The 60948-nt window shown below is 46.4% G+C and overlaps 8 protein-coding genes across 9 annotated transcripts in view; 3 read left to right on the plus strand and 5 right to left on the minus strand.

The window, feature by feature from the left end:
• The window catches only part of LOC131288117 (GATA zinc finger domain-containing protein 10), a 4234-nt gene extending 437 nt beyond the window's left edge, over positions 1–3797 (plus strand). The window contains exons 2-7 of the mRNA XM_058317228.1: positions 998–1224; positions 1310–1481; positions 1562–1759; positions 1835–2257; positions 2425–3465; positions 3543–3797. Of these exons, the coding sequence (XP_058173211.1) occupies positions 998–1224; positions 1310–1481; positions 1562–1759; positions 1835–2257; positions 2425–3465; positions 3543–3797 (2316 nt within the window). The remainder of the gene's footprint in view (positions 1–997; positions 1225–1309; positions 1482–1561; positions 1760–1834; positions 2258–2424; positions 3466–3542) is intronic.
• Positions 3798–4502: 705 nt separating this feature from the next.
• On the minus strand, positions 4503–11909 carry LOC131289182 (protein abnormal spindle). The gene is made up of 9 exons (XM_058318390.1): positions 11895–11909; positions 11640–11816; positions 10860–11559; positions 10500–10706; positions 9649–10430; positions 5907–9284; positions 5046–5735; positions 4858–4977; positions 4503–4769 (listed from the first exon to the last, which is right to left on the minus strand). The coding sequence occupies exons 1-9, from the start codon at positions 11907–11909 to the stop codon at positions 4509–4511; spliced, it is 6330 nt and encodes a 2109-aa protein (XP_058174373.1). The 3' UTR covers positions 4503–4508.
• A 1006-nt stretch (positions 11910–12915) lies between these two features.
• On the minus strand, positions 12916–29696 carry LOC131284056 (protein tolkin). Its single transcript, XM_058312910.1, has 11 exons — positions 29429–29696; positions 21253–22654; positions 19079–19321; positions 18572–18981; positions 18031–18176; positions 17552–17753; positions 15851–16112; positions 15553–15758; positions 14710–15356; positions 14188–14622; positions 12916–13910 (listed from the first exon to the last, which is right to left on the minus strand). The coding sequence occupies exons 1-11, from the start codon at positions 29694–29696 to the stop codon at positions 13581–13583; spliced, it is 4551 nt and encodes a 1516-aa protein (XP_058168893.1). The 3' UTR covers positions 12916–13580.
• Positions 29697–36979: 7283 nt separating this feature from the next.
• LOC131286188 (zinc finger protein 593 homolog) lies at positions 36980–37495 on the plus strand. Its single transcript, XM_058315109.1, has one exon. The coding sequence runs from the start codon at positions 37005–37007 to the stop codon at positions 37491–37493; it is 489 nt and encodes a 162-aa protein (XP_058171092.1). The 5' UTR covers positions 36980–37004; the 3' UTR covers positions 37494–37495.
• A 17-nt stretch (positions 37496–37512) lies between these two features.
• On the minus strand, positions 37513–39200 carry LOC131286189 (methionine aminopeptidase 1). 2 transcript variants are annotated; one of them, XM_058315110.1, is made up of 5 exons: positions 39097–39200; positions 38814–38999; positions 38148–38733; positions 37939–38078; positions 37513–37854 (listed from the first exon to the last, which is right to left on the minus strand). In XM_058315110.1, the coding sequence occupies exons 2-5, from the start codon at positions 38977–38979 to the stop codon at positions 37622–37624; spliced, it is 1125 nt and encodes a 374-aa protein (XP_058171093.1). In that variant the 5' UTR covers positions 38980–38999; positions 39097–39200; the 3' UTR covers positions 37513–37621. The 2 variants fall into 2 exon arrangements, with proteins under 2 accessions (XP_058171093.1, XP_058171094.1); XM_058315111.1 differs by having other exon boundaries at positions 38814–39004; positions 39097–39175.
• Positions 39201–39461: 261 nt separating this feature from the next.
• LOC131288048 (UDP-N-acetylglucosamine transferase subunit ALG13 homolog) lies at positions 39462–40021 on the minus strand. Its single transcript, XM_058317145.1, has one exon. The coding sequence runs from the start codon at positions 39986–39988 to the stop codon at positions 39473–39475; it is 516 nt and encodes a 171-aa protein (XP_058173128.1). The 5' UTR covers positions 39989–40021; the 3' UTR covers positions 39462–39472.
• Positions 40022–47491: 7470 nt separating this feature from the next.
• LOC131289248 (aminopeptidase N) lies at positions 47492–51704 on the plus strand. Its single transcript, XM_058318464.1, has 10 exons — positions 47492–48363; positions 48856–49014; positions 49078–49451; positions 49513–49852; positions 49922–50322; positions 50392–50672; positions 50740–50939; positions 51013–51324; positions 51400–51481; positions 51570–51704. The coding sequence occupies exons 1-10, from the start codon at positions 47492–47494 to the stop codon at positions 51702–51704; spliced, it is 3156 nt and encodes a 1051-aa protein (XP_058174447.1).
• A 400-nt stretch (positions 51705–52104) lies between these two features.
• LOC131284057 (uncharacterized) lies at positions 52105–60447 on the minus strand. Its single transcript, XM_058312912.1, has 12 exons — positions 59762–60447; positions 58357–59689; positions 58099–58289; positions 57865–58030; positions 57653–57792; positions 57274–57573; positions 54604–55290; positions 53191–54523; positions 52933–53123; positions 52700–52865; positions 52484–52623; positions 52105–52408 (listed from the first exon to the last, which is right to left on the minus strand). Exons 1-12 carry the CDS (start codon positions 60445–60447, stop codon positions 52105–52107), a joined length of 5637 nt encoding a protein of 1878 aa, XP_058168895.1.
• Positions 60448–60948: the final 501 nt, after the last annotated feature.

Consider the following 60948-nt stretch of genomic DNA (forward strand, 5'->3'; position numbering starts at 1 on the left):
TCGTTCTGGAAGGAGAGCAACAGAAAACCAAGCGTTTATGCATTGCTCTAATGAGCGGATTGCGGATTTAAAAATGATTTAATTTTTCCCCCAAAACTTTTACTCAACAATGCTGTTTCTATGTACTTTTGAACAAAGTGTGCCTTGAAAGGTCTCCCTATCCTTTCCTCATGGCCTCACTCGACATTTAACTGATTCCAAATCATGCTACGGCAGTGTTTTCCTTAACGACTTTCTTATATTTTTGGGTTCTTCTACGAAGACAACCATTTCGGACGCACTTGTGCTTAACGGTCGTAATAATTTTTAAAATTTTATTTATTTCATTTGAACAGATACCATATACAGGACTGTGTATATTTTTTTCAAGTTTAAGTTTTGGTAGAGTAAATACGTAATATGTTCCAATAAAATCTTCTAATATTTGTGCGTATACATTTTACAAAAAGTACATACTGGAAAATTCGCCAGTGTGGAACTGATATATTCTTGCCTGCCGTAGCAGTCAGCTTTCATACATCATTCAAAATAATTTTCAATTAAGTAACATTTTCATTTGAAGTAAATGCTGTCGGATCTGTGCCTATTTAAGAGTCGCTAATTAGAAATGTGAATTTGGAAATCACATCATGCACTGGGCATCGCCAAGAAACGATTGATACTAGAGGAGGAGAAAACAGTGATTTCTGAAGGTCGTGAACTGGACTTATAAACTTATAAAACTCTATTATCGGACTCCCCGTGTGAAGCTAGACATAAAATTTAATTTCTTGTCCAATAAAGACATTTGGTTGAGTTTGCTTTGTGAAATAACGCAGATTTTTCTTTTGCGTAAGTTTGCGTAAGTTTTGTAAACATGGCAACGACCGTATTTTTAATGTAGTTCAAATAAAAAAACCATGTTGTGCAATGTGTTCGAAAGTCATAGAAGCATTCGTGCCATCGAAGTAGGCATTAATGAATTCCGTTTCGTTTATGTCCATCGTCTGTTTTGCAGGTTCTTTTCCTGCTGGTGTCGCTGTGCGCGGTCCTCTCTGCTGGCGATCACACACCTCCCTTCAAACCACTGCTCCCCTCCGGCTATGGCAAGTCTTCCCCGCTGATGGGATTCCCGAGCTTCGTGCCCAAGCACGGTAGCGGACCGAAACCGTACATGACGCAGTTCCGCGCCGGAACGCGGCTCTCTCCAGTAGCAATCCGGCCAGCTCCATCAATGATTATGAGGTAGGGTGTGTTTGCTCTTGGTTGTAAATACTTCGGCTCCCTTAACCCCCGGTGTTCTTTTTTCCGCCTTCCTTCTCCGTGGCAGTTTGAAAAGACCCATCAAATCCATTCTAAGCCACCCTTCGCTTATGAAGCAACCGCTGCTGAAGCGTCACCCGCCGCTGTCCTTCGCGGCCGCCAGCATCAAGCACCACAAGTTCCAGAGTTCTCTGGCCGGACCGAGTACGGGCGACATTGTGTTCGAGAAGCTAAAGCCGGTACGGAACGTGCTGCATTTTGAATGTTTAGCAATCATCGGTAGGGTGCTTATGTTGTTTTGTTCTGTCTCATTCGGTAGATAACCACCAAGGTCACGTCGCACAAGGATGGCGCTATTCATACGATCCCTGCGCCCAACCTGGGCCTCACGAAGCCACCGAGTGGCCCGAACCAGATCCGTGTGTCGTCGTACGAGGACAGCAACAAGCTGGAGATCGAAGTGAAGACCACCAAGCCGACGCTGACTCCCAAACCGGCCTTCCTGTACTCGCCAACGGTAACGAGCGATCGAGTGCCTCCGCACCGACAACCCTTGTATGGCGATCTGGCGTCACTGATCTCTTCTTTGCAGCCCGCTCCGGTCGTGGTGCCGTACAACCATCAGCACCATCACCACATCATCGGTAACCCGCACCAGCAGTACCAGGTGACCGAGGAGCACTCGAACGACGTGACGATCGGCGATCTGTACTCGGGCAAGAAGACGTACTTTGCACCGGATCCCGATCCGTCGCTGCCAAGCAAAACGCTCGTGCCAACATCCGACCCGCTGAGCATACCGAGCAATGGCAAGTTTGGACCGGCCGGCGTGCTCCTCCAAGCACCCGTCCCACCGCACTATCCGGGCCTGCAGCCGCAGACGAGTGCCTCAGCCGTCATTCAGTACGTCAACGCGGTACCGCAGGCGAGCTACGCCATCCCGCTCGCCACCCAGCCGCAGCTGCAGCAGCACATCCTCCAGCAGACGGCCATGCTGCAGGAGATGCCCGTTTCGGTTAGTGTCGTCCCGCCGACCGGTGGCCAAGCGTCCGACGAGCCGCAATCCCATCCTTCCCACCATCGTCATCACTAATGCCACATACACACACATACACACATACATAACCATGATGGTACTAATCCGACTACCCTTTGCCTTTCCCTCGGTATTTATAATTCCAGCTCTACAATCCCACCTATCTCGTCACCCAGTCCAACAACCTTTTCAACACCCACCAACAGCAGGCGGCGGTGAATCTCTTCAAGCCGGACACCAACTTCCTCGGCACGGTTCAAGGCCAGCAGCAGCACCACAGTCCGGTGCACGCCCAGGCGCAAACGCAAACACCCGCCCCGGCGACCGTGCTGTTCAACTCGTACAACGCGTACAATAAGCACGGTGAAACGGCGGCCAGTACGGGCCAGATCCTTACCGCCACCCAGGACCAGCTGCACGAGCTGCAGTCGGTGGTGAACCAGATCCAGCTGAACGATATGCACAACCAGCACCAGTCGTCCGATATGCCGACGTACGCGCAGCTCGTTGGCCACGAGCAGCCGGCCGTCCATCAGCAGCAGCTACCGCAGCTCAACCAGCTCGAGCAGCAGCTGCAGCAGCAGCTAATCCAGCAGCATCACTCCCAGCAGCAGCAGGACCCTCAGCGCCAGATGACCGACGCGGAAATCGCCAACCTGCTCAATTACGGTATGATCAACCTGCATAACAATCTGCCCCCGAGCGACTACTACCACTACCAGGTGGACCAACCGACGGCGGTGCAGCAGCCGGGCGGCGCGCCACACTCCTTCTACGAGCTGTCCGAGCGCCAGAAGGAGAACGATCGCATACTGGCGCAAGCGCAGCAGGAGCTTTACCACCAACAGGCCCAACAGCAGCAGTACCAGCAGACCCAGCAGCATCAGTACCAGCAGCAGATGCACCACCAACAGGAGCAGCACAACCAGCAAGGCCAGCAGCAGTTCCAGCAGCAAACGGGCAGTAATAACGCCGACTACCTGCAGGCGTACCAGGAGCACCAGCTGGCCGTTTCCAACATCCTTGGGTTGCAGGAGAACCCAAGCGCTAGCAACACCGGTGGCTCGCAGCAACAGCAGCAGCAGCAGTACCACCATGCGCAGGTCGGCAGCACGGTAGAGCCGCAGGTGACCCAGAGTCCGCTGCGAATATACGTCCCGGACGGCGAGCACGAGTATTCTAACAACGTAAGAACATCCCTGGCCAACGTTTCGAGACGCTGCGTACCTTCGCTAACCTGCTCTCTCTCTCCCTTCCACAACAGGTGAACGCTCAGAAACGGATGGATGAGATCGATTTCGAATACGCAGACTCGGAGGGCACCGAGCAGGCGGATGGCGGACACAACACGGCCACAAATGCGCACGCACGTTCCGACGATCCGTCGGCAACGATGGCGACGCTCGAGGAGCACACTACCGACGCATACTACGACGACCGGGCCGATGCTGCTGATGGTGAATCGCACGATGATGATAAATACTACAGCAAAAATCTAAGTAACCATCGGCTGGAATAGGCTGCCGTTCGATATTCCTCCTCTGCCAGTAGGGAGTTGTTAGGGTTAATGTGGTTGTGTTGTAGTAGGAAAATAATAACCGGGTCGTGATTTGTTCAGAACGGTTGGGCCGAACATCGTGGAAAGAAGAAGCTAGGATTTAGTATATAACGAGCTTTTACTCGTTTAGTATAAGACGGAGAAGACGCATTATTTATTTCATTGAATACCGAGAGTAGAATAAAACTTCCATCCAATATAACTGATGTTTCCTGTTCCATTTTTGTGTCAGTTTCCTATTCCATATTAAAAATAGGCTCGTTAATGAAAATCTAAAATCCCTATCAATCCCACATGACGTATCTTGAATAGATTCCTGAAAAGCAATCTCGAAAGCTCAAGCGAAAACTTCTTCATAAAAATTTGTACTGTCCGTCTGTTGAGTCATTGTTTAATTTATTGTACTTGAGTATGTATAAAAAGGTGAAAACATACTTGCTGTCCACCAACATGATATGGTTCAAAACTTAAATATATGCAATATTCAAATTAAAAAAATAAGGATACGAAAAACAAGCCCTAAAAAATGGAACATTTATCCGACGTCAGCGAAACGTTAATTTTCCTAGTTACAACAACCATGTGATTAACCAACAAACAAACAAACGAACATAAACATCGCCAGTTGGATATGGTCGTGGAGTTAAATAGAAAAGATCATACATATGGCAATCACGAAAGATTCACGTCCAACATGTGCAACACCCGCTCGAACCCAAACACCGACGAATAGAAGACGTACGGTTTGCTCCGATTGACACCGAAATCGGCCTCCAGCGCGGGAACGGTTCGCATCAGCTGCGGGTTCGGGGCCACCAGACAGCCGACCGGCCGCTGCACGTTCTTACGCATCTTTTCCTTTCGCTGGACCAGCTTTTTCGTTTCACGCAGCATATATATGGCGTCCTTTGAAATCATATACCGACGAATTGCCTGCGGATGTTGGAATTGAGAAAAAAGAATACATCAAATATCCGTATAAAAATATGTCTTCTTCATCATGAATCGGATCTGTTCTTACATTTTTCTTTTGAACATCGTGCGCCAACACCCAGAGCAACGTGCAGAGGGTGCTGAATATGCCACAATCTTTGTCACACCAGCGGAGCAACATCTGCGAGACTGTCACGAGACCGTTTTCCTGGAAATTAAAGGTAAACGATAAATTGTTTTAATTCAATTTTAATTTGGCCTCTTTCCAAACCTTACCTGAAAAGCTTGCTCCTTAGTGCCTTTGAAGCGCGCCAAATTGAGTATGATCCGGGCACAGATCTCAATCAGTATCTTATCCAGCTCGGACCGGATCGCCTGTGCCATCGTGTTGTAGCAAAACACCGCCAAAAAGACGGCATCGTCCATGAGCAAGTGCGGCACCAGGCGGGACATTCGTTCTAGCCGCTGCAGAATGCCGATCGCCTCCGTCGAGCTGAAGCGCGTGTTCAGGAAGCGCATGCACAGGCGTGCCACGTTACTCAGCCGAATGGACGGATCACGCTGGCCTTCGCGACGACTCACCACCATCTGGCTGGCGATCTTGCGCATCGTGGCCGTCTGGAACCGCCTCCGGTGATGGGTTCCACGCCACCAGGCCTGTATACGCAGAGCAGCCTTTTCGCGCTGCCGACGCAGAATGTATTCCGGCGTTAGCATCGCACGGAAGGCACGGCGGGCAAGCAAACCACGGCCGCGTCGCTGCAACCCCCGTACGGTGCGTCGAATCTGCTCGAAACGGGCTCGTTCGGTGCGTGCCTCGAGCTTGGCCCGATATCTCCGCTGGACAACGATGACGGCGGATCGATACAGTCGATAGTTTGCTTCATCGACTAGACGTTGCTTGTACGCCCGGTAGTGTGTTTGAATTGTCCGGATGGCGTTGATCGTAAGCCGGTACACCGCACGCTGCCTGCGCATGACGATTATTGCCTTCCAGCGCAGCTGAATCGTGACCGTCGCTCCCCGGACCAGTACAAATTGTCTCTTCTCCTGCAACATTGCAGCACGGGTACGATAGCGCCGTTGAAATACTATTGCTGCCTGTCGGAGTGCGATCAACCGCTTCCGTTCCAGGACCATCGCACGGTGGCCACGGAACCAGCGTTGGATAGTAACTGCTGCATCCTTTTTCCTGCCATACTCCGCCATCTGCCGTTTCATGAGGAGTTTTCCACGGAATCGCCTCTGAACCGCGATCGTTGCCTCACGCAACCGCTCGAATGTTGCTCGCTCTTTCTTCATCTGTCGGTAGCCACGGTAAAACTCCTGCACTACAATTGAGGCACTCTTGAGGTTCAGGAACTGCCCGCGACATTTTTCCATTTCTCGGTGCGCTCGATACTTGCGCTGGATTAACAAAACGGCAGCCCGGGTGCACGCGTACGTTTGTCTCTCCTGTTTCATAGCTCTTTGTGCCCTGAAACGCCGCTGCATTACAATTGCCGCCCTTTTCAATCGTATGTAGTCGTCCCGTGTTCGTCGCATAGCTAGCATAGCTTGCCACCGGTCCGAGAGGACCTCTACACTACGTTTTAGGGCATCATAGTGTGTCCGCTGCACCTTGGTGGCGCGATTCGCACGAAGCCTACGCTGCACAGTCAGCACCGTTTGGCAAAGTTGAAGGAATTTCTGCCGCTCGACCCGCATCTGCAGTGTGGCTCGCAGTTTCCTCTGGATGACCGTGGCAGCATTGCGCCGACGGGTCAATTCTTTACGAACCCCGCGCCCCTGTATCAGGGCACGGTAGCGCCGTTGCAACACGGTTGCGGCATGACGATAGCGCAGGTAATCTCCACGCATTTTGCGTTTCAATCGAACCGCACTCCACGCACGTTGAAGCGTAGTGGCCGCCGCACGCTCCCGTAGATAGCCCTTCCGCACCGCTCTCATTTCCAACGTGGCACGCCATTTACGCTGGATGTGGATGGCCGCCGCTCGCAGTTTACCATACTTCAGCCTTTCTAATCGACCCACCACGATGGCACGGAATCGGCACTGGATCGCCACCGTGCAGCGGCGAAGTAAAATGAAGCCATTTCTCTCGACACGCATCAGCATCGTTGCCCGGTAGCGCACCTGTATGGTAATCGCCGCCCGACGCAGACCGACATACGACTCACGGGCTGCACGCATACTCAGTTGCGCTCGGAATCGCCTCTGAATGCAAAGAGTGGCAACCCGCAGGGTGTCATATTGGGTGCGCTGCTCTACCATCGCCTTGTTGGCCCTGTGACGCCGTTGGATGGTGAATGCAGCGTGACGCAGCGTCTCGTACCTCCGGCTTTCGATCTGCATCAGTTTCCGGGCACGGTACCGCAGCTGTATGCAAACGGCCGCTTTACGAAGCCTCTCGAAGGCGTTCCGTTCGGTACGCATTGCAATCGTCGCCCGTCGACGGCGCTGGAGCTGTACCATCAAATTGCGCGTCTTTTGGAACCGCTCTCGATCCTGACGCATTCGTAGGTAGCCCCGGAAATATCGCTGCACCAGTATGGCGCTGTTTTGCATGCGCACGAAGTGGGCTCGTGCACGTCTCGCTTCCAAACATTCTCGCCAACGACGCTGAATGCGTACGGTGGCCTCGCGTAGCCGCAAAAACGCACCACGTGCCACCCGCATGCGCTGGTAGGACTGGATTTTCGTCGCGGACCGAGCCTGCAACGACTTGCGGCGTATGAAAGCGACCATACCGTGCACGATCGACTGCAGGCGGCGATGTATGACGTACGATTTTATACTGCGCTGGATGACAATGGCCTGCCGATGACGATGCACTGCTTCGGCTCGAATTTCCCCGATCACAACAGATGCCGCCTGCAGCTTGCTGGCCAGCGCGTACCTCCGGTAGGACATCTGCAGCACGGTGGCCGCACTGCGCATTGTAAGGAAGTTTTCGCGCGCGAAACGCATCTCCCGGACGGAACGCCACCACTGCTGAATGCGAACGATTGCGCTGAAGCGCCGTGCGGCCAACTTTTGCGCCAGATAGCGCCTCGTGTACCGCTGCAAAATGACGACGGCCCGTAGCTTCTGATCGCGCATGGCCACGTACCAGATGCGCACGCAGTAGCCCCGAACGGCGGCCTGTATCGTGCGTGCCGCCCTCTCCCGCACCAGACGCCGCTTTTCCTCGATGCGCCGCGCGATGACCACCTTCAGCCAGTGGGTGCGCCACCAGCACTGCAGTACGGAGGCGGCCGCGTTGAACTTTGGAGCACGGAATTTGTACACGATCTGCCAGAGCAGCGACATCGTTTGCTCCCGGTGACCATCGCAGATGTCCTTCGCCGTAATGTTGCCCGCAATCTGATACTCGGCCTGCTCCAGCGCTCCGAGCGCTAGGTTAATGTTGTGCAGTTTCTGCAGGCGCGATATGGGAGGCACTCGCAAGCTGCCGGACAAATCTTCGCGTAGCAAAATGATCTCCATGACGCGCGTCAGCCGAACGCCGTCGCGCAGATCCACTGCGAGATTTTCAAAGGCGTAGTTAAACTCATCCAGAAACGACTGCTTGTGCGAGAGCGTGTAGCCGACACGCTTCAGGTGCTTCGTAATATCCCCAATGCCGGACACCAGCTCCGAGGCAAAGCGTATCAGGATCTCCCTGGTTTCCTTGTGCGGTGCGTTGCGCGCGAACAGGCACGGATTGTGCTTGATCAGCTTCCGGCGCTTGGCAGTATCGAGGAACAGCAGCATGAACAGTACCATCCGCAGGGTAAACTTGCGCATGTGCTCCGCGTACGCCGTGGACAGATTGTACGCTTTCGAGTTGCGCGCCTCCAGGTACCGATCGCGGAACAGCCGGTTGATGATGAACGAACTCAGCCCCACAATGTCACGGTGCGATTGTAGCTCGATCTGCTCACCGAACACAACCTCCAGCCCGAGGCGCAACCACAGTGGGTTGAAGCATAGCAACAGTTCAAGCGCAGTACGCTGTAGCACCAAGTCCAGATGCAGACACCGATCGGTGCGTAACGCAAGCTGTTGCTTTTCGATCTGGGCCGCCACCTTACGCAGCGGCAAGGCCAACTCTTCGCTCATGTACAGAGAGATTCCGGCGCTCCGTAAGCTGTTCAGCCGGTTCTTGTAGTAGTGCGACGAGATCAGTTCCTTCGTCGGCGCGAGCGTTAGCTCCTTGCACTTGACCTCGTCGAACAGTTTTCCCACGTCCAGCGGTTTGTTCGATTCCGTGTCCAAATCGGCCGGTATAGTGACGAGTGCGTTCAGCCATTTTTTCATCTGCCGTTCATATCGCTCGAAGGCACGCTCATCCAGGTATATCGAGGCGCACATGAACGGATTGGTAGTGGTTGTGGCGGCGAATGGATCGGGATTGATGAGTGTTTTCAGGTGGCGGTCGGAATCGTACAAAAATATACGTTTTTCTTCTCCTTTCGCCGGTAGTGTGGAGGGTAGGGCAGGACGTTTCAGCGTTAGCGTACGATTAACCGACTGAAAATAGGAAACATCTTTTAGTAAGTATCTTAATGTGATGATGATGCCGTCAGTTTAAACAGGTAAATTTGAATTTGAATTTAAATTTAAATTCATACATTCATATAGACACTCTCTATTTGAAAGCCCTTATAATTGTTGATTTTGTAAGCAACAAACACTCCCAATCGATTTTTTTAATTTTAATGTTCTGAGGAAACAGAAAATAATTAGTTTAACGTTAGAAAAAATATGAGAGATATTTGAAATAGAAATATCTTTTTCCCAATGTATCAATTCTGAGCCTCGGATAATGGATGATATTGAACATGGAAGCAAAAATATAACTACAATATTCTAGTTGTATTCAAGATTAACTCACCTGCGTTACGCTACGACTATGCGTTGAAGGTTTATATCCAAACGGTTTTCTAGCGGAACGTACAGTCGATGAATCATCCTTCTTATTCCGAATGGAAGCATTTGACCGGGGGCTAGCAGACTCGTTGCGACACCGACGTTTCGGGGGAGAAATTTTGCTTTCAAATGGGACGCTTTGTGTGACCGGGTCTAAGCTTCGGGGGCCACTGCGAACGGTGTCGAGACTGCGCTTACAACTCATACCAGCCGACGGTCTTAAACCGCCACCATCTACTGTCCCCACTCGCGGTACTACTTCATCACTGTACCGCCCGACCTCGTGCAGATTGAACCGACTCGATTGAGCCCGTATCTCGTGCTCCTTGAAGATTCGTCCCACCTCTTCGTCTTCACCGTCCAGCGTACTGCTGCCACTGTTTTCGTGCAGATTCGGCATCGAACAGAGCGATATGCTGTCCTTTATGGTGACCGTCACATTCCGGACAATGTTCTCCACCGATGAGGATCGCAAATTTTCCTCACTCGCAACGGTGAATGTCTTTTGGTGATGCACCATCGTGAGTCCCAGCTCCGCCACATCCGATGAGGATCCATTGTGGTGCGCCTGCCGACGATTGAACGTGACACCCAGCTCTGGCTGATTCGTCTCTTCGGCGATTATCGATAGCTGTGAACTTGTGTCGTGTACCAGGGGATGGGTTTTGTCGTTGATTGTTCCATTATCTTCAGCGCGACGAACGGCCTCTTCGCTGCTGGGAATACCATCTGAAACACCGCTTAGCTCTAGCTTTCGTCCATCATCCACCTCCGTTAGCCCTGTTTTCGGAGGTACGCGATGGATGTCACCGCCACCAGTATCCTTCGAAATGCCGATATCAGGTTCGGAAAGTGGCACATTTTCTGGAGAAAAGGACAAATGACGTTGTAAATTATCCTCTTCTCGCAGATCCGTCTCCATCGTTGCTATTGGGCTGCCAGTGTACGGTTTCAGATACGTCTGCTCAAAAGGTGTTGCCTTGGTGATGGTGGAAACGCAACCAGGATCAAATTTTGTACGCTCCAGTGGTGTGGTTGTTAAATCGTGCTGCTGATTTTTAGTCTTGCTCGACAACACATTTGACGCCAACGGTATTCTTTCCTGAAGGTACGGGTCTGTAATTTTAATCGTTGGATATGTGGCCTCTGCTTGATGCACACTTTTCATACCATGCAGTTTCGGCGAAACATCTAAATCCTTTCGTTCCGAAACGACCGAATTGGTGCGTGCCTTAATCTTCAGATAGCATTCTGGTGTCGGTTGATTAATGATATGCGAAATATAGTTGTCACTGTTTAGTTTGGGCGTCAGAAGCTGCCTTGCCCCTTGCTGACCGGTGCCAGAAAGGGGGCTGGTTGGATTTATGTTTTCCTTGTCAATTCTCTTACGCTCAGCAGGACTCAAACAAAACTCGTCCAATAGGTCGCTCTGCTCAAGGCGGTCCTCTTCGCCGCCCGCACCAAGTACAGCGTTCGACACTTTTGAAGTTATCGAACCCATTCTGGAATTTGCCGTCGGTGATCCCGCTGGCAACGATCGCTGCAAGGGTGAACCCTTGGTTCTCTTCGGCAGAACGTTGCGACTAAGTTTAACCTTCGGTGGGGACGGTGATTTTAGTTTCAGCTTCTTGGGAACGGCAAACGGTTTAGTGACTGTTTTGCGGCTGGTCGGTTTCAGCTCGATTGCTTTCAAAATAAATTGCACGTCCTTTTTGTTACCCAAGCTGTCGGATATTATTAACACTTCTTTGCCCTGTATCAGCAACAGCGGGCTCCATACAACTTCGAGCGACCTTTCAGTGCCCGCATCCACCTCCGCCGACGTCCACTCAAAACTGATGCCACACTCCGGGTGAGGAACTTTCGCAAGGGTTACCTGCATCGGAAAGGAAACCATTTCATCAATATCAAGCATGATCTACAGAAGAAACATACGTTCTACTCGCTAGTAATTACCTGTACCGCCGCCTTATTTGTATTCCTAACGATAAGCAAACGACGGGCGGTTTTCCCGATGGGTACGCCGTCAAACACAACAATAGCTTTGGGGGTAAAGGGTCCGAGGATTACAAGCGTCGGTTCGCGAGCTTCGTTCGTCTTCTTCGGTACAGGCCGTGGCGGTGTACAAGTAACCTATTACAAGTGGCAGCCAAAAGAAGGGCATCTCATTCAATACACAACACATAAACGCTAATCGTTGCAGAATATCACCTCAAACGCGCTCATCTTCCTTCATAGCTTGCTCAACACACAAAGGCAAGCAAACCGCTGATTCTGTAGAAACAATGAAAACCAAGCAATAGGTACGGCAACACGAGTAAAACGATAGTGATTTCACTGCGTTAACAAAGCAGAAACGACGAAACAAGTAAACTAAAACGATTGTGTAAAGTCGCGTCTGCTAGACTTGCTGCAAGCACAGTGCTCGCGTCGACCGTTGTACCAACGAATTCTTGAAAATTCGTTAACAATTGTATTTTGACATTTGTTTACCACAGTGCACTGACAGTTGTCATTGACAAGTTCAAATAGGGTATACTGTGGCGCTGGATGATTTGAGCAGAGGTTCTTAATGTTCTGCATAGACATAAAAATACGTAACTGAACAAATAATATTTGGATTTTTTCTCAATTAGATTTAGTTACTTAAGATTTTAATGTAGACGGTACGAAGGCCTCAAAAATACAATATATAGGTAAATGCATTTCAAAGCTAAAAAATAACGTTGTAATCTCATTTCGATGTGAAAAATGATTGATTTTATTGTTCGATCCATTCAAAAATGACACAAAATTACATTATTGTTGCTTGTTTTTGTTTCTTTCTTTTTTTTCGATCACATTACTAACTATCGCCATATTCACGCGGTTTTTAAAATACCTACATACTACCCGACCATTACTGGTCCGTGGCTAGTTGAGTGGATCGCACCTACTGCCGTCGGAAGATGGAGAGCAGAAAAAGAGGAAAGGACCCGGTCCGCACAACGGTGCCTGATATGAGTGGAAGAAATGGTTAAAGAACAATAGGAAACGCTTTCTAAACTTGAACTACTGTTAAGAAATAACCGGCGGCGATCCTTGTCACGTAGGGCCGTTGACTATATCACGCCTCTCGTTTTGGGTTTCGTGTAGGAGCACAAATAATATCTTCGAAACGCTGGGCAACGGGCTCGACGGTAAGTTAAATCATCATTTTCCTAACATTTATTACTAAGATATTTTTAAACAGACTGACCATTGTTTTCTACTATGTAAATATAACTATATATATATATAGGTATGTATATATATCTTCTTATGTTACGCTTCAGTTTTTATGGCTCATTAATCGCTATTAAAATTACTCACTACAATTTTGGCTCCTTGTAGCATACGCACTGTACCCTCCCCCTATTGGTATTCTTGTGGTGCCTAGCTAACTTCAACTACTCCAACGGTCGTGTATCTAGCGATCTTCTTCCAACTCGATCGTTTTCGATCACCTAAATAGATTGAGCTCAAAAGCGAGAGAGATGAGGACTACGGTCATTCTAATCGGGTGTTAGGACGATGAGATGAAATTGAAATGAAATAGATGTTCATGCATCGTTCTAAATGGATGAAAATATCTGCCTGAATGAGAGAAACTGTTTTTTGAGTCCTTGTTGAGTTTGAATCGGTTGTTCCGATCACCTCTCGGTCGACTTCTGATGCCTACGACGTTCCGCTTCGATGTGTAACGACGGTAAGTGAGTTTGCCAGTAGCGCACACATAGAGGAGGAGGATGGAAAAAGGAAGGAGGGTTGAAAATATTGTCCATGAAGTGGCAGCACGACTCGCTGGCGCGTAGTTGCGCAATGCGGGTCGCCGCGCATTAGTTTGACGAGGCGAATTGGGATTAGATTATGTGGCTTTCAGTCGATCGCCTGAGACGAGCGTATTTCGTTGTGCACCTCACTGTGCTCCTCGATCTTACTGCGGTGCGGCCGGTTTGGCTGGATCTCATAATCGATATCTTCGTCCTCCTCGTCCATATCTTCGCCCTGTTTGATGAACACTGTTTTTAATGAACCGGGAAACGGGATGATATCGGAGCTATCAGAACCTTCTTCGTCGGTGGTCAGTGCACCCTCGTTCCCCTTGATGGCAACGTACGCCGCCGAAAAGCCCTTGAAGCCGACCGTATCGTCCGAGCGGAACCGCACCATCAGCGCCTCGTGCATCGATATGATCTCCGGTGGATTCTGCGGTGTTCCGTGGGGCCAACACACGTTGCAGCGATGAACCGCGCGGGAGCAATGGAATCGAGAAAAACGGATACACACAGAAAGAGAGAAAAATGGTTCCAATTCGGCGGTCCACAGGGAAACCGGAAAAGAAACGAAAACAAGAAGAAAGAAAACAAACAAAACAAAAACGTGAAACGATAGAGTGAACCATGCGGGTGGAGGACACGCGAAACCAACTCCCCATCGGGTCGCATCGCGCGCGCCTCCCTGATGCTAGAAAATGGTAACGTACCGCATTGCCGCAATACTTCCCCTGCAGGGGACCGCTTTCGTCATCCAGGCCGCCGTATACCTCGACGTAGTCGTACGAACACATCTTCTCCTCCTCGAGCTCGAAGCTGAGGAACTTCAGCTGCACATTTAGGCCCGGATCGGCCACGATCGTCCACTCGCAATCAGCGCTATTATCGTACATGCCGGAACCGAACTTGATGTGCGAGTAGAAGTGGTTCTTCACCTCGGTCGCCTTCAACCGGCCACCGCAGGCCGTTGAGTGGCTGGCGAAGAATCCCTTCCGCTGCACACTACTGTCCGTGTTGAACACCATGTACATCTGGTTCGACGAGGACGAGATGGGATGCGGAATCTTTGCACCGCAGAACCGTCCCAACGTGTGACTGTCCGGGGAGTTGCCGTCGTAGATGACGATGTGATCGTACGCACATTCCTACCGAAGCAGAGCGATACCGCCGGAAACAAAAAAAAAAGGATTAAAATCTAGTTTTCCCTAGTAGAACCTTCCCTAGGAACACACCTGATGCGGCTCAATGTCGAACACGTTGAACACCAACCGTATCCGGTGGCCGGGCGTGGTCGTAAAGTGCCAGATGCAGTCCTTCTTCGGCGGATAGTAGTCTGGATAGTTCGGGCTGAGAATTTGACCGTGCGGCGTAAAGATCTCATGCTTGCAGCCGCTCTCCTTGCAGTCGTGCCCGTTGTCGTGCAGCGTATACCCGTTCCGGCACGAGCACAGATAGGACCCGATGGTGTTTTTGCATTCCTGCTGGCACCCACCGTTGTTGACCGCACACTCGTCGATGTCGGTGAAGTAGTGGGCGGCAAAGCCCGTCTTCTGGATCGTCTTGTCCGACTTGAACACCAATCGCAGGACGTTCGCCTCGGATGTGATCGGTGGCGGGATGTTCGAGCCACAAAACGAGCCATGCTTGCGCAGCACCCCGTCCGGGCTCTTCGACAGTACGGCCACGTAGTCGTACTCGCACTCGGACGCCTGGTAGAAGGTGTTACCCTCCAGATCGAAATGAGTGAAGTTGAGCGTGATTTTATGCTGCGGCAGTGCCACTATCTCCCACACGCACTCCTTCATGAACGGATACTCTTTCGGGAAGGACGGCGACTGAATGGTTCCATTCAACGCATCGAGTTGACCTCCACAAGCGTCTAAAAATGGAATAAAAACGAGAGGAATAAAACCATCAATAAAAAGGGAGGATAAAGTTAGAAGCATGGTTCTTCAACCGGCTCTAAAGTGGTATATCCTTTGTTTCTAAAAGGCCGCGTAGCCAGTTTTCCCCCGTAGAGTTTGAGCGCGCCGCTTGAAGTGGATAGTCTAAAAAGCAGCAACGGAACCACTTACTCTCGCACGACTTCTTATCGCTGTGCAGCTCGTATCCGATGTAGCAGGCACATTCGTAGCCGCCAAGCGTGTTAATGCACTCGTGCTCACAACCGTGGTCCATATGCTCGCACTCATCCACCTCCTTCATGAAGGTTGCGGAAAACCCGGCCTTCTGCACCGACCCGTCCGAGACAAACTTCACGAACAGCTTGTTGGACGTTGACCTACAAAAGCAAAACAAAAGGGAGAATTTGAGAAAACTCAGGCCCAACGCCGCGCTGCTACTGGGTGCCTCCTCCTCCTTCCCATGCCTTACTTCATATCGGGCGGTATCTTGTAGCCGCAGAAGATGCCGATGAGCTGCGATTCCGGCGTACCACCGTCCCGCACCTCCACGTAGTCGTAGATGCAGTTGTCGTGGTTTTCCACCTCGAACGATTGGAACTTTAAGGCCACTTGGTAGTCCTTCGGGACGGTTATCCGCCAGATGCACTCCTTGTTCGGCAGATAGTCGACCGGATAGTTCGGGGATTCGAGCCGGCCGCCCGATTCGAGGTTCATCTCACCGCCGCACACAGCTAGAAGCAGGAAAAAGACGAAAAAATAAAATAAAATCTCGAGCTAAACAAAGAGGATACCTTGAACGGAACCGCACAAAATAAACAACGAATTTCCGAGCCAACCATTTTCTTCGGGTCAATGTTCCGCCATAAGCACGCCCGGCTAAAGAGCGAACCCCGCGGAGAGGTTGTAAACTGATACCAGAACCTTTTCCCGGTGAAAGCATTGCGGTGCGACGTTAAGACGATGCTTTTCCAAAAAACAGACACGGGCTTACATTTTCAAGGATATCCCCGTGAATACCTTTTACCCACCCCGACACGACCGTCCATCAGCGAACCTGGCGAGGCTCAGAACCGGAGCGACCACGCTTGGCCGGTGATTCGGAGGTTTGAGTTGATAAACCGTACCCCGTAAGCCATCGGACATGATATTGGCTAATTAAAATCGATCATTTCATGGTCCGGCACGGGTTTCGGTTCCATAATTAATGAAGCTAAGCACACTCGTCCCCCGGCTGTACCGACTGTTTGCGTACGGCGTGCGGCGCGTCCATGAATATTTATCGAATGCAAAGCACACGTTTTTAATAGGGATTAACCAGAGTTTCCGGCCAAACACAATTTATGATCACATCCGGACCACCAAGCTGGGTGGGTGTATAAAAAAAGGTTACCCTCCTGTTAACAGGCTTTACGTGAGCCTGTTAACCTTTGGGGAATTGAAGCAATCTATCCGGATAATTATTCAACTCGAAAGGAAAATAAGTTTATTGTTGGAAATGTATTTAAAGCAAAATGGTGGCTGTCGCAGGGATGCAATAATCAATACACAAAGTCACTTTAATTTACAGATTTCAGATACACCCTCTAAATAGTACGCACAACATGTTGAAGGGAAGCCAGTTATCAGTTACTATAAATAGCAAAAACTATTTGCTTCTAAATAGGGAAAAAACTGATAATGAAAGTATACTATTTTATATACTAGTATTATCACCTACGTTACTTGCAACATAACTTTAAATCCAAAGGTAAATACTTTTTGATAATTTTTCGTAAATTGTTTTCAAGTTGTGCCACATCCTTTTCGGTCAGGTAGTTTATTTTATTATGTTTATCCTCAAAGTCACCATTTTTGTTTCCATCAACAGTATTATTCAGTTGAACCCGGTTTCTTTAAACTAAAAAAAAAAGTTTAACTAAAAAAAAATACAAGTACATATTTAGGTTGGTTTTTACCGCGAATAAAGTATGCAAGATAAACGTTCTCAAGAAGTTCTTCGTCGAATAGACTGCTTCTCGTACGGCTCTGTTTATAATTTCCAAACAGATCGCACTAATGTACTAACCTTCCTCTCGAGCGGATGATTCGATGAAAAATGGGTCATTTTTTTTTTAAAGGAGATACATAAAAATACATGGAAAACCCAACCGTAAAACAACCGCCCACTTACCTTCGTAGCTGGCAGCGAAGCCGCGCATCGACGCCTGCCGGAAGGTGGTCGTGTACGTGAGCAGCATACGGCTGCCGGTGGAGCGGATGAGCTCGTTCACCTTGCCGGAGCCACAAAATTTCCCCAGAATCGGCGACTTGTGCCAGTAGCCGTCTCGGATCTCCAGATAGTCCGACCGGCAGCTGTTCGATTTGTAAATGTCCTTGGAGGAGGTGGTGCAAAAAAAAAGAGGAAACAACGAAAGAAATATAAAACAAACACTCATCCGTACCCCACCGCAACCATAATGAGGAAATCAAATCACGCAAGATGGAACGGCGGTAACGACATTTTGATTTGGGGTACGCCCGGCGAGATGGGAAGCTAATTTAGCGAAATCGACGCCAGAATCGGTGGACCGGACCAAAAAGCCCAAATCGTTCGGTGGCTAGGCCCAAAATTGGCAGCTGTCGCCGTGGAGCATTTGCCCAGGAACCTACCAGATCCGTAATGTTCAGCACGATCCGCTCGCCGTGCGTTGCCGTGATGCGCCACTCGCAGCGTTCCGGTTCGGTCAGCGGTTGGGTGGAGTAGTACGACGGCGAGGTGAAGGTGGCCGAATTTTCCTGGAAGGTACGGCCGCACTCTGGAAGCCGAAGGTGAAGGAAAAGGGTAAGAGAATTAGCATGATAGTGCTGCCTGCTCTTGGGCGGCCGCTTTCGGACGGGCAGCGGTCGTTTCGTTCGCAACGGTTGACCCGTTTTTCAATTTTCCACAGTACTAGGAATTTTCTGCCTGAGAGAGTGAAACCGGTGCACCCGAATTTATCCAACCAGTTGACGGATAATTTGTTCAATTATCCGTGTCAAACGAGACGAGAGCGGTACATTTTCAATAAACATCAACTCGAATGTACTGTGATTCCACTAGTGTGAAGTGATGTGGAAAACTCCCTCTTTTGGAAGGGAATAAACCCGTCCCAGCAAGCGATTGGTTGCTCCTGGAGTCCCCCACCAATCAACGAATCAGCGCCATACTTACTGGCACACTTGTAGAGCAGGTTGGCCTGTGCGATGTCGCCTTCACTGAGCCGCAAACGTTGCCCGATTTCCGGCCGCTTCCGGCCCGGTATCTCGATCGGGAAAATCGTGTCCAGATAGGTGCCCTTCGAGAAGGTGTTGCGCGCGTAGTGCATGATCGAATCGTAGTCGTACGGCAGCCCGAGCGAGTTCACCTCGTCCTCGGTCAGCTTGTTGAAGTTGTACTCCTGCCCAACGACGATGTTGTTCTTCTCGATCACGACGTGGTTCTCCCGGTCCGGGCGCGTATGCTCGTGCCAGAAGCCAACCACGTGGCCGAGCTCGTGCACCACGATGCCAAACTTGTCGCAGTTCTTGCCAATCGAAATCGCCTGCGGTCCATTTCCACGTTTGCCAACGAACGAGCAGCACCTAGGGAAACGGAAGAGGGCGGGAAAGCGCAAGAAAAGCGTACAGTTCGCACAGTTTCGCAAACAAACAAATGGCTTCCAGCTCATCCGCCACTTACCCACAAGCACGCTCGGTAAACACGATGTAGTTCGGATGGTCGATGGGATTGCGCTCGACGAACTTGATGCAGGTGTAGTTTTCCCAGTGACGCATCGCCTGCCGGAACAGCGCCTTGTGCATGCCGCTAAAGTTGCCATCGATCTCGTACGGGATGACGCCAAAGTCCCAGATGCGCTCCTTCTTGGCCGTTGCCGCCCGGGCCACCCGATGGTGCTGCTCCGCTGAAGGATGGTAGACGTAGCTGACGATCGTACATGAGAACAAATTAGTGCCTGCCTCGGTTCTTATCGCGTGGTGCAGCAGGCGCCGGATGCAAGATTTACGGTCAGCAAGGTGCCTTCTTTTACTGGTTATGTATTTACACACCGCGTACGACCATAATCGCCAGTTGAAGGGCGTAAAATCTGGCCCACACTGGAACACATAAAACGGTAGCAAATTGCATTGCCAATAAAATTCCCAACACATAAACGACAATATGGAAGCATGTCTAGACGAATCTGTTTGCCCGTCCGACCAGTCAAAGTGTGCAGGAGCGCTTCTTAAGATAGATTTCGGTTCTAAACAGGGAACTCTTGGCTGTTTAGCTCTCGGATTGGAGCATGCCAAAATATGTCCAGTTACTAATCAACCATTTATTTTTGATAAAATTTATCACAAATTTTCCCCTGTGTGTACAAACTAAATTAGAGTTATAATATTCTTGTATAGGTGTCAACCAAAAATGTTGATGAGCAGGCAACGAAAGCAAACATAAAAAACATTGTGAAAGTGGTTTAATCTAATGCTAAACTGTTTTTCTCATGAGAGAGATTGTTTGGCAATGACTATAAAGCTAAGTTTACACGAGCCTTGAAAAACACACGTGCGAAAGCTAGAATCGTTTATCTAACGCTTCTGTGTTATGCTACAATTTATCAATACGGTTTTGGGTCGATACCAAAATATCGCTTTTGTAAAAACCTTTACGTGGAAGCTCCAATGATAACAGAGAGCGACGGAGAATTATAAAACAGAAATGGTTAATTATGGCTGTGCTGTTATTTTTAACTCCGTACAGAGCTGTGGTTGCTTGGATGTGAATTGAGACAAAAATCACCGGGTGCACCGACGTTCTGGTTTAAGAATTGAATAATGGATAAGCATAAAAAATTAATAACTTCTGTTATGACAAGTGATGGGACCTGAAGCTGCTGGTAGTATATCTAACAAAAAAGCAATCCTATCGCTCGCTATTTAGAATCGTCTTGATACATTGATTGTTCTGCCTGAGAATGGATCAATAAAGCTTCAATGCACTTCCGAACCTTGGACGACTTTCAAGCGGCCAAAGCTCATGTCGGATGCTAGGAAAGTTCACTTTCTGATACCATTCATTCTACCCGCAAAATCCCTTGAAACCCCCGCCCAAACACGATAAACTGGGACTGATTGTAGAGCTTCAAGAAAGGAAGAAGATTTAATGCAATCGTTCGCCAGAAGCAAGCATAAATACGATACACCTGCACAACTATTGCTTCCCCTGTTGAGGCAATGATGGAACAAACGAAAAGCAAACAGACCAACAGTACATACAATATGAACCAGGGCGGTCCACATCGTCCCCAACCTGGCAAGAAGAGTGGAGAGTGGAATGATAAATCAAAGAGTCCCTCGTGGTAGTCCTGCTTTGCGGGCAGGATTGCTCCATTCGGTCCCGAGCGAGCAGCGAAAATCCTCCTATTTGCATAACGCTTACAGCTGTGCTCTCGACGGGGAAGGTTGAGCCGATTTATATATGCCGTACACGTCGCCATCATCGTCGTCGTCGTCCTCGTCGTTTTTGTCGCTGTCGCCCCGAAAGACCGCCGGTGAGCATCGACGGGAGAAGCCGTCTTCGTTACGCGGTCATGAAAAGGATCCTTCAATGGGTTTCCCCCGACCCGAGTCGAGGGGGAACACCCTTAAGCCCCCCCACGGCGAAACGAAGCGTAGCATAGCCAACGCAGACAAGTACCATTTACAAAGTTTCATCAGCCAAACGACAAGGACGATGACGACGGAAACGGACAACGAGATGTTGGCATCCACCACTTGCTGCAAACACTCGACATCAGGCATTCGGTGGAAATGATCCTTGCAGCAGGAGTCACCACGCGTCGCTTCGTTTCCGTCCCGCACCGTCCGACGTACCTGTCTGCTTCGCCTTCAACAGGTAGACCACCACCACCGACCGGTCGTGGGTACCCTCGGGACGGGCGCTGATGTTCCGGCAGGAAATGCAAATTCATTCCGTCGTTGTCGTCGTCTGTATCGTCCTTACGGTGGTCCGCTTCGCCGTGACGATGATGTTGGTGTTTGCTCTGGACCTGCCGGGGATGATATTGCCGCACGGTGTCTGTCGTACCACCGTCACTGTCGGGCATCGTCCCCCTATCTTGCTGCTTGCGCTTTGGGTTCGGGGGGCTGTCAACAGGATCCTCCTCCTTCTTCGCCTTTCGCTTCTTGCTTCCACCATCGTCCTGATGCGGCTGCTGCTGCTGCTGATGATGATGCTTCTGCTTCCGTCGTTTCTTCTTCTCCGGCGTGCCGGCGTGCTCGGGGGACTCTTGCAGGGGAGCTTTGTGGTGCGACCGTAGATTACGATCCCGCACCGAGTACGTGACCGTGCCCAGCTCCACTCGGAGGCGATCCAAGCGCGAGCGGTACGAGTTCTTGTCCGGCACGGTCGAGACCTTCCCCGAGGGAGGAGAAGCATGGTTGGTGTTTGGAGTTCCATCGGCAGTAGCTTCCAGTAGAGGATTCAACGACTGCTGATGCTGTTGCTGCTGTCGACGTCTTCGGCGATGACGTCGGCGCGTTTTTCCGTCCACTTCTCCCACAGGGACACTCAACAACTCAGCGTCCTGGGCGTGGGAAGTTGCATGCCTTTTCCCAACGACACCGCCCGTGATTTCCTGCTCCCGGGAGGACACAGGACGCCCCACCGGAGCTGCAGTAGGTGCCGTAGTCGTCGTCGTCGTCGTCGTCGTCGTCGTCGTTGGTAAGGCAAATGTGACTGCTTTTCTGCTGGCGTGATTGCTGCTGATAATATTATCGCTGATCGAATCGATAACGATGTCTTTGCTGTTCGACTGGATCCGATTGTGGTCGATGTTGCGCGCGTCCACCGCCGTCGCGTTCTTCTTCTTCGCCACGACCGAGGGAGTCGTCGTCGGATCGGACTCGCGGACTCCAGAGCCCGGTGTCGGGGCCGCCGTCCCCTCCTCCTGCCGGCGGCTGATAATGTTGTCCCGGTTGTCGATGATGGTGGCGCGGACGGGCGGCTCGCCGGAGCTGTCCGTGATGGAGTTTTCGCTCTCGTACGAGGAGGTGCGCGTGTTCGGCGTCATGCCGGCCAGCGGGGTCGAGGCGCGCTGCTTCGTCTTCTTGCGTATCATGTCCGTCATGCCCTCCTCCTCCACCTGCAGCCCCTCGAGGTACACCTCCTGCTTCAGTTTCACGATGTCCTGCTCGAGGCTCTTGTTCAGCCGCTGCCGCTGCCACTCGGTTTCGTAATTTACGTTCGGCAGCGCGATGTCACCCATGAAGCTACCTGGAACGAAGCAGAACAGAACACAGTCAGAATGGGGGTGTAGTGTGAAAACCTGGCAAACACGGCAATGTTCCGGAGGAGGGCATTTTTCGGGGCCACCGGTGTTTAAACACACCGCGCCCCAGCGTCCATAAACCATTCTCGCTCGGACCAGATGCGGCAGCGAAGGAACATTTATCACCTTTACATGTGGCCCTACATGAACATGCACTACTAACCCGGACAGCACCACACTACGCTGCCGTTGTGCGATACACAGTGCTGACCAGGCAACCGGCGAGGCCGATCATTAGGAAAAACCCGGTGGCAGCCGGGGCCATTTGCTAGCGTCGGAAAATTAATTAACTTTTACGGCTTCAATATAGCCCTCAGTGCTCGGGAAAGCGGCGAGAATTTATGGACTAAATAGCGCCAGTAATCATCGCTATCAAGTGATTGTACAGTGTTCAACACATTTCAAACGCGACGACTTAGAAACGCCTTGTGTTTCAACCATCCGTGGGAACGGTTTTCCTCCCTTGTTCTTTAGGAAAGGGATAATATCTAAAACACAAGACACCCTTTTACCTTCTTATGGTGTAACGGTGTTTTTGTTCCCGAAAGCTGTAGGATTATCCGAACGAACTTTTAAAACGCTGGTAATTCAACAGCTTAGTTACGAACCATAGCAGGCCACAAGTTGTACCGGAAAAAGTTTCTATATTTAGATGCTCAAACCGTTACACGCTCGTTCTACAGTAGCCCTTTTCGGAAAAAGTTTCGAGCAAACCACATTGAATGCATGCATAGCATATGTTAGTTTTCGCTACCGCGAGGTGGATGAATAAACTAGTATGTGAATAGTTAAGATTACGTTGAATGAAACCTTTTTTTTTGCAACAAAGGTTGTATGGTTTGCCTAGAGTTCTAATAAAAACTAACCTTACCTGAGAGAGTGGAAGCTTTGTCGAACATTTGACTCGTAACGTTACGTTGAAACGTAATTATTTATTGAAAGTATTCCCCAAAGGGAATGTCCATGTGAACATATCGAAGTGAAACGAATTTCGACGATGATGACTTGGTTTTTGATGATGTTTTGGAGAAGTCTTAACACGTTGAAACAAAACCTAAATTTAAAATATAAGTATGCATGAAATGCGAGTACTCTGTTACATCAGGAGTGTCGCTTTAAATAGATCCTTTGCCACTTGCGTAAAAATTTAAATTTGCGTTAATGCGTAAAAATTTAAAACATTATAAAAAAATTGCCGACTTTCATCCAAAAAAAGCAACGATAAAATGCTAAAAGAAAAAGCATACAGACTTGTAGACCAAGACGATACCTTATGTGAAAAGTTCGTTAGCCTAAACGACTGTATTGCATGGACTCGGCCATGTGTGTGTGTGGGTGATCCGCACAAATTGTTACAATCAAATTGGCTATTTCCGATCACAATATTCACGACCTGCAAAAGCGAGACTGTCGAAGTAGCGATCAATCATTTCATAGTTTATGATTGATTAGAAAACAAAATTATATATTTTTCGTACCCAAATCACCCCACGCAACTTATAGAAAACCATAAAACTATGCATCACACTTGCCGCCTTCCGCAAACTCCCGAAACCGTGCGTTTGTCGGAAAATCCAATCGATCGCAGTAAAATGATTTCAAATCCGTGCCATGTTCCGGCGTAACCGAAACCCGGTTCATCCACCGAACTTCGTTGGTCGACCACGGTTTTGCGTGGTGCGTGGTCAAATGGATAATGCAGATGGGTCGAAAAAGTCGAAATTGAAACCGAGATGAAATCCTTTGATGCAATGAGATAATGTTGGATCTAATTCAATTATCCACATTCGTCAAAGATTGGGGAATGGCGTCGCAGCATCCGGCATCACCCACTCATGGCCCCGGGGGATTTGCTGGGCTTCCACCGGAAACACACACGTACACACACACACACACACAGCGTACCCCAAAAACCACCAAGCTGTTCTCACCAATGGATTGGAACACACATTTTGAATAAATTTGAATCAACCACCCAATGTAGAACGGGCAAACCACCCGCCGACCCATTGAGCAAGAGCAGTCCAGTTGTTGTCGGTACATTTACAGTGTCGTCCCACCAGCTCGCCCCCCCCCCCCCCCCCCCACCCCTTCGTTGCAGCATCCCATTTGCGAGGCCATCCATTCCTGTCCCGAACTGAACGGACGGTTTGGATTCGAAAGGAAATAATGCAACCGGAACGGGAAAATAAATAGAAATGAAAATCCACAAACATTCCCCAAGGCTGCTGTGGTCGAGTTAATGCGGCCCACTTGTGTATGGTTCTGTGTTCGTGTGTAGCAGTGTAGATGTCTACCGGTCAAAACTCATGCAACATAACGTACACGAAAGAAGCATAGAAAAGGGGGACTTTTAAAGGGAGGACACCGCCCCCGGGAGAGTCTTTCCCCTGGATAAGTAATTCAAAGTCGAATGCAACGGGAGGTAAATTGCAACCGGTGCACCGAGAAATGCATATGTGCACTTAATTGCATTTCAATTCTTTTTTTTTTGTGCTGCACGACGTCGTTTGACCGTTTCATACGACCGAGCACCGAGCGGTTCATATGTTCCGCCAGGACCCGGGTTGGGAAATTAAACCCGAAAACGTACTTCCGCCGCACGACCTGCTTCCAAAAGGCACACACACACACACATCGTTGGGGATGCTGATCCTTCTTGGAGACAAAGGTGAGCAATGTATGTGCCGACCATGTGTGCTGGGGTTTGAGTGAAATTTCCTTTGTAATTGAGACGCACCCACACACCCACTAGAGGGTGGCGGGGAGGGCGAAAAAAGTGGTGTACAATTTAGGGAACAATTCGTTTGGGATGCAAAAAGTTACTTGGCGCCGGTACACGATGATGGATCAGTAGCAGGAGCACGGTTGCATTCTGGCAACCGTCCGGCTTTCCCACGTTCCACATGTGCTGGCAACACAAACTCCCAGCAGTAGGTCAAACTCGGGCAAACAACGGAAAACTAACAAGGGGAATGGATTGTTTTTTTTTCATACACCTCAACATAACTTCCGGTGCATTCGTAACGGGAGCGTGACGTTTTAATTGATGATGAATGTCCTTTGCAGCCGAGCGGTTGGTTTGTGAAAAACTAGAATCAGGTGGATAAAGAATTTATGCAGCATCCTTTCGGATCTGGGTTGCGTAACTTTTATCCATAGCAAACAGAATTGCTCTTACTGAAAATGTATGAATAGAATAACAATTAACATTGCTACTAACCCCTATCCAATTTGTGAGAAAAACGGTATGAAGTTTCTAAAAAATATATATTTCTGCGTACAATAAAATTGACGTCCCTCGGAAAAGAATATTGCGTGATATATTTGCTATCCGCCAGAAGTATTTAATGCACGATTTAACAATAAAAATAAAATAATTGAATTCAGGCCGAAAAGGCTATGTGGGGAAGCAACCCGTAGAAAAAAAATTAAGCTATATAGTTAATTTTATCAGCTTTGAAAATAAAAAAAATTCTCAATTTTAAAATACGGTTCGACTTGTTGCAACGTTTGCGAGGAACAGGAAAAATAACTGCAAATTATTGCTAACGCAAAGCATCCGAGTTGAATCCAGGGGGTTTTCACTCATAATCGACCCAAGTATGAAATTATTTGATCGTTTGAATACGATGAATTCGGATGTTGGTTGGTTTTTGTCCAATTTCTAAACACGGCAGGTAGCGTCATAACGGTTGCACATTATTTAAATATAAAACAACAAACTGATGAACTTGTGAAGTTGGAACGAGCATAATTAAACTTTTAAACTTTGTTCGCAGTGAAAAGTTAACTAATCTGGACGTAAGGATTAAGAATATCTGATTTTATTTACTGAATTTCAGAGTCTTATGAAACATGAGGAAACGTCTTTTTATGATTGTTTCATTAATTGGACGTTTTCTTGTTCTTTCCGACAGTTTTCCAACGTTTTATTTAGTAAATTTGAACAGAAGAAGTACATCGAGTGCAGTATTTGCTGTATAATCATATTTTAAATCACCAACCTGTGCCTCTAAAAAGGTATGCCTTACATCATTACAGCATCGCTGTGCAAAAGAATGTCGCTAATTTGGACAATGGCATCCCCACCGGTACCATAATTAGTTCAGTGTAAAAAGAGAGCACACGGCGAGACGGTGCGGGTGCGGGAAAAACGGAAGCACAACACGAGACTGCCCCGCGGCAACAGGAGGGGCCACAGAAGACATCCATCCAAGCGCGCGTCCCCCGGAACACATCGCCGGCGGCGGCGGCAGCATCATGTGACCAAAACAAGCAAACCCCTGTCCTGCGCTGGCGGTTGGGAGATGATGATAAATGAGAATTAATTAAATTATAACCATGGCGGAGCGGTGGCGCACGCGAAACCATTTAAATTGCTCTGGTCGCCCGAGATCGCATATTGCAACGCGTTTGCCGCATTTCCATTCCATTCAATTCCCAGGAAACGCGGAACATGGCAGCATCGGGGAGAGAGAATGCAAAAAAAAAAAACAGGACAAGAGTAACAAGAACAACGACTCAAAAAAAAAAAATAACGAAATTCTGCTCATCTCGACGACACGCTCGGCGCTCGCTTTCCCTTGCCGCCGGGACACACAACAGTGCAGCATAAATGAGTGCTGAATTGAATCATCAACGGGGATGTTCAACAAACAGATACACATACACAATATAAAAAAAACCAACCCACCGGGCATGCTAGGCGGCTTTTCCTAAGGCTCACACACACAGCTCGAAAAAAGCCGTCTAATTGGATTGCATAAGTTTATTCAATATCGCGCGGGAACGTGGAAAATATATATTAAATTCATTGTCACATTGTAGCCTGTTGATTCAACGAACCAAAGCACCTGTCCCGAGCAAGACAGTCGGCGAACAAATTGAATCAAAAAGGGAATATCCAACCGGCAATTTGCGACTCAACCGATAAGCAAAGAATTTTGGAGCGTGTCGGTGAAAGTGCCCAAAACACTATGATTGGATTATTTTGGGTGGCGGGCAAGTAAAGGAAAGAATATTTCCGTTGTGGATCTGGTTAAAATCGAAATCGATGTGGAAAATGGGACTGGATTTTGTGCACTTAAAGTAAATTAAATCACAGCAAATTCGATTATGATGCCTCAGGATTCGTGATAAATACGTTAAAAGCTGTATGTTGGTACTTATTTCAATTTTGAGCAATAGTAAATCAACCGAAATTAATGATATTATTCTGAATAATGATATCATCGCTGATAAGTTTGATTTAAAATTGAAAAACCATGGATAGTTCTATGAGATTCACAGTTTTTCTTAGAAGATTATAAATATGTCATTGATGATTATAACTCATACACGTAATGATACTCGGAATGACAATTTGCTTCTGTTTGGCTTATTGAACCATTTTTAGCTTTCCACCATTCGCAGGAAAGGTGATTTCAAATTTAACTAATCTGCGTATTTCGCACCAGTAAGCAAAGTAAATCTGTCCTTGTAGGAACCATAACAGCAACAGACCGGTGGCCCGGAATTTCCCTTTGCCAAACATTTTAAAGGCATTCCAACGCTGCCATAATGAAGGGATGGAGGGAAAAAAACAAACAACCAGTTCTAAAATTATAATGGCGAAAAGATTGAAAGGCTGGCGATGTTCCCGGGCGGGAAAAGTTCTGCGAAGAGCGTAATTTATGGCTCGAGAAGTCTCGCTGACTAGCTAAATTGATTCAAAACAAGCCCGTGGCGCACCGTCATCGCACCGAGGCAAGCAGAACCCTTTCCCGAAGTTGAGAAAATTATCGTGTAACTTTTGCGTGTCTCGTAAAATTATCCTTTTTTCCGATGCACCCATCCCCGGGATCGATCGTACCCCCGAGGGGGAGCAGGGGGGGGGGGGGGGGAGTTTGGATGATAAATCAAATAATTAGCAAATCAAATCATTCCCTCGCCCATTAATATTCCGCTGCCGATGCTTAATTTTTGCACGCAGCGCGCCCGTTCTGTTGGATTAGCGGATGGAAAGCAGGGTAGTGGTGGGGTGGCGAATGGAAATTTGATGAGGATATGAATTTTATCTAATTGATTAAATATCCCGGGATGGAATTTATACTGAAATAGCGTCCGGCTGAGATACTTTGCTCAGAATGAGCTACAGGGAATAACGTAAACGAATAAAGCTTTTCTCTAAATAAAAATGACCATAAGGTATGTATAGGTATTTTGAAGCTTTCTAAACTTAAACACACATTTAAGGCATTTAAAAAACATGAAAATTTTACAATGAAATGTCAATCAATTTTAGTTTCATTAAAAATAAAAATAAAAATAACCTTAATTCATTCATTCCATTTAAAACTATTCCCCCATTTCCTTGCAATGTCGTTTTAATTTTACTCGAGTTGTAACTAATGTTTTTTTACTTCAATCACTTATCAACAGTATATTTAAATAAACTGTTATTCCCCAGGTATATAAACCCAAAACTACTACTACTCGTACTTAGAGAGAATTCTTAAACTACTAATGCAAACATGCAGGTATGTGTACTATTTCCCAAACAGAAGAAGATCCATCGTTTTAAAGAAATTTTGTAAACAACCTAGTTTGAAATTTGTAAACAATAACCCCGCAATGGATTGCACTCTTGTCCAGTGTAACAAATGTAACTATCATTGCAATGAATTGAATCTCATACTTCGAGTTCTTCACCCAGGTGAAAGGATACGTTTACTTACTCGATTTGCAGGGATCCATGTCGATGTCACCGGAGATGCTTTTCGGAAACCGTGTCTCAAGCAGCTCGTCTATCGTGTACTGATGGTGACGGTGGCGCTGCGTGACCAACGTCTCGTTCGGCTCGAACCCTTCCGTCGGCCGCAGGACAGTTTGAACGATCGCAAGGACGATCGCAACGCACGTCGGCCATTCCAACGACGACCGGATACGGCGCCCAGCCAGTGGCCGGTGCCTAACTGGAACTCCTGTCGAAGCACGACGACTCATTCTCTGCCGTCTCTTCCGCTCAATTCAACACCGTACCGTGGATGCTTTCAGTTTATACCACTGCTTTATCCCGCAACACCTTCGCTTCTTGCTTCTCCTTCACACTAAAGCACTCCACCAAGCCTCGCTGGGCCTCGAGGCGAAAGGGACCGCGACACGATCGGGCCGAGCTTACATTATTGCCCCCGATGGGCCGGAAAAGTGCCGGAAAAGTGCCTGCCAGCGATTGCGTACGTGCACAATCGCGCTGTGATCCGGCGCTCCGAACCGGCACCAAACACTCATCGAATCACGGCGGGAAAACTGCGTGGGTTGCTTTCCATTGGCTTTCCACCGTTATCACACTAGCGCTCGTTTTGTTTTCTTTGCTTCCTCCCTATCTCGCGAGGTTTTTTTTTCTTCCTTTGAATTAACTCACTCACTCACTCATTCACACTATTGGATATTGATTTTTCCTTGCACCAGCATCACCAGCATCGTCGGACCCTCCCTGGTATCCTGCTGCCTGCGGAAGGATCACACTATCGATTACCATATCCCGCTGCGCACCGTCGATGAACAGGCGATTTAAATGGAAATTGAGGAATACAAATGAGCGCAGGGACGTAATTATTTTGATGATATTAAAAAGTTCAAGTTTGCGCACGGATGGTCGGGTTTTATGAGGTGGATTTAATTAAAATTTAAAAAAGGCTGCTCAGTTACTCGCACCACTAGTTTTTCATTACACCTTCACGGTGGAAGTAGCTTTTGTAGCTATGACAACAAAGGTGATTTCCCGGCAAAGGTTGATTACTGATAGTATCCGTGGTAATCTTTACCAATTTCTCCAACCCGTGTAATTTTTCTTCTGTGAACATTTCTTTACGTTGCTCTAAACCTTCGAACAAACAGTATTAAACACAAAGGATGGGAAAAACTGAACCAAAATACCAACGATGCAAAAGCGGAACCCACTCTCTCTCTCTCTCTCTCTCTACGCCAGCCATTAGCTGCTTTAATCGGAAATGTTGTTGTAGGCTGATACCACAGCACCATTTGTGTGCCACATGCAAAGGCAAAGATCACACATGTTATGGAATTGAGAAGGCGATAGATTAAGAAGGAGAAATAGCTCCTCTATGACGCATCTAGCACGATGCTGTTAACAAACGGAAAGGCCACGCTTGTGCGTACTGTTGTTGCTTCCGTAGGAATTATATGTTGAGCCTTCCCGAAGGCGAATCTATCGATGGGACAACATTTCCACCATATATTTTCAAACGAACGATGAACGAGTGTGTAAGCATCACTTGTACATCGGTCGTTTTGCAAAAAATAAAAACGAATTGAACAGGGGAAAAAAACCTTTGCAGCGACGAATTAGCCCGACAGGACCGAAATTCCACCCAAAATATTCATCCGGCGAAACATCCCGAGATCGGAGGCCCAAATATTTCATTATGAAATGTTTGCGTGCGGTTAGTGTTGCGTGAAGCCACATGCGGGGACGTGGACTAATATGGCTATATGCTATGCCTTTTCTAGCCGTCCGAAAACCGTCATTTGTGGATGCTGTGAGAGCTCTCTTTTGGCAGACGTTTCTTTTTATGTTGTTTGTCGTCTTGTATTTTTTGCTGTCGCGTTTTGTCCTCTCCATGTCATGCGATGGGAAGGAAAACTTCGGATCCCGATCGCCAATGCTGAGGACCGTCGGACGTTGAGGTCCTGGCGGGTTGGAAAAACAAACCCCATCAATAAAAACTTGTCGCCCGTGAAGCGTGAGGAAAGGGTTTTAAAAGGGAAGGGTGCCATATAAATTCCATTTCCATCCCGGGGAAGACGGACCGCGTGGTTTTAAGGGTCACATCCTTTTCACTCGTGAATAAATATGTATGTGTATGTGTGTGTGTGTGTCCAGCGTTGGTTTATGTTTGTTGATTTTTTTTGTGTTTTGCTTTGTTCCTACCCCATCCTATTTGATTTTCTTGTCAGATTATTTTTGCCGCAGAAGTCCGCAAACAAAGTCTCGGTCGGTCCTCAAGTCACGTTGAGTAATCATGTATCCCTCGGGTTGGGTGGACGGTGGTGGGTCCTCTAGCCTTGGCCAACGACTTGGCTAGAAGTGTCACCCACTCTTAAACGCCTCCGGCCAGTGCCGGTCGAGGCATCAGACGATAGACGATCCTGGCTGACGGTCGTTTGGGAGTTTTAATGAAAGTGAAGCGTTGGCGTATCATCATTTCATTTCTTCCACTCTTCAAGCGTTTGGGCACCATCAACGGGAGCGGGCCGGGCTTAAGGCTTAGTGACTCGGAAGGGTTCGAAAGGATTCGAAAATTCGTGCATATTGTAGTGAGGAATTTCCCAAATTAAATTTGCGCCACTATTTTCACCCTCTTCCCGTAGGCGACGTCCGCTTGTCGATGGTACTATTTTTTGTGCACATTCACACGATTGGCTTTAATGTGTTCTTCGGAAAAATGTGACCCAGACACATCGAAACCTTCTGGGGATGCTGCGATAATGTGTGGCCCTCCCGAAACTTTGCTCCGGAACCGTCAGTACATCTATCAAACATCATCACCGCGGTCCATCAACCACGACACCCGGGACAGTTCCAGCGCAGCCTGTAGTGTTGCTACAGAACACCAGCGAGCAAAGGAACAGGAACAACAGCTCGTGTTTGGTAATGAGGCAATATAAACAACAAGCAATATCGCCACTGCCCGTCTCTCCGGAGGCGACCTTTTGGCGCACGCGGTAGTGTGTTTTGCTTGCCCGACCTGGAAGGGAGAGGAGTTTACGGAAAATCGTTCCACGATGTCGAGGCCGACAGGGCCAATCCAACAATCAGTAACGTTGGACGATAGATGACACGAACCATCAGCGCAGGAGCGCAAGTGGCTCAACCAAGCGTAGGGGAAAGATGAGCAAGATGCACTTCCTTAAGTGACAAAATCCATTTCTGTATTCTTTGTTACGAAAATCATCCCTTATGTCAACAATTAAATTCCTTGACCCTTTTGCTATCAACGATACATACCCTGTTGTTCTGGAAATTTAAAAAAAGGCTAAAGCATCTTCTGATTCAAAATTTTGCAAGGACACTCCATGAAAGAAATTCATACCTTATTTTATACGTACAAAATGGCTTGTGCTGAACGCAAAACGAATGCACGGTAAATTCAACGACGCTAATGAAAAATAACGGTTGGAAAAAAGAGTTAATCATCTTTTTTTTTAAATAAACTTCTTTTCTTTTGCTCATAAAGACTGATGCACTCACCGGTGTATCTTGCCCAACCTTTCCCTATCGCCTCGTGGAGAGACCCGCGCCATCCTATCTCGTTGCACTCCAGTTGATTGATTGGGATGCAACGGGATGTTTCGACAGTGGTTTGATGGGTTTTTCCTACTGTTTTATTTTTTCAATTTTTTGGATAACCATTTAACCTGCCCGCATTGTCTGCGCTATGCGCCTCATTACGTTAATTCAGGGTTTCCCACTGCCCAGCGAATGTCCCGGACAAGTGGAAAAAGGAAAAATTACGCTTCGGTTAAACGGTCAATGGAAAGGCTTTCCTCCCGCTCGCTGGGAGTACCGGGAGGAAGGAACGATAAATAACTCACGCATGATCGCCTCTGGGAGAATTGCTTAAATGCGCGTGGAAGGCGGTCTCGAAGCAAACCGGGATGAAACATCTTGGCCGACATTTCATGGGAAAGGTGAATCGCTTCTCTTCGTACCTATCGAACGGTCAAACTTTGTCGTCCTCCCCAGGCCTGGGGATGACCGCGCCGCGTATCGACACTGCAATCAGCACAACCGAATGGTGGAAAATAATAAAAGTAACATGAAATCGAAACAAAAAACCACACACACCTCAACAAAACCTTTGGGGAAAAAAAGGAAACATTGCCGCCTGTGTTTCCATCCCGAACTTCGCTTTCACATTGGCCCAGCATCTCACGAAACGTTCGACTCGTTCTTGCACTGATTCTACACGGTCGCTGATATGCGCACTGATAAGAGCAACAATCAACAGCAGACGGGCGCTAGTTTAACGGGGATCCGTAGCGTTAGCCTTCTGCATTTTTCTTACAGACTCGCTGTTAACCCTGGTGTCTACGACCGCATACCGGGGAATGTTTAGTTTGGTGTAGACTTCTTCTGACCGACCTAACTTAAGGATCGAACGTAGTGAATTTTCTCTGTGATATGGCCAAAGAAAGGGTGGAACAACATGGGCAAAAACATCTTTTTTACCGCGACTAGCTTACTCGGGTATGCCGTACCGATTGGAAACCGATGAATATTTGGGTTTATGTACCTTTGTTTCAGTGTCCAGAGTTCTAGGACTACCCGTGCGAAGGTTACAAAAAATTACAAAAAAAATCCTTTGAATTCCATTAAAAAATGTATGGCATTTCGGGAATGCAGGCCGCAGAGGATCTGTTGAGATTTTGGTCGGAAACACTAGGGTTAATAAACATTGCAACAAGAGATAGGAATAGATCGTGGTATCGTCCAATCCTGATGATGATAGGATTCGCATAAAAGGACGCACAACTTGTTCTTGCACATTTTCAGTTCTTTTTCACATCGCTTTTCTTTTTCACACGAACTGCATCTGGTGCATGCTGAGATCGGTATGAACACAACAACAGAGCCCCGCTACACGACCCGAAAACTCAAAAACTTCTCGGCGAGAAGAGGGGAACAACCGAGAAGTTTACGTCAAAAACTTTTCAGCTCCGTGAGCTGAAAACTGCACCCGAGAAGTTTTTGGCAGCTAACCGAAAACTCAAATGCGTCAGAAGAAGAAGACGAAAAAGAAATAAATGTAAACATAACAAATCTCAAAAACAAAATAAACGAACATATGGTGATAAATTTACGTGTTTCTTTTGTAGTTACGGTTAGTTAATATTTTGTTATTTTATAGCTAGAATATCAATTATAAATTCACTATAGATCAGGGGTTCGCAAAGTCCGGCCCACCAACTGATTCCAAAATCTAAAAGTTTCAAAAAGTTTAATGATAAAGATTAAAATATTTTATTCTACCACTTTTTATGTAACTTGAGAACATCAAAATCTTCCTTCTTCATGCGAAGAAAGTTAATTATAGTTTCATTTGCTTGCTCTGCTACAGTATTGTCCAGCAAACGGTTGCCATCTTCTTGCCTCCGCACAATACGCCTGTTGCGTTGTTGCAAGTTTTGGGTACTCAACTCGATGACCCGCGATAGGGTAGTTAGCCACACTTCAACAGATTATCCATCTTTTACTTTTTGTGTGAATTGAAATAAGATCTTGTTTGCTTTGAAGGAAGATTTTTGAGCTAACTGAAAAATCAAAAACAAAAACCTCGTTGCGCCGCAAAGTTTTGAGTTTGCGGCTCGTGTAGCGTGGCTCACAGAATTGGTACCACAAAACGCGGCTACACGAACCGAGAAGATTTTGACGTAAACTTATACGGTTTTTGAGTTCTCGGTTGGAGTTTTCGGTTCGTGTAGCGGCCCGGACACAACACAATGAAGACGTACCGCGATCAAACAGGCTCCAGCTTCCCTTGCTTTTCCACAAACGCTCCTAAGCGACCGTATGCAACGACGGGCAAATTGACACTGAACAGCGAAACAGTTTCGGTGCGTTCGGGTGCCGAAGTTTGTCACGTTCAAACCGTTTGTCCCTTTTTAACAGCTTCGGCTGAAATCGCCTTTTTGCTTAAAACTTTCAAATTTTACCGTCGATTTTTACAATCCGACCACATTTCTTTTGAAGATAACTTTAGGCCAGAAAAGATGTCTTATGTTTGGCAGTTTTATTTCTAGGTCTTGAGAGTCGATTTTCATTTTCGAGAAAAGGAAAGCTACTTTTGTTCCTCGATGAGAGAAAAAGGAGTGATGTAACTAGGACAGCCACCTAGTTTATGTAGCTAGCTATCTGAAACAAAACCAAAAATAACATTATGCTAAACCATTTATCTAGATGTAATACCACATTGTTTCTATCACCAGCACTTCTTTCCAAACATGTATGGAGATAACCTACCTTTTGACTATAGATCAATTGATAGAATTTAAGTACAATTTAGGTAAGCCGAAATACCTCGGAATTTAATAACGATTTTTTCAATTCCGAAATATTTCAATGACAAATGTCAAATTGTCAAAAGTTTCATTTCTTTGTTAACCGCTGTTTAAACTTGCCTGGAATTCCCGGTGGCGGGAACGGGAAAAAGTTGCCCAGATTCGACAAAATATCCAGCGGGAACGAGCTTATTCGTCCGATCTGTCAAAGTGAAGCTTTGTTTACGTTTTAGTTTGTTTACGTGATCTAAATTGGCGGCAGGTAAAAGTGGAATTGTGAGTCATTATTGGACATATGGCTGTCACAGTCGGTCCTACAGCACGAGCCCCTGCATAGGAGCTCGTGTCAGAGTCGGTATGCCTCTGAGTACGAGTAAGGGAACTAACGTTCGACTTAACGTAGGAGGATATACCCCGACTCGCATAAAAGAAGAAGAAGAAGAAGTGAGTCATTATCAAATATAAAGTTTATGAATGGTGTTGTTGAGTTCCTCCTCCAAAATTTTGCGTCGAAGACTACTCGCATTTTGGTTTCTCTCCAACAACATCGGCCGCATCCATATACGTTGCCCATACCGACGTTGTTGTAGCAAGCGAATGAAACTTTTCATGAAACGTTTCAATTACGCAAATGCGTCCGTTCCCGCCGGGTCGTAGTTTCGCGTTTTTTAAACATAGCGGGAACGAAATCCGTTTTTTTCATATGGAGTTTCCCGTCGTCCAGCGGGATTCCCGCTGGACGGCGGGAATATTCGTGCGAATACCGCTGTGTCTAGCCGTCGCTTTACAATTTGAAGCACCCTGTGAACTAGTGATGGAACAACTGAATCCCTACAAGGATTCGAATCTTTCGACTCAAATCCATTCTGAGATCCGGATCTTCGAATCCGAATCCCAATCCGTCATATCATACATGCTCATCTAATGCCGATTTTTCATATGATGTCTTACTTTAACAATTGTACAATCAATGGTTGAATTAATCCAAAGGCTAAATCGAGCTTGTGAATGGTCCCCAGGACCATCTGGAGCGCTATCGCTATCCGCTCCCAGTGGAAGCTGTTTCAATTCAGTTCCGAGGCTTCAAACTGAAGCACCCTGTGAACCGTCAGACTTTTGTACCTCGTGGATTTCAACAATCCTGTGTTTTGTTTTCTATCGGCAAACGTTTGCCCGTAATTTATTCACTTTCCTCATACAAACTCCATTTCAACCGGACAGAGAACAGAAATGCCGTACCGAAGGAAGAAAATGCACGATGGAAATACGCATCTACGCCGTCGCTGGAGACTACGGTCCCGAAAGAAGGATTTAGACGAGATCGATGCCGATTTGAAGAAAAATCCGGAACAGCTACTGCAGCAAGAAATTGATTTGGATAAACCCGGATTCGCACAGTTCTACTGCATACATTGTGCGACGTACTACATCAACGACCAGGCCATGCAAGCGCACTTCCGCACGAAGGTACACAAACGGCGCTTGAAGGCGCTCGAAATCGAACCATATACGGTAGAAGATTCGTTGAGAGCCGCGGGGCACGGTAGCTTTGTCCAGCCGCAAAAACGAAAGATGGAAACGCAACCGTCACTGCCAGAGGTTGAGGCAGGTAAACGGATTAAAGTAGATACCGTCATGGAAGATGAAAAACCTGCCAAGCGGGAGCTATCTAAAGCGAAAAAGTATACCGACTTTAAGCAAGTGTTGGAAGAATTGTAATAAACCGGTTAAATAAACGATGAAAAAAAGAGGATGTTTATTTGAAAATTAACGTTGGGACTGGGAACGATTTGCATGATCCTATCCTCTTATGGTTGGTACGATTCCAGCGCTGTAACCCTCAGGGTTCACATGTGATCCATAAAGTGCGGTGTGCCAGTTTCGTTTCGTCGCTTCGTCAGAATGTCGCAACCAGTCTCCGTTACGAGCAAAGTTTGTTCGAACTGCGCCGAATACTTACCGTCCGCGGTAACCGCAGTCCAATCATCTGGCCACGATACATCTCGCCAGGTACCTTCCGAAATCATTGGTTCAATCGTAAAGCAGTGTCCTGGTTTCATGACGCCTACAGCTGAGTTTTCTACAATGGGAAAAATTTTCAACTGCATTAGTATGATTATTTGAGAACGCCGGGATGAATGTGTAGCATCAGAACACAGCTTACTGGCATAATGGGGTACATTAGGGGCAGTATGGAACAATCGATGTATTCCATGTCCACAATAGCTCTTAACAACACTATATCCATGGGCTTGCACATGCTTTTGGATTACGTTTCCTATTTCACGATAGCGTTCACCGGGCCTGAGGGTAGAAAAGGGTAAACATGTTCTTTGTAGTTCTTGTAGGCAATGTTTTATGAGAAAAACATACTTAACGATGTCAATCGCCTTCATTAACGCCTCATATGTGACCTGCACCAGCTTCTTATGCTGTTCCTGAACATTTCCCACGAAGAACGTTTCGTTCAAATCCCCATGGAAGCCGCGATGGTATACCGTGACGTCAACATTGCACAAATCTCCATCCTCCAGCGGACGCTTGTCCGGTATTCCATGGCAGATAACTTCATTCACCGAAGTGCAACAAGACTTCGGAAAGTTGTAATAATTCAACGGACTAGGATAGCACTCCCGCTCGATGGCAGCCTCATGAACAGCACGATCTATTTCGTCCGTGGTGACGCCGACACCGCACACTCTGGCAGCTTCGTCAAGTACCTCACGTCCCAATCGGCAGGCCACACGCATGCCCTCAATTTCCTCGTCATCCAGAATCTTGATCGTATTATTCCCCCGTAGTGCTTCCTCCGACTTGGATCGACCTTCCTTGTGATCCGCATAGTCCGGCCGGGGAATCGCAAGCGGGACCGTGCGCATAGGCGACTGTTCGAAGGGCCGCAGCTTGCCGGTGAACGTATAGTAAGGCCACGGGTTGTACGCGTTGGAATCCTTATCCTCTGTGGGACGGAAATAGGGCAGATTATTGGTATGCAGTGCTGGGCCGAGCAATGGGCCGGTCTTAAAAGCTTGCGCTTACTTGCGAGCAGATGGATGAATTTGTGCTCCTTCCAGGATCCTTTGAAACACTCCTGGCTGCAGAAGAAGGATCCTTGAATGCCTAGCTTCAAGCACACTGGACACTGCAGCGTTGCCGACTTCTTACAGTTGTCCGTTCCGCAGAGGTGTTTCGCCATTTCACTCATCTTGCTAATTCACAGGCGCACTTTACTAGCAACGATACGACGAAGTGTAGACGGCGTTTACGAAATGCAGGCGATTCGATAAAAAATGGTAAATCAAGCAAATAAAACAAGAATTACCTAACTGTACGGGAGAAGAAACCGGTTAATCCTTATAAGAACAAGAATGCTTCATGCATGCTTTAATTTTCCTTTTTTTCACTGCTGTCGTTTTGACAACAAAGACGTCAGTTGTGCAACGTTGTTTATGCTCAACCACCCTAGCGGCTTTGTGATAAAATGTTTATCATTTACGAGAAATCGACAATAAAATTCTAAGGAATGCAAATGTCGCTTAATTTACAATTTATTTTATAAATTTATTCCTTTATTCTCAAAGGCGATGCATGAGCAAAAACATTGTAGCATAATCATTTTCCAAACAATCACAGATTTTTTAAAGTAATTTTGTAGAGAGCCCACACATGTATTACTTTACCCTACACTTCTGTTGCTTTTATTTAAAGCCCATAAACTTGTCCAAGTGGTCAACGAAACTATCTAATGCCCCTGGGGCAAGACTTTGCAACTGACTAAAATCACTACCAACTAATGTTGACTGCAGAGTGTCCGGAGTGCAGTAAAATAAACATTTTTCTTTGTTAAGCCGCTCAGCTAACTCGGTTTGATGATTGTCCATCAGGGTTTCGTTGACTACGACAATCAGGGTTTTTCCGGCTTCCAGCACCTCTATGCAGCTTCCAGCTCCGGCGTGGCTTATCACGAGATCCGCCTTGGAAATGTCGTCCGCAATGTTGCTTTTCAGACTGTAGCCAGTAACACTGATGGTGGTGCGTTGGTTCGCATTCCGAAGATCAGGTTCCAAGCCTTTTCCAAACTGTATCGTAAGCGTTTCGCAACCGAGATTAACTAGCTCTTCCAGGACGTCGTTAGAGATGACTGCACGAACTAATTCGTCGAACTGTGTTGTGCCAACGGTAACGAACACGTTCTTGAACGATTTTTTGATCATTGTGGAAATTAAATATCTATTCTGGACCTTTAAACGAATTTGTATAGAAATGAGACATGTGGTTTTCGTTTCCGAAACGTAAAGAACGTAAACAAATATTTTGACGTAAACAGCTGTTCAAGAATTACTTCATTCATGAGTATCGGGCCCTCTGATAGTCGCGTTGTTGTCATTTGTCATCCACCAAATGAACAGAATGAACTGATGAATGCGAAAAACAATCATTTCGATTTCGAACAACCAGGGGCGGAAAACAATTTTGATTTCGTCGTTTCAGTTGCGTATGGATGTTCAAACCCAGAGGTTGCGTACTGAGAGGCCGCGGCGTGTTTCAAGTGTATTTAACATGTGCATCGATTCTAAACTCTACGCCGGCAGACATCAACACGTTTAGGCAAGAAATGTATCAAAATAGCCATTCCGCGTGTGTGGTGCATGGTGCATGAAGAGTATTTAAAAACTACTCTTACGCTGAACCTATCAAGAAGCAGTACAAATAATAAGACGAATCAATTCCTTGCCGAAAATAGCGCGTGATAAAAAAAACACAAACAATTCAAAGTGAGTTCGGACGACGATGTAAAGAAAAGATCAGATGATCATATAGATGAACATCCGACACGATTACAAGGTGTTTTCGTAAAACAGTCTTTCATCACTGTCTTCGCGCCGCGTTGATTAATTTATAAAGTCGAACGAATAATTAAAAACACAAGTGCGAGTTGGGATTCTATGTGGTCGGGCGATATGCAGTATCCTTCAAGCAAAGGGTTTCCATATTTCAACAGATTGGTAAACATCTTACACGTTGCGTAAAACTAGAAATACATTTTCTCCGAAGTTGGGTGAGTACTGCTAATATACTAAAATCCTTTCTAGTCAAAACCTCTTCCCGTACGATCTGCAGGCACCAATGTATACTTTGCCATCCTTGGCACCATCGTATTAATTTAAGGTGGATGAAAACATTAAACACTTCCCAGAACTAGTACACGAGCATTTGTAAGCGGGTCGATCACCACGCGGATAAACAGTTCATGATCGATGGCCCGATGATGGATCGCGAAGATGGAAGCGTCGGTGGCTTGTTGGCCAATTAGCACCGCACTGCTAGATATAACGCATTGCAATCCTCTGGCCATATGGATAAACCTCCTAGTTTGTGCCGATGCAGGTGCTGTCCAAGTATCGGTATTCCGTACCTTACATTTGATATGCGGCTATAATAACCAATCGATCAATTGCGCATCGTAAGAGCGGGTGGTTGCCGCTTATGAAATGCATGCGGCCGTGTGGCAGTCAACATGTACACTTTTATCTGTCTGGTCGTTTCGTTCAAATTGTAACATCCCGGTGCCACTTGTGTGATTGAGGTGTTAACAGACAGCTCGTATAGGCATTTATTGTTTCATAGATGTCAAATGAACCATTCTCTATTACTGGAAAATTAATGGATATAAACCAACGAAAAGAAAGAAGGAGGAACATTCTCAATAATCGATATCGAAATTTGAAATCTATAAAACCGATTCTTTGGGGATCAGGATACGTCAAATGATAGAAAAACTTGAACACAGCATTGTAGAAATATTCGCACGGACAAATCTTGGAAACAAAACAAACGTTCTCTAATAAATCCAAACGACCAGTTGATCGACATAATGGAAACGGTATGCGCGGGACTTTAATCCCAAAAGACAAAACGGTCCGGCAACAGCTGGCCTTGAATCAATTCAAGTGCCAATCTACGATCCTAAATTCCCTGGCATCACTACTGGACCGGCTCCGGGTATCAGCGAGACCGCGCAAAAGTAGCGACGGAAGGCACTTTCTCATCCCGGAAAGAGTGTGGAGCGAGAAAACAAAGTATATTCCGCTTCCTTCCGCCCTGCTCCCGTCAGCCGCTTTCAGACCATTCCCACCAGGCACGGGATGGACGGCCAGCAATCCTGGGATTACTCAATCTTCTACGGTAAATACGACCAGCCGCTCGAATTACCTCGGCAGGCAGCATGGCGTCCCCCATAATCTCCCTGCAAAGCTAGAGGATGCTCTAGGTATCGGACCGATTGGACGATAGTACGCAGTGGTGTGAACTGGCTACAGTTCACTCGCCACGACCCTGATTTGATAAATCAATTATGTTTGAACGTTACTTCTCCCGCATCATCCACCGAATCCGACCATATGTTGCAACCGATCGGCGTATTGCCCAGGAGTGATGAATCATGGAACAGTTACGATGCGATGCGCTTTTTCTCTTTTAACTGAAAGTGTTCAACTGCACAAGAGTCCGCACCCGGTACTCTACAAGGTCGGGGGTAAAGTTTGTCCAGCGTTCATTAGATGCTTCGAAGGACGAAGTGTTCTTTCACCCGGAAAGCATATCGACATATTGGATGTTGTATCACCGATATAACAATGTGATTACGTGGTTTCATACCCCTTGAAGTAGGCAATGTTAATGCATTGCACGTGTCGTATCTATTTCCGGAAAGGATAACGATTTAATTTAATTCCAAATTGTTTCTCTTACAAAGGACCTATTCCATGCGTCTGCCCTACGCACTCTATGCCAAGATATGCGTAACAGTGTTTTCTTTCTTATCTAATCTGACAGTGTAAGATAGCAAGTTCGCTACTATCGTTAGATGCTCCAATTGATTCGCAGGTTCTGCTTTAGTGGCACAACAGTTGCGAATATCCAAGGTCATGTACATTTTTCGAAGAATTTCTTGGCAAATTAAAGTACACGAAATTAGTGTAGTTGGAGAAGCATTTACGAGTATCATCATGAGAAAAACTTTTTTTATCAATTCTTATTACAGTTTTTGTACATAAAGCATAGGAATTAGAAACATGGTTATTGAACAATGAACTGTATAGCCAATCCAAGGAATTATAATGGATTGTTTCGATAAAATCGATAAAATCTGTTAATCATGTTTTGATAACACATCAATGATATCAATTTATCCGCTTGTTTCATCGGCACGAATCACGCACTTCCAAGCAATCCAAGTTGGCCGACGTCATACTACGTTTCCCAACAAGGGAACGGATGGTAGGTTTGAGTCGAGTGACGCTCCAGCTGGGGGCAACCCGACCCTTTAACCTCACCCGAACCTGCGCTCATTTCGTATGCGGGAGCGAGCATAATTCGTTAACGAATCCGTTCGGGATGCGATTGGATTAATTGTCCCAGCGTGCGTGTGACAATAAGCTCCAGTAGTAGCAGCACTCGCCGCCGGTTTCACTCTGGGCTTGTGAAGGTCTATTTTATTTTATTCGAGCTTCGGGCAATGGTACCCCGGCTCGGTCAGTGACTTATGTTGTAGCCGATGTTCAACCCGGCCAGGCCGACGAACCGGACAACTTAGAACGGAAAAGAACGGGCCATAAAACCACCCCTACTTGGGTCGAGCACAAACCAAGCCGCAAAAGGAGCCGATTTATTTCTTTGCCTTCGCTCGGAACCAGCGTTCAGATGTGTTTCTTTGCGGTTGACGTTATGATGATTTGCCACGCCGTTAAGCTACTTTTTTTGGACCGATATAAATGTGTACTATCCGTCTCATAACGAAGCGATTCCACACTAACCCGCATTTAGGGTACAAATCGATATCGGGCGGTGTGATAACAAAGAAGAATTGCGAATGCTAATTTCGGCAACCTATTTGCAGTAAAAGTGTGTTTAAATTTGTATAAAAAAAGTGTTTTGTATAAAAAAACAGAGGATTGTTAAAATAAAATCTTATACTGGATTTTGTGCACTTATTTGTATTCATTTGTATACATTTTAATTGTTTTAATACCGACTGATTCGTAAACTTCCAAATTTTCTAAAAGACAAAAACCATCATTGATGAAGCGAACGGTTTCCACGAGGAATTATAAAATATTTTATATAAATTTGAACCATCATGTTCCATTGTTCATCGTACCGAATTCAGTCGGACACTTTGGAGGCGCCCCCTTGGGTGGCTCCGGTATCATCCCTTTGATTTGAAATGGTAATACCGACGGTCTTTTCTTCGTCTTCGGGCAGGAACGAGTGGCGTGCGAGGTTAGCATAACAATATGCTGCCGTCACTGTGATCCCACCGACCGCCATTCTCTTCCGTTCGCCACCGAACGACACTGGCCACGGCGAATGGTTTGCGGCCGAAATAATATAATAGAATATCAAACGAAAGCGAGAACGCGACGAGATGAGATCGAGCGGGGGCGCCCTGGTGATGTGTTTAAAAATTTAACCATTACTTAAAACCCCACTGCGGAAGACCGCAAGTACAATGGGGTTTTGAGAAATTGAACGAAAAAAAAAATCGGGCCACATAAAACTGAGAAGGAGACGAGGGAATAGAATTTAATACGACCACATCCGGTCCGGGTCTGCTGTGGTTCGTAACGCTGTATCTTTCTCCCGTTCGTCGGGATGCACTGGTGACAAAATAGGGTAAGCTTCCTTCGGCCACATTTCCAGTCCGTGCAGCATAACTTAAGTTATGCTGGTTAATTGTTGCATTTAAATTCAACGTGATTGGGTGGTGCACCCATGCCGGCCGGCCTGTGGGGGCTTCATGATCGCGCTGGTTCTGGACTGTAAATCTGTCCCAACGCCAAACGCTAACCAGCATGTAACAATGCAAGTTCTTTGAGTGGTGAAGGATTTCCGTGATTACCAGTCTTGCCGCTTCCTTCGCTGCCCCCTCCGCAACCGTTTTGTCTGAGGCCATCGTAAACGATCATCGTTTTTCCTTCAATAACTACCGCTTCCTCCGTATGCCTCAACCGGATGACAGCCGACGAGCGACGGGATCGGTGCCGGTAATTTAATCGGCAAATATTTCATACGAGTTGACAGGACACCCGGTTGGTCGCTCCGTCCTGTAATCGAACCGCATCGGGTAAACGTTCTTGAACCGTGGCTCGTATGATGTCGGATTTTTCGGGGTACAGTACTAGTGGCCAAAGCTGGTCGCAGATCCGGTGTAGAATTTCTCCGACCCGCTTTGGTCGATTTGCACTGGATCGGGTGAGCATCAATCTCCGCTCGGATCGACAGTCTCTTCCTGACACCTTTCGATTCATCCAACCTGCTGCTGGTGCTGTGAATTGCGGTACCGTTAGTGTGTCTCGAAACAGTTTACTTTACACCGGTTGGTTTGTTTTATTTTTTCGTTTATTTTTTATTTTTGTTTCCTACGACATCCCGAAACTGATGCTGCAATGGAAGAAGCTCATGCAAGGCGTCCAGTTGACATGCCGTTATCACCGTTTCACGGTTCAACTCCTTTTCGAAGCGAACTGATGGAACGGTCGTAGCCCAGTGAAGTAAAGCACAAGTGGACGTTTTTTCTTCTTGTTCGATGTAAAGAGGACATTGGTCACCATTGACTCTGGTATGGCGTAGATGAGGGCGAACCTTTGCAAATCATTATCAGTCGAAAAGACGAACGACGAAAAAGAATACTTTGGAACAGCAAGGAAACGAGGCCAACGTGAATGAGATTAGAATGAATGCAAACAATTGAAATATTTTAATAATTTGTTTAAAGCAAAGTTGTTTCCTAATCACCGTTAAAGTATAATCAATACTGGGAAAAGTGGAGACCGAATTATGCCTCTCCTTTGTTACCTTCTTCTTCTTGGCGTAACGACCTCTTGGTCATGCCTGCCCGTTAAGGGCTTACGAGACTTGTTTCCCTGTTGTAGTACGTGGATAGTCAGTCCTCTCGTACAGGGGAGGGTCCGGTCTCGGTTGGGATTCGAACCCACGCCGTCGAGGTGGTGAGCCCCAACGCTCATGAGCCGATTTTCTAACCGGCGCTACCGCTCGGCTGTCGCGGACCCCCTTTGTTACCTTATATCTAATGAATATAATTTTATTTTTCGTATGACATGTAGAAAGTGTTTATCATTTGTATTCACTTTCAAGTTTCATTGTCAAGATCAATTTCCCTAACTTCCGAAGAGAAGTTAAGCTAGTCAATGATTAGATTTGATCCTCAGAAATACACATTTTGTTTTTCAATAGGAAACATTTATAGGTTGGCCTTTAAACAAACTACAGTATTTTCATACATCAAATTTTGATATTATAAATTTACAACCCGGATTAACGCCAAATTTTCGCACTGCTATAACTAATGCTAACACATTAATTAGAGAAAAAATACATTTTATACAACTTTTTTTTCATTAACTACGGGCATATCTTTTTTTAGAGCATATGGTAACTTTTCGAAGGGTTCTGTTGTGCATTATTCAAAAATACAAATGGACTCCTACATCCTTTTTCATAATTTCAATTTATTTTTTAACTGAGACCTTCACGGAACGTTGCGCAAAGAATGGGTTTCATGCCAAGCGGAATTAACGGGGAATGAAAAAAAAGTTGACTGAAAAATAATCAGTCTAAACATTTGCAACGACATCGCCGTCGCCATATGGGCCGCATGCCTTTTTGGCTTTTGTGAATAAGGGTGTCGGCCCATCCCGCCACGAACAGGACGAATGCCGTTTCCATGCCGAAGATTATGTCGTCTTGCAATTCTCTCACGCGTTCTTCCTGCGGCGGTCGGCTGCGAAATGGTTTTGCGGGAAAAGAGGGGTGAAAAATGTGGACAAGAAAGTGAACACCGTGAAACGTAGCCGCACAAGGCAGCGAAGGAAACGAATGTGATTGGATTATGCATGTGACTCATTACTGTGTGCCGGATGTGTCGAATATTTGAATGAAAAAAAAAAATGGGACGTGGTTCGTTTTGCGGTTTCAATTCCGTTGCAAACGGTTGACATTAAGCCGGAAAACCGGATAGAAAAGAACGATAAAATGACACAAAAAGGATATTCTAGGCAATGGGGGTTGCTGATTGAGTAAGACATCGATTGGAAACGACTTTGTTTAATCGCCTCGAATCGACCCTTTTCGGCGCATATCGCACACAGCGTTTCATGTTCCAGCAGGGTTAACAATATTTTTTTAATTTCTGTTAAACATTTTTAGTCCAAATTTAGGTGAAAGCCAGTTATACCTAATGTATTTCAACGTTTTTTCAGTTAGATTGTCAAAAAAACGTTTCGGTTTTATTACGATAGTGTTTTGATGAAATTAACCCATGGTTTTTAATTGACCATAAATTAATACCGCTTCCTTCATTAGGTAAAAATAAAGTAAAACACAAGCAAAGTCTTCACAGGCAATGGAAGTCTATAAATTGCTTGAGGTCATAAAACATACCGCATCCAGAAGAAATATAATTCCTGAAGTAGACCATCCTTGCTTCCCGACATGGTTATGTTTTTAATCGATTCAAATTAATGCAATCCAGATTAATAAAGACCATCGTTGCGCTCATTCCCAGCATTCCTCCAGATAGCCGACAAGTGAGATCGGGATCGATTGGTCGAATTTAATGTCGTCCCCAGCAGTAACAGAAGACCGGCGTTAACAGTTATCAATCGAGTAACAGCAACGCACATCAACAGCATAGAGTCATGAACAATAACAGCAAGATGCAAATCCGAGAATCACTCGCCGTAGAGGTGGACGGCACAACGGTCCAAGGGCCCCGGGGCTACCTTATCACACGGACGACGCTGCTGGCCACAGTTGCCATCGTGTGCTGCCTTCTGTTTGGCTCCGGACTGCTGATTTATCACTTTGCCTCTTGCGAGGAGCATCTTCTTGGGTCCCTTCCGCATACGACAATCTGCGAACATCAACACTCATCGGCATCGCACCAGCACCAGCATCAACAGGTTCTGGCCGTTACCGAAGTGCCGCCTGTGACCTCTGCGGTAGTGACCCAGGCACCTATCCACACGGACGGTGTGCCTACCGACAGCGGCCTACCGGGCAACACCGGAACCGATGCCATGGCACAACCTTCGTCGAACGACAGCGACACGGCGATTACGTCAGCGGCTCGGGAGAACTTGCGCCTGCCTCGATCGATCGAACCCGTTGCGTACGACATTCGGCTCGTACCGTGGCTGGTGGAGGACAACTTTACCTTCCACGGCACGGTAGAAATCGTCGTCAACGTGCTCGAAGGCTGCGACAACGTGACGCTCCATGCGGCTGCCCTCGTCATCCACGAGGCAACCGTGGAGCGGCGGATGGTGGATGAACAGGCAGGAAAATCACCGTCAAATGCAGACGGGGAAACTACGGAAAATCCGATAGTAGAAAGGATCGAAATCGACCGTAACCTTACCATCGACAGCAAGCAGTTCTATGTGCTGATGCTGAAGACGCCCCTTCGCAAGGGCGATCAGTATGTGGTCCGGCTTCGTTACGAGGGCGTACTGAATAACTATCTGCAAGGGTTCTATCGCAGCTCGTATACAGCGAACAATGAAACGAGGTAACGTTAGCGGTTGGATGTTAAGATATCTCCAATACATTTTGTACCCCATAGGTGTTTAGCTGATAACGATCTGTTGCTTTCTTTTATTACAGTAGACTCATGATTATCCGCGGTTATTCCAGATTGTTTAACTGCTTTTGGTATTTGCTATCAGACGTTCCTAGCTTAATCGCTTGATATAAAGTAAATCACACGAAAAAGAACTTTTATTAAATATATACTTAATTATGGTATGGTTAGTATTACTTCTTAGGTATAATCTCAAAACAGTAAAAATAATCCCACTCTTGGGCGCGTATAATCGAGAGTCTGCTGAATTTGTACATACAAACCTATGTAGTATAATAAGTAATCTAATTTTACCCTTGTAGAATGTATGTAAATTGAAACTACAGGAATAGTACAACAAAACTGCTTTTTTAATAATGAAAATAAGCTTGTAGAGTTGGTTGTTTCGCTATTCAATAAAAAACTTAACCTTCGTTTTAGGTGGACTGCTACGACACAATTCCAACCAACGGATGCACGACGTGCCTTTCCGTGTTTCGATGAGCCTGCACTTAAGGCACGGTTCAACATCAGCATTGCCCGACCAAAGGATATGGTCTCACTGTCCAATATGCCTCGGTTGCGTTCCTACGATGCAAGGTAAGTGCATTTGCATGGTCGGACGCGTGGTCTCCAGTGTTCTAGATTGAACCACACTTACAGCGACATCGAGGGTTACGTGTGGGACGTTTACCAGCAGTCCGTACCGATGTCCACGTACCTGGTGGCATTCGTCGTGTGTGACTTCCGCAACCTGACGGAGGGTAACTTTTCGGTTTGGGCGCGTTCCGACTCGATCCGATCGGCTCAGTACGCGCTGAGCGTCGGTCCGAAGTTGCTCAAGTTCCTGGAGGACTTTTTCCACATCGAGTATCCGCTGCCCAAGGTGGACATGATTGCCCTGCCGGATTTCAGTGCCGGGGCGATGGAAAACTGGGGCCTCATAACGTACCGCGAGACGGCAATGCTGTACGAGGAGAACGTGTCCGCCCTCAGCAATAAGCAACATGTGATCACCGTTGTGGCGCATGAGCTCGGTTAGTTGTAGTGTGTTCTCGTTTGGTATGGTTAGTAAAATAGTATCCTTCACATCCGTAGCCCACCAGTGGTTTGGCAATCTGGTGACACCCTCGTGGTGGACCGACCTATGGCTGAACGAAGGTTTCGCCAGCTACATGGAATACCTCGGGGTGGACGCGGTTGAACCGAAGTGGAAGCCGATGGAACAGTTCGTGGTCAACGAGCTGCACAATGTGTTCTCGCTGGACGCCCTCTCGTCGTCGCATCAAATTTCGGTAGAGGTGCACAATCCGGAGGAAATTCATGAGATTTTCGACAAAATTTCCTACGGCAAGGGTGCCACCATCATCCGCATGATGGATCACTTCCTCACGACGGACGTGTTTAAGCGGGGACTGACGAACTATCTAAACGAAAAGTATGTGCACGCCCACCGCACTTTGTTGGTGTAATGCCATGTGAACCCATGATTTGATTTTCCTTCCAGAAAGTACCAGAGTGCAAACCAGGATGATCTGTGGGAATATCTCACCAACGAAGCTCGACGAGGGGGCATCTTCGATGAGTACACTTCGGTGAAGGAAATCATGGACACTTGGACGCTGCAGACCGGATTTCCCGTGGTATCCGTGCTACGCAACTACGACATGAACAGCATCGTGTTTCGCCAGGAACGGTTCTCGTTTGCAAATGCCCTTAACGTTTCCGATGCGGCCCTGCTGGGCGAGCGGTTCCTTTGGTGGATTCCGATAACCTACACCACACTCGGCGAAAGTAATTTCCGCCAGACGAAGCCAAATATTTGGATGAAAGCCGAGGCATCGTTGGAAATGAACAATCACGACATTCCCAGCCACGACTGGATTGTGGTGAACGTGCAACAGACAGGTGAGCAGACAGCCGTTAACAGATACTTAGTGCCATTATAATCAAACTCTTACACGGTCTCGTCTTTAGGATACTATCGAGTAAACTACGATCAACGCAACTGGCAAATGATAGTTAGTCATCTGCAAGACAGAACCAAGTTTCGATCGATAGCGGCCTCAAATCGTGCGCAGCTGATCGATGACGCGTTGAATTTAGCCCGTGCGGGGTACTTGGACTACGCGATTGCACTGAATGTTACCCGATACCTCGAGCACGAGACAGACTACGTACCGTGGAAGACAGCCATTGCTTCGTTAAACTACATCGACTCGATGCTCATCCGTACCAGAAATTACGGACTGTTCAAGGTGTGATAGCGCTGTTTAAACTTAGACAGTATGTTTTACATTAACGATTTTAATATACTCCATGCAGAAATACTCATTAGAGTTGATGGAAAAGATCTACGCAGAAGTAGGCTTCGAGGATCACCCCGGTAATGATTTGCTGGTTGTGTATAAGCGAATAAGTGTGCTGAAAGCTTTGTGCCACTTGGGAAGCAAGGATTGCGTTAATAATTGCATTCGCAAATACTACGATTGGATGCAGCAACCAAATCCGGACATTAACAATCCGTGAGTATTCTATTGAGTTCTGTCCAGCACGGAAGCGTGTGAGTTTTCTAGCATTTTCCTTTCCATTCGGTAGAATTTCACCCAACCTCAAAAGTACCGTGTACTGCACGGCCATCAAATATGGCGACGAAACAGAATGGGATTTTGCCTGGGAACGGTTCCAGAAGGCGACCGTTGCAAGCGAGAAGGAGATTCTTCTCTCCGCCATGGGTTGCTCTCGGGTACCGTGGATACTGACGCGATACCTCGAGAGCTCGATGTCTGACGAGTCTGGCATTCGGAAGCAGGATGCATTCCGAGTGTTCTTGTCCGTGGCGGACAATGTCATCGGTCAGTCACTCGCGTTCGACTATATGCGCAACAATTGGTCAAAATTGAAGGAATAGTAAGTACATTTAGGGGAATACCATGGTACTCAAGTTTGCGGTTCTTTATTGCACGTCTAAACATTTGTTTTCAGCTTCGGTGCTTCTATGTCAAACTTGAACATTATTCTCAAGTACTCGACGAAACGGTTCAATACCGAGTCGGAGCTACTAGCGGTACGTTACAACACAAACAAAACCGTTGCCCAAAACCCAACTGATTGGCAATGTTACATATTTTTTAAACTATTTTCATCTTTCACAGCTCAAGGAGTTTGCCGAAACACATTTGAAAGATAGTGGCCGCACCATACAGCAGGCAATTGAGCTGACGGAGGCAAATATTGCGTGGTTAAACCGAAACGCGCAGCCGATTGTTAATTGGCTTAATGAGGTTTAGGAACGTAGTGTGGTCTCTTGGCCAGTTCGGGGTGGAACAGTGGACTTATCCAAAGCGTAAAAGATCGAGGTAGCAACGGCTAGCCGGTAGTAACTCAATTAGTTGCAAGCAGTTTTATTGATTTAAGGAGCGTACTTAAGATAAATAAAGTTATATGATAGTTTGGAATTACTGTGCATACCGGAGATGCTTGACGGCCGTTGAGAGAGAAATGTTACAAATAGCGCACGTGATCGATCCAAAAACTGAGCTGGATCGTTTAGTGCCTCAACAGGTTAAAGTACTTGCCTAAAATTTTACGAAAAAAACACTTTCACGTATACAATATTTCATGTTCCTTTATTTTTCATTTAAGAAGTGATGTATAATTTTCCCTTCATGCAAGACATTCTTTATGAGACTACCATCGGCATACCACAAGCATTACAAGACTAACAATCAGTGCCATGTTGGCAAAGACTGTAGCAGCACCACCATCGGCTTTCTTTTTCAAGAAACCATTGATTTCGTCACGGTTTCGCAGCGTGAACTGTTTGTTGGTCTCATACTCTGCAAGTCCATTCTTGATCGAATCATAAGCGGACTGGCCGAGGGTATTCTTATTTGTCTCGATGAACGCACTGATCGTGTCCCTTTCGGTGTCGCTCTTCAAACGGGCGAGAAGGTTGTTGAATGCAGAGGCAACACTCAAGTAACTACCATGCCTAGCGGAGAGCGAGAAAAGCAAGTTCAATGTAAGTAAGTACATATTCTGCGTCCGTAGTGTTCACCGAACTCACCCTGCAGCCCAAATTGCATGGTTTTGTTGCAGGTAGTTTGAAGCATGTGGCAAATTGTACTGGTTATTGATGATATACAGGTATGCATTGCTCTTGTCTTGCGATCGAATGTGCTCAGAAGCGATGGCGTCCATCATAATCTGTAAGTACAATTGATTGTAATAGATCTTCCTGGTGTTTGGTTGAGTATTTCACCCTGCCGAAAACACAACTCACACTAATCAATTCATACGTCGATGCACAACCCATTCCGCGCAGTATGGTAAGCTGCTCCGTCGCTACATTGGAAGACAAGTACTGATTCCACAGGAACTCGAAATGAGCTTTGGTACCCTTGCGAGCTCCCTCGCAGTACACCACCTGGCGGAGATCGGGATGGACTCTGTAAAAGAAATTATTATCACTATAATTTATCTAATTGGTGCGACTAGACGAACGACACTACGTACTTCACTGAAGGGTTCTGATAGAATCTCTCGAATTCGGCCACTGCTGCCTTGCTACACGCTTCGTGACCATAATTGCAAGCCCATTGCAAGACGTTTTGGCGCATGTAGGTAAACACACGGCGTTCGGTAGCAGACGGTGCTTGGAACATGACGGTTTCATACGCCTTGGCAAAAATGTCCAAGATGTGAATCTACGGAAGAGAAATGGAACTTGATAACATGGCTTACAGATAGTTATCAATAGCAATAGAAACTTACCGCGAACAGATCCTCGTCCTCCTCATGAATCCTGCGGGACAGCGTCGTCAGTCCATTTACTGCCGCCAGCCAGGGTGCGTATTCGGTTTCGTGCTTGAGATATTCCAAAATCTCCAATGCCGTATCGTACGGGACGACATCTCCTCGGGCCAGATTGAACAGATCGTCGACGAGTTGTGCACGGTTGAGCACATGAATGCCGCCGAAGTTTTCGCTGTGCAGAGCCTTGCTTATTTTTCCCCACAAGACAGCATCATAGTTGACGCGATAGTATCCAACTTGCTGGTTATTCAGGATAAAATATTCAACATCGGTTGCGTTGGCCATGGGAATTTCGTGAGAGGCTGTCATCACAAACGTTGGGTTCGTGTTGGCGAAATCAGCCGCCTTGGTGGCATAGGTCAGCGGCAATGGCCACAATGTAGCATCGGAATGATTAGGTTCATTGACGAGGAAACGCTTTTGTGTGATGGTGAATCCATTTGTATTACTGGTGACAGTTACCAGAGGGAATCCGGACTGCACAGTCCACGGTTCCATGTACATTCGTACGTTGGGATTATATCGGTTGAGAGTGTTGAACAAGTGATCTGGGCGTACGGATTTATATGCATTTTCCTTTATATAAGCTCTTATGGCGGTCAAAAAGGTCGATGGAGTCATCAAGTGTTCAATCATTCTCAATACTACAGCTCCCTTATTGTAGGAGATGTTATCGAAAATGGAACTAGCTTGTGCCTGTGTGTATACAGGATGCGTCATGGGGTGCGTTGTGATTAAACTGTCCATTTGCATAGCACTTTGAACTTGCTCTACCACAAACTGGTGCTCAAGATCCCAGGAAGGCTCCACCAGAGCCGTAGCGAAATACTCGCAATAGCGAGCGAATCCCTCGTTTAACCAAGCCACATCCCACCACTCGCAGGTCAGCAGATCTCCGAACCACTGATGGGCAATCTCGTGTGATATAACGGTTGCGATACGCTGTTGCTGCATAGTGGACGAGTCATCCGAACGGAATAGAATGTTTGCCTCCCGATAGGTCAATAGACCCCAGTTTTCCATAGCTCCAGCCGAAAAGTCCGGCACCGCCGCCATGTACATGCGCGTCATCTCAGGCACATTCGAGTACGGATAATCGGCCCAATCATCAAGGGCCTGCAGAACTTTAATACCTTCATCCAAACTGTATTGGGTCTGATTCTGGGCTTGCGGGCGGGCGAGAATTCCCATGTTTTCGCGTTGGTTCACTTCGTAAGGTGCAACGATGAAAGCCAGTAGATAGGTCGACATTTTTGGAGTAATTCCGAACGTCGTTAAAGTACGTCCAGTTCTACCAATAAACGATGATAAATGATTAAGCGTTGGAGAAAATCCCCCAACCTACTCAACAAGCCCAGTGATAATACTTACTCTGAGGGGGCGGTATTTACGATCGGCGTGTTGGAGTACACGTTGTATTGAGGAGTTTTATGGTTGATCTTCAACTGGAAGGTCGCCTTAAATCGGGGCTCGTCGAAGGAAGGGAATGCACGGCGTGCATCAGTTTGTTCGAATTGTGTTGATCCCAACCATACTTTGGCACCGTCGAGTAGATAGTAGCTACGATAAAATCCAGCCATATCATCATCCATATTGCCAACGTATGTGAAAGATAATACGTATTCCGTATTGGGTTGAAGGGTAACACCGTTGGCTAGTGGAAGCGTCAATACTTCCGTTTCGCTATCGTAGATCTGCGTGAGGGTTTGCACAAGACTGTTGTCTGATTTTCGTACCACACTCCATGCACTGATGTCCATTCGTGCCATATGTAGCTTAATCAGCGTAACACCTTGCTTCTCGGTTGTGACAGTGATTTTTGTGTTGCCATCGAAGGTAAAAGCTTGTTTGCCAGCTTCAGCCTCAATGTATGGTTTGATCTCGATCTCGTAGTGCGTTGGCCATACATCATCATTCAACCGGTAATCCTCCGGCTGGGCTCGTGGTTCGGCTTCGACCAACAGATAACGTTCGGGGTCTAGAGGGCTTGCCCTTGACGTCAAAACGAAGCTACAGGCAACTATGGCCGCGAGGGCTATCACATTTGTGAACATCATCCTGCAATAATTGAATGAACTGATTGGATTGTTGGAATGATAACGGTTTGTGAAAATATGCCATAAATGTAAAACATGAATGGGATTCACACTCTGTGGATTGATTGGAAATATCACGTGTCTTAGCTTATCTAGTTAATGACAATGATTCATCGCAAGGCTACTAGCTCAGTTTTGTCTTAGCAACGGTCAACACAAATCAATAAGATTGCTTATCAATCAAATTTCACCTTCGCGAAACACTACAGATTTTCGACGAATTCTGATGGATCTCCCATCACTGATATTTAATGAAAGTAAATGGTGCTGAATTTACATTCTTAGATAGTTTTGCTTTCTCTTTTGATGGATTGCAATATTCTAACAGAGCAAAATTAGAATAAATTGTTTAAAAGTATATCTGTTGTAAGGCCATAGATAGAGACACAACACTACGCAATCAAGGAACAATCTGGTAACACTGATAGACACCAATCAACTGTTATTTTACAAACGTGGTCACTTGAAACTTTCAATAACGTACATTCATAATATACTTTTTTATCGATATGTTTATAATTTTTTAAAATTCCAAACATGTTTTTTATGAATTAGTTCACTGTTATTGAGAACCAGCGAGATGTTTTTCCACTTGTAAATATTTTCTTTGGCAGAAACAATTTTCATCACTTCTATCCTACTTTAGCCCCAAAGAGATGATGGCACGTCTAATTACCTGTTTGCTTGCCTAGGATACTAGGCTACTACTCGACGGGACGGGAAAGTCGATCCTCTTATATAGAAGAGGTGGTACTCGATCGCACGAAGAAGCGGGAAAGAATTTTGGAATGGAAAGAAAAACAAATCAAGATGACAACCATTATCAATACTTTACGATAGCACGCAGCCGATAACCAGCTCCCATCAATATTTGTACGAAGCGCATCCGCCGAAGGGTCTCAATAAAATAGTTAAGCTTACTCACACGCTCCGTCGGTATTACAGCGCTGACCGATAGCGAGAAGATTCGTGACGTGCCCACTTTGTTGCCGGTAACGTTCTCGCGGTTCACACGAATTGCTGGAGTGGCAATCTCTTCCCCTAAATATGTTCGTACCTACATTTTGATTGATTTGTAACAACCTTCCTGATTGAACTGTCGTTGACGGTAAGGTGCAAAATACCCGTATCACAAAACCGACTGGATGAACGATGAAGAAGAACTTATGACGTCTTATTACCGGTTACAGCAATACAAGATTAATAGGTGATTCACGGTCGTAAAAAGCGCATGTGATCACTCATGTGAACTTATTGATGAACAGATATTCGAATGAAACTTTTTAATAGATAATAACCAATTTTACAACAGGTTTGAACATGTTTGCAAATGAAAAACAGTTCTTTCGAGTAGATTCGATCAATGGATTATATTATAATATAAGCATTTATACAGCCACAGCATGGACTTCGATCGCATTAATCCGATCGAATCGAGTGGTCCATTTTCATACATATTACGATAAAAGTTCAATTCCTTTTGTATGAAAATTGAGAGCTCAATTCGATCGGACTAATTCGATCAAAATCCGTGCTTAGGCTGATAACGTCAATATAAAAAAAATCACTAGAAGAGAGCGCAACAAAGTTTATTGCGTTGATGCATCTATTTCGAGAAACTGCCCAATTTATATGTAATAAATACGATACTTGTATTTTTACAACGAAGTCCGAGCAAGTTGTGTGAAGGAATGAAAAGAAGTAAAGAAGTTTATCAGAAGGGAGGAAGTTGCCAATACAAAAGGAAGTACACAAGGAAGTTTATTGTATTGTTGTATGTAGTTTACCCCAACCACCCTTCGCCACGAGAGGAAAGACTGTCCATATTCCAGAAAAGCAAGGCAGAAAAGTTGAATTTTACTATAATCACTTTATTAACATTTGAAACAGTCACTGTTATTTTAATCGATGGTTCCATTTCAGCAAGCATCGTTGCTGTCCTTACCAACGACATACTACGAGAACCAACAGACTAACAATTAATGCCATGTTGGCAAACACCGTAGCGGCGCCTCCATCGGCTTTCTTTTTCAAGAAACCGTGGATTTCGTCGCGGTTTCGCAGCGTGAACTGCTTGTTGGTCTCGTAATCGGCAAGTCCATTCTTGATCGAATCATAAGCGGACTGACCGAGGGTATTCTTATTTGTCTCGATGAACGCACTGATCGTGTCCCTTTCGGTGTCACTCCTTAGACGGGCGAGAAGATTATTGAATGCAGATGCCACATTCATGTAACTGCCATGGCTGTGGGAAGAGAAATTACGAGGCAACAGTTAGTGATTGTACAAAATTTTCGATTTGGGACGTCCATGACAATACGTACCCTGCCGCCCAAGTCGCATGATTCATTTGTAGGTAGCGAGATACATGGGGTAACGTATACAGATTGTTGATAACATAGGTGTATGCATTGCTCTTATCCTGAGATCGGATGTTCTCAGAAGAGATGGCGTCCATCATAATCTGAAACATATTGAATAAAGACACTTTAAATTCCCGATCCAATTATATGATTTATAATAAAAATCTACTTACACTAATCAATTCATACGTTGATGCACATCCCATTCCCTGGAGGATAAGAATCTGCTCCGTCGCCATGTTGGAAGACAGGTATTGATTCCAGAGGAACTCGAAATGAGCCTTGGTTCCCTTGCGGATACCCTCGCAGTACACCACCTGACGTAGATCGGGATGGACTCTGTAAAATAAATTATTATGATTATACTTGAAAGTGAAAAAAGTGTCTGGCCATACGGCAATCCGTACTTCACTGAAGGGTTCTGATAGAATCTTTCGAATTCGGCCACTGCTGCCTTGCTACATGCTTCGTGACCATAATTGCAAGCCCATTGCAAGACGTTTTGGCGCATGTAGGTAAACACACGGCGTTCGGTGGCAGACGGTGCTTTGAACATGACGGTTTCATACGCCTTGGCAAAAATGTCCAAGATGTGAATCTACGGAAGAGAAATGGAAGTTGATAATATGGCTTACAGATAGTTATCAATAGCAATAGAAACTTACCGCGAACAGATCCTCGTCCTCCTCATGAATCCTTCGGGACAGCGTCGTCAGTCCATTTACTGCCGCCAGCCAGGGTGCGTATTCGGTTTCGTGCTTGAGATATTCCAAAATCTCCAATGCCGTATCGTACGGGACGACATCTCCTCGGGCCAGATTGAACAGATCGTCGACGAGTTGTGCACGGTTGAGCACATGAATGCCTCCGAAGTTTTCGCTGTGCAGAGCCTTGCTTATTTTTCCCCACAAGACAGCATCATAGTTGACGCGATAGTATCCAACTTGCTGGTTATTCAGGATAAAATATTCAACATCGGCTGCGTTGGCCATGGGAATTTCGTGAGAAGCTGTCATCACAAACGTTGGGTTCGTGTTGGCGAAATCAGCTGCCTTGGTGGCATAGGTCAGCGGCAATGGCCACAATGTAGCATCGGAATGATTAGGTTCATTGACGAGGAAACGCTTTTGTGTGATGGTGAATCCATTTGCATTACTGGTGACAGTTACCAGAGGGAATCCGGACTGCACTGTCCACGGTTCCATGTACATTCGTACGTTTGGATTATATCGGTTGAGAGCTTCAAACAAGTGCTCTGGGCGCACTGCTGTATACTGACGTTCCTTTACATACGCCCTCAACGCGGCCTGGAATGTCGATGGAGTCATGAAGTGCTCCATCATTCTCAACACCACTGCTCCCTTATTGTAGGAAATGTTATCGAAAATACCGCTGACTTGACTTTGGGTGTATACAGGATGCGTCATGGGATGAGTACTGGTTAAACTGTCCATTTGCATAACCCCTTGCAACTGTTCTACCACAAATTGATGCTCCAGATCCCAGGAAGGCTCCACCAAAGCAGTGCCAAAGAATTGATAGTAGCGAGCAAATCCCTCGTTTAGCCATGTCACGTCCCACCATTCACATGTCAACAGATCTCCGAACCACTGATGGGCAATTTCATGTGCGATGACGGCGGCTATGCGCTGCTGTTGCAGACTTGTCGAGTCATCCGAGCGATACAGTATGTTCGTCTCCCTGTATGTCAACAGGCCCCAGTTTTCCATAGCTCCAGCCGAAAAGTCAGGCACCGCCGCCATGTACATGCGCGTCATCTCAGGTACATTCGAGTACGGATAATCAATCCAGTCTCCAAGGGCCTTCAGAACTTTAATACCCTCATCCAAACTGTATTGGGTCTGATTCTGGGCTTGCGGGCGGGCGAGAATTCCCATGTTTTCGCGTTGGTTCACTTCGTAAGGTGCAACGATAAATGCCAGCAGATAGCTCGACATACTTGGAGTCATACCGAATGTGGTTAGAGTACGTCCTGTCCTGCAAATAAACAGAAAGAATTGATCATCTCATAGTCAATTCACTAAATGCAGGCCTTGAAGTAATACTTACTCTGAGGGGGCGGTATTTACGATCGGCGTGTTGGAGTACACGTTGTATTGAGGAGTTTTATGGTTGATCTTCAACTGGAAGGTCGCCTTAAATCGGGGCTCGTCGAAGCACGGGAACGCACGACGTGCATGAGTTTGTTGGAACTGCGTAGATCCAAGCCATACCTTGACACCGTTGACTAGATAGTAGCTACGATAGAAACCATGCATGTCCTCGTCCATATTGCCAACGTATGTGAAAGATAATACGTATTCCGTATTGGGTTGAAGGGTAACGCCGTTGGCTAGCGGAAGCGTCAATACTTCCGTTTCGCTATCGTAGATCTGCGTGAGGGTTTGCACAAGACTGTTGTCTGATTTTTGCACCACACTCCATGCACTGATGTCCATTCGTGCCATGTGTAGCTTAATCAGCGTAACACCTTGCTTCTCGGTAGTGACAGTGATTTTTGTGTTGCCATCGAAGGTAAAAGCCTGCTTGCCAGCTTCAGCCTCAATGTATGGTTTGATCTCGATCTCGTAGTGCGTTGGCCATACATCATCATTCAACCGGTAATCCTCCGGCTGGGCTCGTGGTTCGGCTTCGACCAACAGATAACGTTCGGGGTCTAGAGGGCTTGCCCTTGACGTCAAAACGAAGCCACAAGCAACTAAGGCCGCAAGGGCTAGTACTTTCGTGCCCGTCATCCTGCAACAATTGAATGAACAGATATGATCGTAGGGATGATTACAGTTTATGGTACTATTTCTATATCAAGTGCATGAGTAGTAAAGCTCGCAGTCGATAAGTTTGTGGTTTTGACATTCATTGCTCATACTTATGTGACACCATATTTTATGAGACACTACATCTTATCAAACGTGTATGCCGAATCAGGTGACATCCTGCGATTATTTTTATACTAGACACATGCTGTTACTTTAAATTGACAAATTTTATTGTTACTTCTTTTGGTAAATCAACTTTTTCGTTTAATAATCCGTAAAAATATATTTTGTTGTGTGTTTGTCGATCATTTTGAATCCTTAGATCTTTAACAATACTAATTGCTAACTATCTAATTTCTATGTGTCCTATAAAATATGATCTACTTTGTAACGGGTACACGGAGATGAGTTCGGAATTTCTATTGTGTAACTGCCACGAGGTCACTGTCACATATTTATATTCTGCCTGTTGTACATGTT

The sequence above is a fragment of the Anopheles ziemanni genome, chromosome 3 (genome assembly GCF_943734765.1).
Source record: "Anopheles ziemanni chromosome 3, idAnoZiCoDA_A2_x.2, whole genome shotgun sequence".
In the NCBI taxonomy this organism is placed as follows: Eukaryota; Metazoa; Arthropoda; class Insecta; order Diptera; family Culicidae; genus Anopheles; species Anopheles ziemanni.

What these genes read in the sequence shown, in the direction of transcription:
- LOC131288048 (XM_058317145.1), bottom strand. Translation starts at nt 39,988, where the DNA reads ATGATCAAAAAATCGTTCAAGAACGTGTTCGTTACCGTTGGCACAACA.
- LOC131284056 (XM_058312910.1), bottom strand. Translation starts at nt 29,696, where the DNA reads ATGAGTCGTCGTGCTTCGACAGGAGTTCCAGTTAGGCACCGGCCACTG. An exon ending in CCTGCTCTACAAGTGTGCCA is followed by an intron (nt 18,177 to 18,571) that starts GTAAGTATGGCG and finishes TTCGGCTTCCAG; the next exon opens with AGTGCGGCCGTACCTTCCAG. An exon ending in TCGACATTGAGCCGCATCAG is followed by an intron (nt 14,623 to 14,709) that starts GTGTGTTCCTAG and finishes CTGCTTCGGTAG; the next exon opens with GAATGTGCGTACGATCACAT.
- LOC131286189 (XM_058315110.1), bottom strand. Translation starts at nt 38,979, where the DNA reads ATGAGTGAAATGGCGAAACACCTCTGCGGAACGGACAACTGTAAGAAG. An exon ending in ATTCATCCATCTGCTCGCAA is followed by an intron (nt 38,734 to 38,813) that starts GTAAGCGCAAGC and finishes TCCGTCCCACAG; the next exon opens with AGGATAAGGATTCCAACGCG. An exon ending in AAGGCGATTGACATCGTTAA is followed by an intron (nt 38,079 to 38,147) that starts GTATGTTTTTCT and finishes TTCTACCCTCAG; the next exon opens with GCCCGGTGAACGCTATCGTG.
- LOC131289182 (XM_058318390.1), bottom strand. An exon ending in CAAATAAGGCGGCGGTACAG is followed by an intron (nt 11,560 to 11,639) that starts GTAATTACTAGC and finishes TTTCCGATGCAG; the next exon opens with GTAACCCTTGCGAAAGTTCC. An exon ending in ATAGTCGTAGCGTAACGCAG is followed by an intron (nt 9,285 to 9,648) that starts GTGAGTTAATCT and finishes TCCTATTTTCAG; the next exon opens with TCGGTTAATCGTACGCTAAC.
- LOC131289248 (XM_058318464.1), top strand. Translation starts at nt 47,492, where the DNA reads ATGAACAATAACAGCAAGATGCAAATCCGAGAATCACTCGCCGTAGAG. An exon ending in ACAGCGAACAATGAAACGAG is followed by an intron (nt 48,364 to 48,855) that starts GTAACGTTAGCG and finishes CCTTCGTTTTAG; the next exon opens with GTGGACTGCTACGACACAAT. An exon ending in CCGAGTCGGAGCTACTAGCG is followed by an intron (nt 51,482 to 51,569) that starts GTACGTTACAAC and finishes CATCTTTCACAG; the next exon opens with CTCAAGGAGTTTGCCGAAAC.
- LOC131286188 (XM_058315109.1), top strand. Translation starts at nt 37,005, where the DNA reads ATGCCGTACCGAAGGAAGAAAATGCACGATGGAAATACGCATCTACGC.
- LOC131284057 (XM_058312912.1), bottom strand. Translation starts at nt 60,447, where the DNA reads ATGACGGGCACGAAAGTACTAGCCCTTGCGGCCTTAGTTGCTTGTGGC. An exon ending in GTAAATACCGCCCCCTCAGA is followed by an intron (nt 54,524 to 54,603) that starts GTAAGTATTATC and finishes GTTTATTGGTAG; the next exon opens with AACTGGACGTACTTTAACGA. An exon ending in CATGCAATTTGGGCTGCAGG is followed by an intron (nt 52,409 to 52,483) that starts GTGAGTTCGGTG and finishes GCTCTCCGCTAG; the next exon opens with GCATGGTAGTTACTTGAGTG.